Genomic DNA, 71,665 nt, shown 5'->3' with positions numbered 1-71,665 from the left:
TATGCTTTCAGTGAACTAGGGCAGCTGGATTCACCTCTTGGGTGCTGCTTCAAGTTTCTGGCAGAATCAGGTAGGTGTCACTGAGGGCGGTGCAGGGGACACCATTCAGACTCAGGGCTCAATATAGTAGTTCAGGAGAGGAAAGGGCCCCCCTTCAGCCATACTGCCACTGCCTAGCCTTGACAGAGAGAAGATCTGTTTAACTCCCTTCCCCTTTCCTTGAGTGTATCTATGCTGTAGAGTTAATGCAACCTGACATAACTTTAACTCCCATGGTCCAGTTTGGGTATAATTACCATATATCACTTATAATAGAGATGTCTACCCTCAACATTTTTCTATGCATTAGGCTGGCTTGACCACAGACATTCAGATGAGTTTTTAAGGCTTAGTTGAAAAATTAGTGTTTCTGGTGGATTGAAATAATTGTGAGCTGGCAAGCTCCCTCTCAGAACCGTTCACATGGTGCTTTTAAAAAGTGACCACTACATGATCCTGAATGGACAAATAGTGATGAAAACCTGGGTTACTGTGAATTTATCTTTGATAATACAGGGGTGAAATCCCACTCAATGTTCATATTTAAAGAGTCTTTTTCAGTTCAATATGATTTAACAAACATAAAGGTTTTCCCCTGACATTAAGTCAGTTGTGTCTGCCTCTGGGGGTTGGTGCTCATCTCCATTTATAAGCTGAAGAGCCGACATTGTCCGTAGACACCTCCAAGGTCATGTGGCCAGCGTAACTGCATGGAGTGCCGTTACCTTCCCCTCTGGAGCGGTACCTATTAATCTACTCACATTTGCATGTTTTCGAACTGCTAGGTTGGCAGAAGTTGGGACTAACAGCGGGAGATCACCCCGCTCCCCGGATTTGAACCACCAACAAACAGCAAGTTTAGCAGTTCAACGGTTTAACCACTGCACCACCGGGGGCTCCTCAATGTGATTTACTTTCAGATAAAAGTAGGAATGCAGGAGGGCAAGCTCCCTTGTACTGTAGAGACACTAGGAGGGTTGGGGTGAACATCAAGGATAAAAACTGTCACCATGAAAAAAAATCAGTATCTTTTTCCTGCTCTTTCTGTCAAGTGTGAATCCTAAAGGCTATGTAGTTGACCAAGAAAGCAGAAGTGAGACATTTTTCAACTGAATGTGTATTCTAAACTGCCTAGTTACGGATTGGAGACTGGATAAAAAATGTTAAAATGTCAGATGTGAAAATGACCTTATCAACCTTATCCTTGTTGCTTTGAACCAGGGTGAACTAAAAGTGGAAGGAAACAAAATAAGCGGATGAACCGCAAACATCAGGAAAACTTTTTCTGACCACAAGAGACAGTAGAATAGACTCTTTGGAAGGTGGAGAAAAACACTCACTGGATGTTTTTAAGCAGCAATTCAATGGGGTGCTTTGAGTAGTCGACTCCTGCATGGTTGGACTAGCTGGCCTTTGGAGAACCTGTGCCAATTCTATGATGCCATGGAAACCAGCTTTGATATCCGAATCACACATATTGTAAAAAGGAATTAAAATATGTGCTTATTTTTAATTGCAAAGCTTGTATAGTGGTTTGAGTGTTGTTGTTGTTATTATTATTATGTTTATTTCTATCCTGCTTTTTCTCTCCATACAGAGACCCAACGGAGCTCACAACTAAAAGCATTGCAATACAACTTAAAATATACAAGTATATAAGCATTTTATATTAAACCGCTGAGCTGCTGAACTTGCTGACCGAAAGGTCGCTGGTTCAAATCTGGGGAGCAGTGTGAGCTCCCACTGTTAGCACCAGCTTCTGCCAACCTAGCAGTTTGAAAACATGCAAATGTGAAATTAATAGGTACCGCTCTGACGAGAAGGTAATGGTGCTCCATGCAGTCATGCGGCCACATGACCTTGGACAACGCCAGCTCTTTGGCTTAGAAATTGAGATGAGCACCAACTCCCAGAGTTGGACACGACTGGACTTAATGTCAGGGGAAAACCTTTACCTTACAAGTATCAAAAGAGTCATGTTGGTCGATTAACCCTGGAGACCAGGCTTTCAAATCCCTGAATGGCCATGAAATCCAATGAGTGATTGTCACACTCTTTCATCCTTAGAGAGACAACTGGCCAAACCTTTCTGAACAAATCTTGCTAAAGCAAGGCACACAACAACCCATGACAACTCTCTGCCCTAAGGCATTCTCCTCTAAGGCCCCTTCTACACTGCCATATAATCCAGATGATCAAAGCAGATACTCCACATTATCCGCTTTGAACTGGATTATAGGAGTCTACACTGCCATATAATACAGTTCAAAGCAGATAATCTGGGTTTTATATGGCAGTGTAGATGGGGCCTGGATGTGCTGGTTCTCGCCCGTATTCTGTCCTTCCTTCCTTCCTTCCTTCCTTCCTTCCTTCCTTCCTTCCTTCCTTCCTTCCTTCCTTCCTTCCTTCCTTCCTTCCTTCCTTCCTTCCTTCCTTCCTTCCTTCCTTCCTTCCTTCCTTCCCTTCTTCCCTTCCTTGGGCCCCTGTGCTAGGCCTAAGGGGCTGGAGAGGCGCCACCCCTCACGCTCGCCCCTGCCTCCCGTTTCCATGGCCACCGCTCTTCCTCCCCCTCCTCCCCCCGCGCCCTGCCCGGCCGCCCCGTTTCCATGGGAACGCCTTCCCTCGGGTCCACGGCGCGGGGGTACCCGAACCCATCCGCCCGCAGTGCGCACGCGCGGCCCGGCCTAGGCGCGCTCTCTTCCGCCCGGGGCCTGGCAGCAGCGAAAGAAGCCGGGACCGGGATTTGGACCAGGCCCCTGACCCGGCCCAGGTGAAGGGGCTTGGCGGAGGGGAACCACTGGGGGGCCCAGTCCGGCCCACCCCCTTCCCACCGCCACTCACCGCCGCCCGCCTCCTCCCATGAAAATAAATACTCCCTCTCTATAGCAGTGGGCCCTTCAGTGCCAGCCCCACGTCGGCCCTGGAGGGGATTGCGCGCAGGCAGGATAGCGGAGGGGGGAAGAAAGGGATTTCCACAGCCTTCGTTCCCCCCCCCCCCTTCCCGCGCCCTCCCCCTTGCTTCTGTTGTGGGAATTGTTATCAGGGATGAGGATGGGTTATGTCGAGGGAAGCTTTGTGTAGTGAGTGCTAATGCTGCTAATAATACATAAGATTATTTTTTTTTAGAATAAGAGGCCTGTGAAAGAGGAGAAGCGCCCTTTGAGTAGGAAGGGTGGTTGGGAGGCTTCTGGGTTTGTTGTGACTTGCACAGTGCTGGGATGCAGAGGAGGGATGTAGGGTGCCCCGCGCTTCCTGTGGCACCACACGGGCCCCCACTTGTCAGGCTGAAGTTGGATGCAGGGAACCTGAAGTTCTTTTCAGTCACTGAAGAATCCCACCTCCCCAGGGTGAATGGGAGATTTGTTCCCTGTGCACTCAATGCCTTTCTTTATTCTAGCATCACACACCCTGCATTTCCAGTGCTTGGGGAGAGGCTATTCAAGATACAACCATGACAAGGTGAGAAGGAATGAAATGTGTGCCAAGGGCAAGCTGGTTGTGAAAAATATCTGAATCTACACTGATTTGGGCTGTAGTGCTTCCAATAATACAGTGGTTCTCAACCTGTGGGTCCCCAGATGTTTTGGCCATCAACTCCCAGAAATCTTAACAGCTGATAAACTGGCTGGGCTTTCTGTTGTAGGCCAAAACACTGCTATAATAAGTGTGGGGGGATGTTGGAAGAATTTCTGTGACTAGAAATAGAATCATAGAATAATAGATTTGGAAGAGACCACATGAGCTATCTTGTCCAACCCTCTGTCATGCAGGAAAAGTACAATCAGAGTATCTGACAGATGGCCAATTATAAAATCAGTTGATATTTTGAGTGGACTTCCAATTGAGAATCTGATATTTAAATTGAGGTACCTCCCCACCAGGAGCCCCTGGTGGTGCAGTGGATTAAATCGCTGAGCTGCTGAACTTGCTGACCAAAAGGTCAGTGGTTTGAATCCAGGGAGTGGGGTGAGTTCCCGCTGTTAACCCCAGCTTTTGCCAACCTAGCAGTTTGAAAACATGCAAATGTGAGTAGATCAATAGGTACCGCTGCAGAGGGGAAGGTAACGGTGCTCCATGCAGTCATGTCGGGCACATGATGTCGGCTCTTCAGCTTAGAAATGGAGATGAGCACCAACCCCCAGAGTTGGACACGACTAGACTTAATATCAGGGGCAAACCTTTCCCTTTATCTTTTACCTCCCCACCACCTACTTAGGTTCACTAGATATCCTTTGACAAGTTACTTCTTTGCTTTCTACACAAGAATATAGTTTTCTGAGCATGAAGCAAAGAACTTTATCACAGTTCCTCAAAAATGCTGAAGGGTTTAGACCAGTGGGTCCCAAATTGTGTTCCACGGAACCCTAGAGTTCTATGAAAAGATCATAGAAGTTCCACAAAAATTATTTAAAATTTAAAAAAAATTGTTAAGAAGTCCATGACAGAATATGAAGATCTTAATGAAATTCACTGAACCTCTGCTTTAAAAATGAAAATTGAACCTCTATTTTCAAACCTACTTTATACAAAACATCGAGGCAATACCGTAGGAGTAGATGAAAGAAGGAAGAACTTTGTAGGCTCACTGTTATGGACAGAGTTAGGATTCTGCAGGAAAATCAGGAATAAAGTTAGTGTTTCGTTGGGAGAAAAAGTCTTTGAAACGGTTCTATGACGAAAAATGTTTACGAACTGCTGGTCTAGATTTCCAGATGTTAGCACTATATGTTGTCGAAGGCTTTTATGACTGGAATCACTGAGTTGCTTTGAGTTTTTTGGGCTGTATGGCCATGTTCCAGTAGTATTCTCTCCTGATGTTTCACCAGCATCTATGGCAGGCATCCTCAGAGATTTGCTCAGAGGTCTGTTGGAAGCGAGGCAACAATCAAGTGTCAATTAACACCTCCCAAACAAATGGTGCCCCTGGGCAACAACAGCTAGCCTTTGCAGCTGCAAAGCTACTCAATGCTAATCAAGCTGGCTAATTACAACATTCACACTTGCTTCAGACAGACAAAGGTTCTTTCTTCTACCCTGGACATTCCACAAATATATACATCCACTTGCTTCATTTCCAATAGACCTCTGAACAAACCTCTAAGAATGTCTGCCATAGATGCAGGCGAAATGTCAGGAGAGACTGCTACTGGAACATTGCCATAAAGCCAAAAAACATACAGCAACCCTGTTAGTGCTACAGTTCTTTCGTCTTTTTTATTTTATACTGGCAGGGGTTTTTGGGAGTAGAAGTCCAAAATATCTAAGGCTACCTTCAGATCTAAAGAATTAAAGTATTGTTTTGCTGGATATTTGATTTGAAACAACTTCTTTTGTTTGTTTATTCGTGGAAGAGGTCGCAATCTTTTCTCATCTCTTCCAGCTCTCCTGTCTCCAGGGTTGTATACAATGGGAAGCGGAACAGCAGTCCTCGCTCTCCAAGCAATAGCAGTGAGATCTTCACTCCTGCACATGAGGAAAATGTGCGCTTCATCTATGAAGGTACAGCACTTAACATGTGCAAAGGCTGACTACAGCAGTTGTTGCATCTCCAGTGCAACAGCAGAGATTACAACATTGCATGCTACCCTATCCCTGACCCAGTTATTTTTCTCATGTTGTTGCCAGTTCTAGTGCTAACATTTTTCCTACTTATATCTTTAAATACCATATAAGTTAATTGAGAAAAATAATCGAAATTGAGGCCAGCCTATTAGAGGTAAGTTTGACACTTGGACTTGATAAGCTTATAAAATTCTGCATGTCAGGCCCATCTCTGATTTCACAGCCACCATTGCACACCCTCTTTAGCTGCTGCTTTTCTGTCATCTTAAAGATACTTCCATTAGTAAAGATGGAATTTTTGAGTTTTTCAAAGGCTGGCAGTAGTTCTGCTAAAAGAGAAGGTTCTTTAATTTCCATGTGAAATCTTTCCTCATTGCTCTGTTCTTATTCGCAGCATGGCAGTGTGTAGAACGGGATCTCCGCAATCAGATGGCAGGTGGTGAGCGAGGACTTGTGGAAGAATATGTGGAGAAGATGCCAAATCCCAGTTTAAAGGGTGAGTTTCCTTTAGTCTTTTGTGACCTTTCATGAGGAGGGTCTGACTTAGCAATGGTTATCTACAGCTTGGTGACATTCATCTTGTTGTAATGCACTATATGTAGGGCTTCCTTTGAAGAGTGTTCAGAAATGTGAATGAGTCCTAGTGATAATTTGCTTCTACAGCATATAAATCTTCTATTTTACCATCTTTGTTGGGATCTACTTTATGTGCAGCAAGCGGAATGTATATATCTCCAATGTTAACCTACCCTGCTCATTCAGATCATAATTTGAAATCAGTTACTATGTTTCTTCATTGTTGGATATGAGGCAGGTGGCTAAACAAGAAAGGATCTTCCCAGCAGTTGGTCCCTGGCCCTGTAATTTCTTCCCATGATCAGTGCATTTCCTACTATCATAGAATCTTAGAGTTGGAAGAGATCACAAGGGTCATCCACTTCAACCCCCTTCCATTGTAGGAACACATAGTCTTCATCTCTCCTGGCCTTCAAATTCTTTTTGTTCAGGAAAGCATTTGGAAAGGAGACCTAATATGCCCAATTGCTATGGTCTTCCTCTCTTTTTTCCTTTTAACTTTTAAGTTTGTATTTTCTTTCTGGTTTGATAACATGGTATACTATATTGTTTTCTTTTTAATGTTAATTGTCTTAGAAATCATAACACTCCAAAGTTGTTTAAAATAAATAAATATACATGATGACAACAAGCTATTTTAGCTTTATATAGTCTTCACTGTTTTTCATGGTGTTAAATTTTAATTATTATTATTTTTTTACAAAATTGCATGACTGCTAGATTTTGGTGTATATCATTCCTGAGATAAATGTCTATTTTGTCCCTTTCCCAGGTCATGTTTTCTTTCTTATTAACTGTCCATTATCCTAACTCCATATGTCTTTCACTTTCACTAGAAAAGTAAGATGCTAAATCTGCCAAGGGGATAGCAGAGGGCAATTTTTTAAACGTATACTATAAGAAGAGCCTTGCTAGGTTTGATCAAGGATCTAGCTGGTCCACCTTTCAGAACCCAATAGTGGTCAGCTTGATGTCTCCAAGAAACAGCAATATACTCCTGAACATGTAGTGCATTCGCTTATTGCCAATAGACACTGATAAGGCTTCTTTCCATTCATTCAGTGATGGAGTGTGTGATTACAAGTATCCCTATTTTCCTTAGGGGGAAATCCCAAGCTTGTCTAGAGTGCTTCTTACTTCTGAAGATAGATTACAGCCCCGTGTAAAATTTTAGACTGCCTGAATTTGGGCTGACACAGTTTATGGGCTATTGGGTTACCCTAGACTGGGTAGAGAAACCAGGTTAAGCACTTTAATTACCAGTTACCTATGGTTTGAATTATTGTTTAGTATGGTCATTGTTAGGTGATGAGAGTCTAGCATGTTTGTTCTCTAAGTTGCCTCTTTCTTATTTCTCTTGTTTTGACAGCATTCAAACCTGTTGACTTGAGTGACCTAAAGCGACGGAATACACAGGATGCTAAGAAATCCTAAGTGGCTTGGTCTGGCCCGGCCCCAAGTGCTCGCCTGTGGCCACCGGTACATGAATTTGATGACTTTGTGTTGGTTTCCTCCTTTGATCTGGATCATGCCTGGGATTGGCTTTGAATTTCCTAGGAAGGATTGGCTTCTTGCTCCTCCTTCAACAGGCCTAGGCTGCCTGCCTTCATTCTACAGTTGGGCCCAGGATTTCTCTTTTTTCCTTAGTAAATGACATTTTGCTCTGGCAATGATTGAGAAGTTGATATGTGTCCCATCTGATTAGGAGTGTGGAATAATGCAGAAGAATCAGGAACAATCAGGCCTACTCTCTCCCTGTAGTATTCTCTCTCTCTTTTATTAAAGATTTTAGCACTAAAAGATAGTAAAGGGGGAAAGGGGGAAAAGAAAGAGAAAGGAAGAAAAGAAAGCAAGAAATGGATTACTCCCATTTGTCTTTTTACATATTACAACAGAATATACATATTACATAATTAGTTATGCATCACTCTGTAATATTAATACATTTTTTCTTTTTCTAAAATGAGTTTCTCCTAATTAACAAAACTAAAAGTTACTACATCTTTTTCATTTTGCAAAAAGTCCATACGGGGTTTCCAAACTTGTTGCTAATGACCTTTCTGTAATTAAACAGGACAATTTGTCCATTACATCTAAATATATCAGTTTATCCCACAAACTCATCCATAATATTGGGTTCTTCCATCTTTGAGCGTACAACAATCTCTTCTGCCATGGTCATATACTGGAGCAATCTTTCACATGACTTTACATCTAATAGTCCCAAAACAAACAGTTCTGATTTTAATAGGCCATTAGTCTTTAAAATTCTCTGCACCAACATATTTATTTGTTTCCATTTTGTAGGCTTCTTCACATGTCCACCACATGTGACAAAATCCCCTTTTTTCACATTTACAGCATACATCAAAAATGTTTTTATAGGTTTCTGTGAGTTTTTTGGGCTGTATTGCCATGTTCCAGTAGCATTATCTCCTAATGTTTCACCTACATATGTGGCTGGCAGCTTCAGAGGTACTCATTCTAGACAACCTTTCTGGTATCATGTACTAGCTGTACATCATTTTATAAGCTGATATAATATAAATGTCAGTCCCTTAGACCACATGGTCTCCTGTTAGTCCATTTTTATATTCTAATGAGTGTTCCTGGCCCATTTTATCATGCAATTTTTAACTTATTCATCTTTCAGTTCAAACTGCAACAATTGTTTATGCATCTTAGTAATTACATGCTCATCATTTGTATATAGTTGATTCACATTCTGATTTACTCTGTTCAAAGCCATACACTTTTTTATCCCTTTAAAATCTTTCTATTAATTGTAAATAATACCACTGAAAAACATATCCAACTGCTTCTAACAGCTCTCCTGATTTAATTTTGTACCCCACCAATGCCATTCCAAATTTTAGCACATCATTCATTTGTCTTTGCCAGTAGTTTTTGGATTAAAAAAAATTCTTGTGCTGAGGCCCATAAACACATTTTGAGCACAGCCTGGTTTGTATCTATTCCATATTCACAGTGGGGGATGTCTTACAAAATTATTTTTAAAATTTGCTTTAACCTTGACTCTCAGTACTGAAAAAGTCGATGGCATCCAAATCTCAAATTGTGCCCTTCCAACTTTTAATAGTCTTTTATTTTATCACCCACTCCTTAATCCAAACAAAATACCACAAAATACAATTTAAAGTGAGGTAAACCTAATTCTTCTTTTTTCTCTGCATCTTTTAATACTTTCTACTTGTGGTTTCTTCCCTTGCCAAATAAATTTGCTTTTACTTGTTTGCCATTCCTTAAAAGGTATACCAGTCATCAAAACTGATATTGTCTGGAATAAAGCATCATTCTAGGTAAAACATTAATTTCTATCATGGAATTTTTCTCCCTATAGTTTTCTCAAACCCTAAACCTTCTTGATACAAGCTAAGAAATAATGACCCTCGGACGGAAATATTAAGGGTGGCTGTCGGCCATCTTGTCAATACATGTGGAGATTTAGATTGAAACACATAGTATCTGAGCTTCTGGTCTGGAGGTTAAAGGGTGTTGTGCTGCATTGGCTATATGTTAAAAGCCAAGCCCTTCAGAACAGTAACGGGAAAGAGCAGAAAACAGAGGTTAAGGCCCCAAGACAAATTGATGGAATTTTCTTGTATGGACAAAGTTTAATGGTTTCCCTTGCCTTCTACTGAAAAGATTTTCCAGGTTCTGTTCCTTTGTACCCTGTCAGCAGCCCCAGCTGGGAGAGGGAGCAGATGTGACATTTCTGAGCTAGCCCTAGAGCCCAGCCCCTGTGCCACAGCATTGCTGAGGGATAGCATTGGTATGTCCTGAGAACTGGTAAATGGCAGAAGTACCCATGCTTCTGTCCAGCCCAGGCACTGATGTTGGAAACTCTATCCAGATGGGTAGATGAGGGATATGGTGGCTGTTGCTTTCCTTTTGTTATGCTCCCTCTTGGTCTGTGTCTGTCTTCAAGGAGGTTTGTAAATAAAGGCTGGTTGGTCATTTTGATACTTTGTTGTGAAAATTTGTTCATCCTAATTCTGTTCATATGGTTTGAGTGTGCTTACAATCTGTCTCTGGGTTCTGTGATGTACTCTGATCTGCCTCACACGATCTACAGTGAAGTTTCTCAGAAGGAATTGAATTAATTTTGTTCTTTATTTTGCACTAATAACAATATTTTGAAGATTTCATTGCTTGCTTCCTAACCAATAGTCTCCTGGTGCAGGGTTCCTGAAGATTTGTAAGTTCTTGAGCTAAGTAGCTTTGTCTTACCTTACTTGCAATGTATCCAATCCACTGTGGTTGTGTATATGTCTTGAAGGGTCTTAACCTTGTGCAGTCCCAGGAATTAGGGCAAAGGTGGTGACATCTAGTTACATCTGATAACTGCATATTCCGCTGCTTGTCTTTAGAAAGATTGAATTTTAAACATAATGTTTATTGCCAATATATGAGGTATGGGGAAGGGTACAATAGTAGATATAGAGCGGGCATTTTTAACATCTTATTTGCTTTCTTCCGTTGTTATTTGATACAAAAAGTTTCTATGATGTTAAAAAAGAAAAGAGGAAAAAAAACATTTCCTTTCTAATCTAAAACGGAAGGATAGAAAAGTGGGTATACAGTGTTTTAGAACAAAGGAGATAGAAAAGTGGAGAAATGGAAAATAGAAAGCCCAAAATAATTCTTCCTATCCTGTCTCTGCTGTCTTCTTTATAATCAAATAATCTATCCCTTTTGTCATAAATCTTCTTATCTCTGGTAGCTTAACTTTCCAGGATCCCTTGGATATAATGGGGGATCCTGCTGTTATTGTCACTAACTTCTCTATTTTTTTCTTTTCTTGTTATTCCTACATCCCTGTACTACTCATTTCCCCTTAATGCTGTAAAAAACAAAATATTTTCATTTTCTTTTCTTCTTTTAAATAGGTAATAAAAGGCTGCTATTCTTCAAATTTAGAAGGACCTGGCGATTGTATAAGTCTAGTCAGTTAGTCCATCTCAGCCATATCCAACATTTTGTGATTCATAAATTGGGCGGGAATTTCTTCTTGTTTCCAATAATAAGCACAAACAATCCTTGCTGCAGTTACCATATATAAAAAGAATATCAGATTTTTTTGGTAGTGTTGAATTTGTAAATCCCAACATAAAGGCTTCTGATTTTAGTGGTACTTCAATTTTTAAAATATTTTCAATTTTCTTATTATTTATAATCCATTTTGTTTTGCTTTAGGACATGTCCACCACATATGGTAAACAGTTCCATCTTTGGATGACATTTCTAAAATTTTGGTTCCATCTTTGCTAATCTTTCTGGCATCATGTACTACCTATACATCATCTTGTAGAATTTTTTTCTCATTCCATAGCATTTTATAAATTGAATCTTTGTTTTCCATATTTATTCCCATTTATCTAGGTAGATATTATGGCCCATGTTCTTTGAAAGATTGCATGTTGTTCCAAAACAAGTTCAGTTGGACTCCACTCTTATTTCAATATGTAATACTTCATAAACCATAGGATGATTTACCTCTTGGAGTGGAAGAGGAGGATTTCTCCAAAGCAGTGTTTTATGTTTGGTCTGAAATAACAGCTAATGTGAAGCAAGTACTTCCTGCTTAACTTAGTATTTCCTTGGCTAAAGGCATATTCTAATGTGGTTCTTCTTGTGGTCGGTACCATACCACTTCGTTGATTTTCTGTCATTGCAATATAGATGCCCAAATGTAGTATGGGTACTGTTATTTGTGGGATTGCATCTAATGATCTTAGATGGTATCTTAAGACCAGATAATGGTGTGGTTGGATTTATTCAAAGACATGTCTGGGCGACAGGATGGTATAACCTTTCAGTCCTTGATAACATGCCTGTAGTAGGTGAGGGGTACTGTTAAGGTTTTCCTCCTCCTTAAAAGCTGAGGATTAAGATACTGATGCCTTTCATTGAACAGCATGACTTTGGTAGGATTACTGTAGTTTTCCCATTACAGGCAACTAAACTAGTCTGTTGAAGTATATTTCAGTCCTCAGTTGGTTGCTGTGTTCAGTTTGCCTATCTTTGTCTTAAATTTGAAATCTTACTCAACTTGTTCAGTCTGTCTTCATATTTGCTTCAAGTGAGTAATGTTTACCCCAGTTTACTTCATTTGTTTGTTCAAATCAAATGGAGCATAAGAACTTGGATTAGAAGAGAGTGTTGTCCTCTGCCAACATACAGCACACAATCTAGATGGTGACACTACAACAAGAAGCATTTTGTGTCACAATGTCATGTAGCTGTTGAGAAGAACACATTTGGAATATAAAATGGTGGAAATAAAGCTTTCCTGTGGTATATGATATGATAATGAGAACCCATTTGGCATTTCAGTATCATTAAGTATGCATGTCTCTATCATGCAGTACTCTAGTCCTTTTTTGATTGAAATTGAAAGCTAAATCAGGTGACAGGCTAATCAAAAGCAGTCTTATTTGTCAGCCTAAGCTAAACAAAACGGGCAATCTTCCAGGGTTCTGGAATGAACTCTTACTTAGGGTAGATTCACCTGTTTGAAGATTATTTTTTTCCATTAATAGTTATTTGTATTATTTATTGTTCTGTTAGTTTATTCTGTAGAACAGTAAAACTGAAAAAGCAAACAGCTGTGGCCTCAAATATCCCTGAGCCTTCCTTTCCATTTCTCTCTCTTGAGGGAAAGCCAAGAGAATACGACCAACTATTATTGGCAGTGGCTGGTTCCATCCCTTAGATCTTATCCTTTCTGTTAACTTTATGTTTTGAGATTTGTATTTGTAGTTTTCAGAAAATATATCAAATATTTATTGAGTATGAATTGACTACCTCATAAATTATTTTGTCCCTGCTTTCTGATGGTGTGGGGGCATGTGACGGTTTATGAATCTTTGAGAGTAGATATCTTAAGTTTCTGGGAAAGCCCATCTGTTGGATATCTAGAATTAAAAGTGTTTCTGGACCACAATGTACAAAAATTAAAGGCCATAAACCTGGCCTTAAATTCTTGGCCAGATCATTTCTTGGGCTATAGCGTCAATTGTTATTTAATGCTAATGGAAGTATTGAGCAATATGAAGTAAGATAAACACAGATTGGCTCAATATGTCAAACCATGTCACAGAAAGGAGCCAAATAGTAAACATTTTGACAAGTGTCTATATTGTAGTCTTATAGCTGTTTCTCAGCAAAAGTAGGTGTGGATCTAATGTGAGACACTTGATTTGCAGAAAATCGTGATAGTTACATAGAGGGTGCTAGGTCAGAAGCAATCTTGTTATTTACTTTACATGAAGGATGCTATGAGCCATCGGCCTCTACCTCACGGTACTTTCTGACAGACTTGTGCTAAGTGTTTTCCATACTTATGTGATAGCGCTATTTTTTTGAGAGAGCATGAGACGCCAGAGTAGCTGTACTAGGGACCTTGGGTTTAAATACTGCATCTATTAATATACTCAGATCTGTTTTCCTCCCCTGGTCCAGAGGATTTAATGTCATTTGAAGTCTACTTATTAGAGGCAGGATTTCTCCTCTCTCTTCACTAAGACTAAACTCTGTTACCTCTGCTCCAAATCTTTTGAAACCTAACCCCATTTTCAGTCTGACTGTGTGATTTGTGATCTCTTTCCATGATTTGTGTGACCTGCTTTCCCCCCTAAAGTGGGATTTTCAAATTTTGAGAAACATATCATTCTTAGTTTAAAACGTAAACAGAACATGTTGTAGCCCATGTAGGTATAATAAACACTCATTCCAGATATAGAAATGCCAAGATTTTTTATACTACTTGCTCTATTAGTTCTATACCTAATACTGCACTAGTTTCAGATTGAGTGTTAAAAAATGCAATATACTTTCAGCTAGCTTGAGACCCGGGGTACCTTTGAATCTCTTGTAAGAAGGGCATAATTAGGGTGCATTTGTAATCTGTTAAAAGGGCTATCCAGAGAATCTAAAAATAGTTTGAGCATTGCCACAAAGCCCATTTATGGAAAGAAGAGGGTTGATTTAATACTATAGTTTAAGCCTGTGGAAAGTTAACATAGAAGCAAGGGTTTTTCCTGTCACTGAGGATTCAGCAGCACACTAAATGGGATTCTGTGTTGCATTAAGTGAGAAGAGGTCACTGCAGCATAATGTTGTCATGCTCAATCAAAAACATAATGGGAGAGAAAATTTTTATTCATCCATCTATATGTCACTTTCCCCCCAGAAAATAACAAATATTCTTCTAGATGATGAAAATGCAATGATTTTTATTTGTTCTCTCACCTCATTTTCAGCATTTTAGTTCACTCCTATAGGGATTTCTTCCACATAGAACTATAGGTAAAGAAGAGAAAAACCTTAAGCATTTGCTAATCCTTTGTCTTAAAGTAATTACACAGGTGTATTCACCCACATATTGAATATATTTTCTGTTTTCAAACCTTTTTTCCAGAAGTGGACAAACTTGTTTTGAAACTCAGGCTTTAGCATTCTGAATCCACTTTGACTTAGAGAACCTTTCTCAAGCGTTGATTAGCTGGTCGTTGCTGTCTGGATTTTGTTGCAAACTTGGTTTTTTTAATGTGTATTTTGAATTACTGGTAAAATTTAAGTAAAGGCTCTCTAAGTATCTAAAACATGTACAGAAAGTGATAGGTAGTAAATGGCAAATGAGAAGGCTGAAACAAAGTGAAAATTTTAAAACACGAAGAAAAGCAAGAATATTCTTATGACTATAGTGCAAGGATGGGCAAAGTGTGGCCTTCTAGATGCCATTGGACTTTGACTTATTAGCCCTAACTATCACTGTGAAGGATATTGACAATTTTAATGCATCAACATCTGGACTTTGTATACTTTGATGGCAGAGGAGCAGCTGATAGCTTTCACCTAGGAGATGGATAAAGTGAGATATACCTGCTTAATGAGAGGCAAAAGAAAGTGAAAGTGTGTCAATCTTTATAATGCTCTTAATGTCCTACCTTAAATTCCTTGGACATCAGCAACCAGTGCAATGTACTATCACATTGAAACCACCCAAAATGGATTGCATCTGTCCTCGGAAAAAAAGTGGATTGTATTCCTTTCTTTTTGTTGACAGAACCGTAAGCCGCTTGCTTAATTAGAAATAAATTTTCATGACATTGAGTCAAACAAGAATCTATCCCTCATTCCTGTTTTGTTTTCCAATCATGTTTTTTGCCTTAGCAGGGAATTTGGTAAGGTAGAAAACTGGATGAATTATGAGAGTTATTCCCCGTTCTGGCCAGAAGATGGTGGTATTGGTACAAGATAAGGATTCATCATTGGGGAAAGCTGGCTATTTCGGAAATAGGTTGGTAATTAAATTTTTAAAAAGGAATTCAGGCATTTTTGTCACAAAAAATAACACTAACTAGGTCATGTGATGGCCTGTCTGGTTCATTGGTCTCTCCTATATGCTCCTCAAGAGAATGCATAGTAGGGTTCATGTAAACAAACAAACAAACAAACAGTGGGGAACACATGGCTCTTCAGATGGTATTGGAGTATAGCTTCTACCAATCATTATCAGCATCACCAAGGATAAGAGATGCTGAAAGTTATGTCTATCGCTATCTGGAGAACCAGGCATTCCTCAGCTCTGATAGTGCCAGGAATCTGTAGAAGTAATATAAATGGTCAGTAAAGTGTCAGAACAATACGATGCTAGAACATCCTAGTTGTCAAAACAGACTAATCAAATGAAGTGTTAAGGGAGTAAGATGTGATTAAAACAATAAAAATACCATCACTAACTAAAACCCTCACTGATCAAAATATATACAAAACTGGAAGTCATTTAGTATGGACTGTTAATCGTGCATTCCTGACAATCTGTAGGCCAGGGAGAGAAATATCTTGATGACCAAGGAAATGCCTGATCCATGAACTTTATCCTGAAACCTGGATCACTTGCCATATATCATATCGACTGTTCTCAACCCTGGACAATTGGTTACAGCACTATTCAAGAAACCCATGTGAATGGTCTAGATAGCTGTCATTGTTCATGGGGTGTTGTAGAGTTGGCTCAGTAGGAATGGTCACCTAAAACAAAGGTAAGGAAAAGGGTTTGCTGGGATATCCAAGTTCTTGAGTGCTTTTCTGAAATACTTGGGTTAAGGAATGAGCAACACAGACTATGTTCTGTTAACAACTTGGTTTGATAAATACTTCCTCTGTTGTATTTGGAACTGATTGTTCTTGGAAATCAGTTACTTGCTTCTCTGACTCAGTTCTTATGACACATTTAGCTAATAAGCACATATTTAAAAATGTATATTTTCCCTTTTTACGATGCAGTTGCAATACTGTTATTAGCTGCCAAGCAGGAATAGGTAATAAGATATTGGACTCCATATTCTCTACTGAAGGGTCTAGAAATTGGCATGGGATGGTTGTGATACTCTAATGCTTTGATAGGGACGGCTTTCTCAGGTTTTACTAAGGTACAAAAATGCCTGGATTACATGACTAGGGCCTCCTGTTTTATTATTCAATTTGCAGTAACTCCCTGCCTTTTCTTTACCACCCTCCTCTCCCCTCAAATATTTTACGAAAAGAGAAGTGTGCCACTGGGCTTTTCTGATTTTGTTTCATGGAATGCTATGGCTCCAGGGGCCAAAATCCAGTCCCTGGATCCCTGGAGCACAGTGGCAGCTTCTTCTGTACTTTGTGATAGATATTTGTGATAGATCTTCATTTTCTTCTCTTCAAGAAAAAATGAAGACAGCCCATTATGCAAGTTAGGTTGGCTCCTTAAATATGTTATGTGGCATTGTAATACATTCTATTTTATTTTATATCATTTCTAATAGTTCTCGACATAGTTTGCCTTTTTGATCACTGTGCAGTACATCAAGTTGATGTTGTCAGTGAGCTATGTTATCAGATCCATTTGCTACATGATACTTCTCCATTGTTTTGGAATCCAATGCTTGAAAGATGCAGCCTTGAGTTTTAATGCAGTGCTTCTTATGAGTCACTCTAATCTATGAGATGTGTAAGTCTGTCATAGTCCTTTGTAAGCTTCACTGCATTCAATCAGTTTGTATTCTTTAGCAGTTTTTCTAAACTTTCCCACAGCTTCATTTCTATTTTATTTACTGATGGATCCAGAAATACCTTGTAGCTTACTTTTTTGTTATTGCGAAAATATTGTACTTATCCTTAATCTCTTTTTTCCTGTTTTATAACCTGATACATGCATGAAATGTATTTCTTCCATCCTGTGACAAAGATTCCATGGATTTCATTCTGGCATGGACTGCAGAAATTAGGATGTCAGAATTTCAAGTACATGTATTTCATCATATATAGATAATTGCATAATAGTAGCACCCCCCTTTTTGGGGGTTCCTTTTAATAATAATAATAATAAGAAGAAGAAGAAGAAGAAGAAGAAGTATGGATTGTTGATGTTGCAATCCCAGAGGACAGCAGGATTGAAGAAAAACAACTGGAAAGGCTGGCACGATATGAGGACATAAAGATCGAATTGCAAAGACTCTGGCACAAGCCAGTCAAAGTGGTCCAGTGGTGATCGGCACACTGGGTGCAGTGCCTAAAGACCTTGGTCTGCACTTAAACACAATCGGCGCTGGCAAAATTACCACCTGCTAGCTGCAGAAGGCCACCTTACTGGGATCTGCACGCATTATTCGCTGATACATCACACAGTCCTAGACACTTGGGAAGTGTCCGAAGTGTGATCCAGTACAACAGCCAGCAGAGTGTCTGCTGTGGACTCATCTTGTGTTTCCAATAATAATAAATTTATTTATATCTTGCCACCATCTCCCCACGGTGACTTGGGGCGGCTTACATGGGGCAAAGCCCGATGACATAATTGAACAAAATAAACAACAACATAAACACAATTCATGATATAAAAAGATAAAAACAGTAATACAATATAGAACAAGAATATTATAACAGTAGTTAATAATATCAGTCAACCACCAGGCACAGTTCTATCATCTCCATGGGTGGGGAAACTGAGGCAGCAGTGCAAAATAAAATGATGAATTAAATGCATAGAAGGTAAGAACCTAATAAAATGCAGGATAAGGTTATTAATATCATCTGTAGCTGATTATCTAGTGACTGTCTCACCAAAGGCCAACTGGAACATCCAAGTCTTTAGTTGTTTTCTGAAGGAGGATAGGGAGGGAGCTAACCTCATCTCCCTAGGGAGGGAGTTCCAGAGCCGGGGGGCCACAGCTTGTCCCCACCAAACATAACAGAGGAAGATGGAAGCGAAAGGAGGGCCTCCCTGGAGGATCTTGGAGATCGCGTAGGTTCATAGGGGAGGACACGGTCCTGAAGATAGGCAGATACAGAATGGGGTATGATGCCTGGCTCGACAGCAGTATGTGTGAAAAATACCTTGGAGTCTTCGTGGACAACAAGTTAAACATGAGCCTAAAATGTGATGCGGCAGCGAAACAAGCCAATGGGATTTTGGCTTGCATAAATAGGGGTATAGCATCTAGATCCAGGGAAGTCATGCTACCCCTCTATTCTGCCTTGGTCAGACCTCACCTGGAATACTGTGTCCAATTCTGGGCACCACAGTTGAAGGGAGATGTTGACAAGCTGGAAAACATCCAGAGGAGGGCAACTAAAATGATCAAGGGTCTGGAGAACAAGCCCTACGAGGAGCGGCTTAAGGAACTGAGTATGTTTAGCCTGCAGAAGAGAAGGCTGAGAGGAGACATGATAGCCATGTACAAATATGTGAGGGGAAGTCATAGGGAGGAGGGAGCAAGCTTGTTTGCTGCTGCCCTGCAGACTAGGACACGGAACAACGGCTTCAAACTACAGGAAAGGAGATTCCACCTGAACATCAGGAAGAACTTCCTCGCTGTGAGAGCTGCTCAGCAGTGGAACTCTCCCCCGGACTGTGGTGGAGGCTCCTTTGGAGGCTTTTGGGCAGAGGCTGGATGGCCAGCTGTCAGGGGTGCTTTGAATTAGATTTTCCTGCTTCTTGCAGGGGGTTGGACTGGATGGCCTGTGAGGTCTCTTCCAACTCTACGATTCTATGATTCTAGGTCCCGAACTGTTTAGAGCTTTATAGGTAATGACCTGCACCTTGAATTGGGGCCGGAATGCTATCGGCAGCCAGTGAAGCTGCTTAAACACAGGGGGGTTGACCGCTCCCTGTAAGCAGCTCCAGTTAGTAACCTAGCTGCCGACCTTTGTACAAACTGCAATTTCTGGGCCATCTTCAAGGGCAGCCCCACGTAGAGTGTGTTACAGTAGTCCATCTTTGTGCCCAGAGTTTGATAGGGAAAGCACTCTTCTTAAGGAATCCAAATCCTTCTCTAGATAAGTGCTGCTCCTGTCATTACATCCTGTTGCCATGGAGGCCCATCCTTCATAGATGATGTGTCATTGGCCACTGTCTTTCATTGCCAAGAGAAAATATCAGTGTTTTTGACCTTCTGCTCTGTGCTGGAGCCCAGGAGTGCTGGAGGAAGAAAGAGTAGACTTAGGTCCACTCGGCACTCTATTACTTTCTTCTCTTAGTCCCTTGGGTATTACAGGGAATTGATGGATTTCCCTGAATAGGCCTCCCTTTGCTGGGATGTGCAGGCAGTGCTAAGAGGAGCTGCTGGGATATTTCTTGTGATCAAATGGGTATAGTTTGTTTGGAAGTAGCCAGGGAGTTTTGATAATAGGGTGAGCTAGTCCTGGGTTATACCAAAGACATGATTTAGGAGTGATGGAAACGGACATGTGAAGAAGAAAAACAGCAACAGCTTCATTTCTTTTTAAAGAAGCTGTTTCCAGGGACAAAGATCATGATAACAGAGGCCAGAGCCATGCACTGTGGACATTTCCTGAACAGGGCAGAACGTAAGTCCAGTGTGGAATACATCTCATCTCATTAAAACAGTGGATGTGGCTCTTAATGAGACATGCCGCATTATCATATGCCGTGCCGCTGGAGAAATTACACTGTTTAGCTGGACCAGTATTGCACTACCTGATACCCATCAGGAAGTAGTGAAAGGACCAAGGTATTGACATCTCCGCTCCGTCCTCTGTTCAGATATCAGCCACAGGCCAGCGTCTTAAATCTAGAAATAGTTTTCTAAGAGCTACAGAGATGCTTGCAGGAACACCTCAGCAAGCACGAATACAAAAGTGGCAGGCTAAAACTCGAAACCTCAATCAGTGGCTGATACCAGATGAGAAACTCCCTTCTGGGCACACAGAAGACTGGGCAATTTGGAAGACTGCACTCTGGTACCACGAGATGCAGAACCAATCTTAAGAAATGGGGTTACAAAATGGAGTCCACGACATGCCACAGACCATCTACTACAATGCAGTCTGTGCCGTGCCACATGCATAATGGAGGACCTTCATACAGTGAAACCAGAGGCACTTGAAGTGGTCAGCTTCTGGTCAAAGGAAATTTAGTACAATGCCAAGTTTTTAACTTTGTGTTTTTTTAATGCATTGTAACTGTATTCGCAATTTGCTTCTGACAAGATAAATAGGGCAGAACACCCCATGCAAAAAAAAACGGAAAGAAAGCCAGCTTGTTGTCCCCTCTTGAGTTATGATTGGGGTCTGTTCCTACTACCAAGACTCCCAAGATTTGGACCATGAAATTGACCCCAGTAGGGCTCTTACATAAGGATCCGTCTGCTCTTGGAGGATGTCACTAAGCGGCTGTGAGAGGCACAGCATTGCTTACACGACAGGCAGGAGCGCCTAGGGTGCTGTGCTCTCTGGGCTGTAATTTATCCTGCCAGTTCAACTCAGTGTGCCAACTGAGACATGGCTGCCTGTATTGGGCACAGTTACATGGGGAGGGGGTTGAGGGGAGGGGTGGTAGTCCCAGCAATGCCAGTCTGTCTGGTCTGGCTGCCACAGAGCACCTAGTAGCTAGACACAGCCAGTAATGCTGTGGATTAGGTCAAGTTAGACATCTGTCTTCCTGGACTCTTAATGGCACCTGTTGCATTCTTTTGCTGTAGGCTCGTGATTCAATTTAATACCCTGCCAACAGTTCCATCATGAAGACGTGGTCAACTCACCACTACTCCATGCAGCCTTCAACCCTCACCAAGATGCATCTGAGTCCTTTGCTGCTCATCTTTGGTTCGCAGAGTGATAAAATTGAAATGTGATTTTTCCCTAATGCAAGGTAGCTCCGATGCAGCCATCTGTGAAAGAAGAAGTAACTGCTGGGCTTTACTGGATGGAGAATTTTCCCCTTCTGCTTACACCATGATCTTAGGCTTGGTGTATAAGACCTGGATTCTTTCTTCTAAAGAGACCAACCTGAGGAACTGTAAAATTTTAAATTATGGAGTCTTCAAATGTTCAGTCCAGTTTGGCACGTGAAGCCAGTGGCAAAAATGTGGAAGGGAGGTTGAGAGTGAGGGATGATTTGTCATTATGACAATGTTGTACCTTGATTAGAGGGCATCTGGAGGGTAAGAAGAACAACACTTGTTTCTAAAAAGAGGTGTGATGCTTTTTTCTTGGGTGTCACTGTTGAGAGTTATATTATGACAGATCAGAGAGTGAGTTATACTTGCCATGCGCTTGACCCCTCAGCCATATTTACCTTCTCATAAAGTGCCTTTGTGCTCCAGCAATTTGCTTCAATTAAAGTCATTATCTCAGCCAGAAGCACCCGCTGATGGCAGAGAGGCACCCTTGTGGGGGGGGGGGGGGGAGCAACTCTTTCTGTGCCCCTTGCTCATCCCAAGCCTATGAACAGATGGTTGCTGTGGCCCTTGAGTCTGTCCTCAACTGCCTTTGGGCAAAAGGGATGGTGTGAGAGACAGAAAAATAATCATCCCAACAGATAAGGCTGTGTCACTTTCCCTCTCTCACTTTTCAGCTCTCTTGCTCTTCCAGTCTCTAAGCTTGCTCTTTCCATCTTTCCTCTCAGCTTGAGCACAAACCAGAAAAAATATAATGGTTTAATGAAGTGATAAGTTCAGGCTTCCCTTTCCCTTAAACCACAGGTACTCAGCAATGAAGGCCAAGACTTCAAGTATCTTTCTCAGCAGCTTCCTCAAGAAACCATTCTGATTCTGTAAATGTGCCTCTATCTTGGGACATAAGTTGAAGTAAAGGAAAACCCTCCACCATTTCCTGGAGGGAATTCAGCATGGATGGGGGAATCAACAAGCAGTGGAGAAGAACTGTAACTGGGAATGACCCACCGTTGTAACTTTTTCAGCTGGCCAGTACATTTTGTCCAGGGTAAAGATGGGCATTTTCATCTGCTGAGGGCCACATATCAAAAGTGAGTAAAACCAACACTACTGATGGATGAGGTCACAGCCAATAGCTGGAAAAGGAGATTATTTCTCTTACAGTGCTATGAACTAATTGTTTGCAAAGAGCTTTTCAAGTTATGGTCAGGACAGCATGACATTAGGCCAAGGGTTGCAGGTTGCCCACCTGTAGTCTAAGGAAGATGTATGATGCAGGTGAAATCTGTAGATTGAGCCCAGGTCATGTCTATATATTTCAACCCTGAGAAGATAGCCAGCACTAATGCACAAGGCCAAGTGCTTCCTTAGGGCTTGAATTGGCCTTCAGGGTTATAGGCTTAGTAACCCTGCCCACCAGCATTGCTAGCAGCAGTTCAGTAACTACTGCATCCTTATTGTTGAGTTCTTATGGTGTTACTCATGATCCAATTCAAATTCATGATAGGATTACTTTGCAGAGTTTTTGAAAACTCAGATTCTGTTGCAGGAACAGTTAGCAATAGAAAATTATATGTGAACAGATTCATTCATGGAGATGAATCCATTCTGGTTTTTCAATACTCAAGTGGCTTGAGGAGCTCAGCCAGAAACATATTTGATAACCAGACTTCCAAACTTGATCTATTAATCTTTCCCCATATTTGTCTGGTTTTATGTCATTCTGTCCGGGTACCTGCCAACAAAAAAGTTAAATAATAGTTGTAATTAAATAAGTTGTCAAAGAAAGAAGTTTGTCTGGTTATCCTGTGTGATGCTTGGAATTTATATTTATAGCTTATGGTTAATTTGATGTTGAAGAATTGGACCCCCATCACACCAATATATTTTAAAAGGTTTCCTGTAGCTGGTAATGCTCAGCTTGCTCTATAAATACTGTAAAACAGAAGTTACCAAAGAGATGTAAATGTACAACTTGGCAGAATCAAGGGAGGTGATATGTGCCTATTTAGCTCTCCAGCTGTGAATTCAACTAGTCTATTAGGGTTTTTTTTTGCCAAATATGCCTCTGCTAAGTTAAACCAGACACCTGCAGCTTCATGAACAGATATTTTTCACACATTGCTAACTTCCTTCCTTGACACATCTGATGTTTAGACACTTTCATAAAGAAGTAAGGGAATAACAGCCTGTCCAATTTTGAACCAGGAAAGCATTTTTCTTCAGAATGTTGATTCTCCAACATGGTGATTTTAAATTCTTTCCCTTGTTGCAGGTAGCACTGAATAAAGACCTGTGATGGTCTTGCTCCTCTGGTTCTAGAGTATCTTGTTTAAGGCTGTAAACACCATGACTTCTGATGCTGCCTCATGGGGACACGTTTCTCAGTATGACTTTAAGCAGCTCAGGCCCCTGGTGTGGCTGCGGCCTATCCATGGATATAGTGGTCACTTCATTGGTTTCTGCCCAAGTATGGGGATAAAAAGCTTGAGATCTCATGGTTTGGGAATGTGATGTTTTGACTTAAACCGCCAGGGAAAGGAGGTGGAAAGGGTTGAAACAGGATAAATAATCTGGGGGCTTTGGAGTAAGAAATGCTCAACAATTGGTTGGCTGTGTGCCTGTCACCCATTATCAGGCAGATGAGTTTGTGCTCACTTGTGTACTTTTAACAGTGAATCAAGTGTTAAATTAACAGCTGTTCCCCCAAATGGGGGCTGTGGGGAACCAACAGTCTTTTGGAGAGACAGGGACTAATTCCACAAACAAGGGGATTGTCTGTCCCTAAAATGAGCTTGTGGGGGCTTAAAAGTCACACGGTGCCAAAGCATCTTAAGTGGTGCACAAGGGAGAGAGTCAGTGCAACATAACTACACGCTATTCTCTCTGTTTGCAGAGCAACTTGTGCACACAACAGCTGCAACTGGCCTTCATTTGTTCTGCAGCTCAACATTCCCAGTTTCCTACACCCAGGAGCCATTGTCTTTTCTCAGAGTTGCCCAAGTTCAGGAAAAGTTCCGGGTTTTTCCCCCAGTGAATCCAAGGCTAGAGTCCTACTAAAAAGGAATTATGGTACTAGTGGAAGGCCAGATATAATTGTGACAATTTGTCTGGTTCTGAGTGGAGGAAGCTGTGAAGGTGAGCAGGCAGTAGATTTCCAGTGCCCTCAAGGGAAAAGGATTCCAGGCATCCTTCTTGCTCATTTTTACAGCCTTGCCATCTCTGCATATGTCTCATTTTCTAGCAAGAGACAGAAAACCTTCCAACTGATCTCCGTGTCCCATCTCTAAATTCTCTATTTTTGCCTCAAATAAGACATCTTTAGAGAATCTACAGAGAGCAGTAACTTTACCAATATCCAGGATGTTTTCTTTGATCAGTAATCGTGATGCATGAGAACTAAAAAGTGACCTTTTTATCAGCTGGTTATATCTACTCACCCTAACCAAATGCTGACCTGACCTGTGTCTGCATGCCCCTTCAATTTTTCAAAGGAAAGAAATCATGATGAATATCCCAGCATTATATTCTCTTCCTCATACATGGTTGAGGAACTAAGCCTGTGGTTTTCTAAAAAAAAGCAACTTGGCCAAGGTCGAATACTGAATCTAGGAGTGGGGGACTCAACCCTTTCCATAGCTAATACATTAGAGATCAGATCATGTTACATGCTGCCCCAGTACTTGGATTGTTCTGTTTCTTCCTTCTCTCCACCAAAGAGAAGAATGCCTTTATAAGAACACAAGAAGGACCATGCAGCATTCAGTCCCAGGGCTATCTGATCCCACATGCATTTCCTACAATGGCCAACCATATGAGCATGGGAAGGTCCATACAGGATGGGAGTGCAATATCCCCTCCTGTTCATGTTCACCAGCAATATATGGTGCAATGCCATTTATAGTCATCTTTCATAAAGGTCCTGTCAACATATGAATGTGATGGAAAACCCAACAGCAGTTCTATTTAATGATGGGAAACAAAAACTAAAAATGACTTGGTCAAGTCTACACATGTTCCAAAAATATGAGTCTGTATCAGAAGATCAGTAAAAACATGTTTTGGCTTATAATAGATCTCCACTTACAGCACAGAGTACAGAGAATAAAATAAACTAATTTGGTAATGACCAGACAGCAAGTCCATGGCAGAAGACATTGTAAACATACAAAATGCACATTGAAGCATACAGGTGGGGATAGGATGGATACATAGGGACCACAGAGAGAAAAAGAGGGGGAGAAAGACAGGGGGAAAGGGAACGGGGTTCCAAGAGTGAGGGAGATGATGATAGCATGTTTAATTTGAACAATGATACCCTAAAACTGGCATAGCACCAGAAGATGGTAAGCTGAAGATCCATCTCCTTAATGTCCATCACAGTTAAAGAGGCCTTTGTGTCTCACTAAGAAGCAGAAGTACTTGGCTGTGTGCTACATAGATCCTGGATGAGACAGGTTTTTGCACACAGGAAACGGAAAGGCAAGAAGCACCAACTCTCTAATTCAAATGCTGATTTGATGTTTTTCTAACATGTACTGAAGGTTGGACACTATAGACTTCAGAAACTGAAGTTATTCTGTGACTAATCATATTCAGGGGACATACTTTTATAGAAGTTTTGTTTTTGTGAAGTGCAATGTTGGCAGCAGAGTCCCAATGCCCCTCCAAGGGCTGCTGGAACTGGCCTGGAGAATACAAGGTCTTGGCCACTGGAGGGGACAATTACCTGTTTGCTGCACTGTTTCTAATTTTAACTTGGAAAAGTTAAAACTTCTGAAGGGCAGTACTGGTTCAGGACACCTGTTCCTGTCCATGTTGATACAAGTAGCACGGACCAGTTTCTTGCTTAGGACAAACCTCTCACTGCATCAAGAGGAGGCACTAACCAGATTGCTAGAATATATTGGGGTGTTTGAGCCCTTGGACACTGGCGCTGACGAGCAGACATATAGAGACACAAAGGTGGCCCTTGGATCTGGTATCATCTTCCAACATCAACTCCCCCAGGTTTACAGAATCAGCCAAGGAAAAGGTTGTTCCAGAATAAAAGGAACAGGTATGTTGGTAGTTGTGGTGAAGTGTTGCACCTGCTTTCATGGCTGATGACGGATAGCCCTGGTCCTCTGAGTGATCATTATAGGCGGAGCATAACATTCTCTCTGCAGGAAACACTTCCTTTGTCACTGCAATTGCCAAAATCTGAAGCTTCATCTGCCCCTATTTCCTTCAAGAGGCATGACTACTTCTCCCTTCTTTTGCTCTCATTGAACATGACATGGTGGAACTAGAACACATAATCCCATGTCCTGTTTATATCACTTTTATGTGCTTTCAAGTTGACTACAATCTTATCACAGGATTTTCTTGGCAAGACTTTCAGAGGTCTTTCCCTTTCATCCCCCCCTCCCCCCCCCCCCCCAGCAGCTGTCAAGCTTTGGAAGCAGCAATGCCGCTGCTGCTTACCAAAGGGTACAGCAGAAAGAATTCAAAGAAGATGCAGCTGCTCTGGCCTCCCAGGAAAGGGAAAGGAAAGGGTGCTCTACCTTGTTTTCCACCTCTAAGACCAGCTGTTTGCTCATTATATGAATGGTCTCCTCTTCCCTGGTGGGGCATGTCAACTGCCAAGGGCTTCTTAAAACAATTTCATTCTGGACCCCTTTTGACCTGAGAATTTTTTTGTGACTATGGGTATACAGGTAAATAAGATAGATATACAAATCAAACATTTGCTGATAACAAATCAGTATTTCCAAACAGGCTGATTTTCCTTTTTGTGGAGTACAGCTGAAACATCTTATGCAGAATCCACTGTAAATACTGTATATTGTTGCTAACATATTTGCATAATTGAGTGGCATTCATGAACCTTTTACTGTTGTCAAGCTTTTCGGGAACCCAACATTGAGCTAAGGGGACCCCATTTGGGGTCCAAATCCACATTTTAAGAAGCAGTGGGCTAGAGGATACAGAACTGTGCAGACAGAATATTTTGCTCCACCTAATTTTTGCAGGATTTTAGTCATAATCATATTGGACAATTATTTATTTGGAAGTTTTGCTGCAAAATTCTTTTGAGGACCTTTTTTTGGCAGAACTTTATACTAAGATTTATTTATCTGGAAGAGAGGGTTAAAATAAGTGAAACTTAGTGAATAGCTGAATACATCTTGCTCCATGACTAATAGAAGCAACTGCACAATGTCCACACTTAAAAAAAACTTGTAGCAGATAGTGCTGACACATTCTTAACTTGTTCTCTGTAAATATAAGGGCTAACATTTTGTTTTAAAAGGGACTCTGAGATTCCCAAAGATGTGATCAATACTGATCATGGCACAGCCTCTAAACTGTGCAACTTTTCAAAGCATACCAAAGTACAGAATTTTGTCCAATGCAAAATCAGTTTGGCATTATCACTTCCCTTAGTGTATTCTGTGACTGTGTTACTCCTGCCTTGTTCTGCCTAATGCAGCACAGCAATGGGGTACTGTGCCTTGCATACAGGCAAGGCAGTAAGTCTCATTGGGTCAAACACAAATCTCTCCAACAGAAAAGAACTCGCACTATTCCATCAACATCTCCAGGAAAATTGGAAGATGATACCGTTTCCAGTCACATATCCTTCCTCTATGTCTTTAAGTTCAGGTTCCTGGAAGAGACATCTGCCATGCTTGGCCTCCAGTGTGGCTGTCCTCTGGGAAGACCTGCTTTAGAAGTTGCTCTCCACAGTGTCGGGGGAGTCATAGCTCTGGGGATGCCAGTTTCCACCTGCAGCCAAGTTTTCACTGGCACTGCAGCCTGTCCTCTCCAGATACTGAGTGCTAGTATGGACAGTGGCCTGGCTTCGCCCTAGCCCATTGAGGTAGTTGCCAACCAGTTTGTGCTTCTCAAAGGTGCTGGCACCTCCGTTGCGGACATTGGGTGTGTGGCTGTATGTGTGTTTGTACTCCTCTTCTATGTCCCAGCCAAGCTTCCAGCGTGTCCATTTCTTTGTGAGCTCTGATTGTACCTACAGAAAAGATACACCAGGAGACTTGGTTTTGCCATTGGTCTGACACTCCCTTTTTATTGTTTTACTAGTTTTCTAAGACATTGTAAGACTGCTTCCAGTAGTCAGCAGGATGCAACCCATACAAACAAACATCTATAAGAAGTTCACAAGCTTGACAAATCGAGATCTAATATTTTAAGGGCAAAAGCAATGTGTTACATGCAAACAAGGATACCTAAAGTTGGTATATACCAACTTAATGTAATAAAAAGGAACTTTGAAAGGGTTGACATAAAGTGGAGGGGGAAATCCCTTCCCATTACTACTTTTTTTGTGCTGTAGCTTAACTTGCTCCCAGATTTCAAAAAAAAAGAAGCTCTTTACAGAGTTGACATTGGACCAACTTGCATCTGTAACCAAACACCATCTTCCTGAGTAAATTATGGTGTGTAGTCCCCATGGTGTGAGTCCCCATGGGGAAAGAGGGCAGATTAAAAATAAAGTTGTATTATTATTATTATTATTATTATTATTATTATTATTATTATTATTATTATTTTATAGTCCCTGCAGCTTTGGCAGTATTTCAAAGGCCATTGCATCTAATGGCAATGTGTCTCTAACCCAATTTGGAAAACCAGATAGAAATCCTACTCCCCTACCCCCTGGTAATTCCTCCCATATAAACAGCAGTCTATATGTTATATCTCCCTGGCAACAGATGCATTTGCACTCACCTCTTTGTTCACAAAGCAGTAAAGTATGGCCACCAACATGCCCTAATGACAGAGAAGAATCAATCAGAATAAGACTATTCAAAGTGTGTGTGTATGTGTAAGGGAGAGGGAGAGAGAGAGAGAGAGAGAGTATATATACATGCTGGCCTTTTGTCAACTGGTTAACCAGAAAAAAATCAGGGGTATGGGAACTGAAGGCTGCAGGTTCTCAAAAGTGGCTTTGGTGAACTTCACTTTCCTCCCCACAATACAGATGGGTCAGGGGTAGGGGGTGGGGGTATGTCCTGTCACTTTGCCTCACCTGGAAGGAGCTGAGGAAGAGGTCAAAGAAGAGCTTGACGTATCGCAGTGTACCCTGGGCATGTTCATCAGTGACAAAGGCAAAAACCACCTCATGGATACCCAACAATGGAATAAGTGTCAGTGTGGACTTGGCCAGCCTAAAATAGAAAATTAGAATGCATTATTGGAAATAGGCCCCTAATATCCACTTTTAAAAAAGCCAAAAAGCAAAAATTGAGGAACTGATAAATCAACAAGAAAAAAGAGAAGACACATCTCAAAGTGCTTAAAAGATGGCATTTTATTAATGGGCCTTTCTGTTTATGAAAGTCCATCTTTTAAACATGTTGAGATGTATTTTCTTTTTCTCCTCTCTGCAAGTTGTTTTTTTTCAGTTCCAAATAGGCACCCTATCTGTTGGTGGTACAAATGAGCTTATGTGTAGGAAAACACGAATGCACAAATGCCACAAACTAGTCAGTTCAGAAAGACACAAACCAGTTCAAGCCCCAGTGCCCCATGGAAACGCTAGAAGTGATTGCAAGGACAGTCCCTACCAAGGAAGCCCAGGAAGCTGTGGGCAGTGAGGGAGCAGTATATCCTCATCCCCAAAAAAACCCCGGCCCTGTAGGGACAACGGCCATTACCGGAATTTGTAGTCTGTGTAGCGCATCTGGTGGGCACGGAGTTTGGAGACCAATATCTGAATGATACGGATAAAAATGAAGAAATTGATCTGAAAGAGAAGACCATGTGGTTTAGAGGTGGAAAAGGACAACATGGAAGTGAATGAGTAGTGATTCATTTACAGTTAACATGTAATGAAGTCTTGCATATAATAATAGTAATTATTCACATTAGTATTAAACTCACTTTTCTCATCCTGAAATGGTTTGCATAGGTCTTTTTCTATAATCTTCCATCCAAACATGGATCATATCCCCAAATTAGATTTCCCAGAGCTATCAGTAGACCACTGAAAGCTCTAGCTTTAATGTATACATTAAAAATCCTTGGATTTTAAGCATGTAGCAAATGTCCTGCAAACATGAAATGGACTCTGCATGAACTTCAGAAATGCAGATTGTAGTAGTATCTGTAAGGCTTTTGTCAGCTTAGGCTGATACATCAGCAGCAGCCCTTTCTGGATAGAGTGGACCTTGACTGTGCTAGCAATATTACTGTGATAGGCTTGATGTCAGAACGCCTGTAAATATAGCAACTGTATAGAGTGTGAGAGAGAGACATTCAGATTGTGATTTCTGTGTTTCCTAAGACAAATAGAGCAAGGCTGGTACCTTAAGTAGACATTAGGCTTTTCTATGCTAGAAAGATTCATTGCCCCCAAACCTCCTGCTTGTTCTTTTAAAGGATATCCGGGGCAGGAAAGTGATACCACCTTTGGGATCTTTTTCAATTTTGAGATTGAGACAAACATAAAAGAGATAAAGACTCACAAAGATGGCCAGAAAGACAGGGAAACGCAGGATCCACCAGAAACCCATGTTATTGTTAGTACTCCAGCATCTTCAGAAAGAAAGGAAGGAAGAACCATATAAAAGACAGTCAAATACATACTTATTCACTTGCGAAATAACACCCCAATCCTGTATGATACAAAGTGTTCATCCCATATTCTCATGAATGTCATCTGCTAAATTGTCCAAAAAAAAAACAACCTGTCTGCACACCAGCCCATAAATGTATACTGTTTCGGTACATTGCTTGTTAGAACTTACTGAATATTTTCATAAAGAAATTTCACCACCACCCATGGTACAATGAAGAGAATTGGAGCTCCTGAAAAAAAAAAAAGAATTACTTAGAGCAACCTCTCTGTTATAGGCACAGATTTATCTGGTATGACGGCTTTACTGGTGGCACGGTGGGTTAAACCACTGAGCTGCAGAACTTGCTGACCGAAAGGCTGTAGGTTTGAATCCGGGGAGCGGGGTGAGCTCCCACTGTTATCCCCAGTTTCTGCCAACCTAGCAGTTTGAAAACATGCAAATGTGAGTAGATCGATTGCCAGCGAGAAGGCAATGGCTCTCCATGCAGTCACGCTGGCCACATGATCTTGGAGGTGTCTACAGACAACGCAAGCTCTTTGGCTTAGAAATGGAGTTGAGCACCAACCCCCAGAGTTGGACATGACTGGACTTAATGTCAGGGGAAAAACTTTACCTTTACCTTTACCTATGACATTACATTCCTATTTCAATGACAGGAAGTAAGAGAGATGCCATGATTGGTAATTCAAAAGTAAATTGTTGATTTGGGGTAGGGAGTCTTACTTGAATTGAGATCCTGATTTGAAAGTGTGGAAACCCAATTTTGATACTTATCTAGATTATTCCCCACCTTATTTTAAGAAGTTGGGAAACACAGACTTTTTCCAATCAAAGACTTAATCCCTATCAAGTTTGAGGGCCATGATCCAGACTGAGTGAATCCCCACCCCTACCAGAATGCCAAGGTGTCAGTCCAGATCATGCAGCCTTTTGTTGACTTGAAATTTGTCCTTGAAATACTCACCATATAATAAAAATCCGAAGATAAAACCATGGCTAATCACAATAATGTTGTTTCTATCCCAAGAGACAAAAAGATGTTGCAGAGTTTTGTAGTGCTTAGAAAATCAAGAACATGGTCGGGGGGGGGGGGGGGGATAAATGTCTTTATAGCAGGTAACAAATGAATCTGTCAAATGTCTATGATGTACATGACTTTAGTTGCAAGACTGTGCAGCTCCACTTGGAGAAGATTGCCCTTCAAGCCAAACTTTAGGAGGCATGAGGGACGTCTGGCTGCCAGCAAAACATCAGTGTCTCCTGCTTGTGTCTCCTTAGGAATGTTTGGTAAAAGATGAAGACATATGAGATGGTGCCATGGCATTCATAGCGTACCACCTGTTACTAGCAGCAGCCAATTAAACAGAGTGGGTGGATGGGTGCGACAGTGATCTGTCATTCCGGTATGAACTGATCTGCTCCCCTTCTGGGGACTAACATGCAGGTTAGAAATCAGTAGCCACTCACAGGCTTTAATGTTTCCCAAGTATTCTGATGCAGTTTTTGGCACAAAAGGAGGAGGATGAAAATACTATGTAATGGCATAAAATGTATATTCTAAGATTTAAAAAACCAGAATTAAGAGAAAATACATTCAGAAATGTGATTAAATGTGATTTTCTTTCTTTAAAAAGCAGACTTTTTAAAATTATAGATTAACGAGGACACAGAAAATGTTCTTGTTGAACACACATGGCAGTAACATAGACAGGAAATCAGGCAGATTCCCATCTTTCCAAGAAAATCAGAGCATGATGATATCACATTACACATCTTCTTTTATAAGGTGTCAGTAGGAAGGCAAGCAAGAAGATATAGGGATATGATGTTAGTGGCACTTGGCATCCCTCTGTATTTGGCTCTTTTCTTCTCCCTCTGTTCAAGTAACAAGCTAATTATTTAGTATATTGCTGGAATCACAGGTGTTTTGCTTTCTGAGATAGAGTCTATGTCACATCAGTCAAAGTTGGTTGGGTTGGCATTTTAACCAATAATGGCATCAGCATAGCATTTTCCATTCCAGGGGAAAAAGGGAGAACAGGCCATCTGGTATCTTTCAACTCTATCTCTTGTCCCTTGGCATCTGCTGCCTCAATTCTGCCTAATAGTTGGGCTAGTCTCAGCTGGTTTTCATAGAATCATAGAATCACAGAATCATAGAATAGTAGAGTTGGAAGAGACCTCATGGGCCATCCAGTCCAACCCCCTGCCAAGAAGCAGGAAATCTCATTCAAAGCACCCCCGACAGATGGCCATCCAGCCTCTGCTTAAAAGCCTCCAAAGAAGGAGCCTCCACCACAGTCCGGGGAGAGAGTTCCACTGCCGAACAGCCCTCACAGTGAGGAAGTTCTTCCTGATGTTCAGGTGGAATCTCCTTTCCTGTAGTTTGAAGCCATTGTTCCATTGTGTCCTAGTCTGCAGGGCAGCAGCAAACAAACTTGCTCCCTCCTCCCTATGACTTCCCCTCACATATTTGTACATGACTATTATGTCTCCTCTTAGCCTTCTCTTCTGCAGGCTAAACATGCCCAGTTCTTTAAGCCTCTCCTCACAGGGTTTGTTCTCCAGACCTTTGATCATTTTAGTTGCCCTCCTCTGGACACACAAATGTTGGGTCAAATTTAACATTCAGCCCAAGGAGAAAAGTGTTATCTCTTTTAGAGGAAAGAACGCATAGAATAAGAAGTCTGCACTGTGACCTCACCAGAGCCCAGTCATTCCTGGACAATTTCTTCTAAGACCTGCTGCTTGTAACACCTCCTCCTTCAGGGAGCCCAGGATATACACACTCTGGTCACCCTGTTTCATGCCATCTCTCTCACCTCCCAACCCTTTTAAAGAAACCCCACTCTTTTCTCTCAGCACTTTATACTTTCATCCCAGACTAATCTATAATATTCCAAACATTTGGCCATTTCAATTAAACTAGAGACCAATGACACAGGAAGACAGTAGATAGTAGTTAAGAGTTTGATGACTCTTCTGTTTCAAAGACATGAACGGATGGACTCTAATTTGACTGAAAGCCTAAGTCCTTCTGCCTCACTGGAAATGATTTAATGGAGGCTGTTAGTTTTCCAGTCACAGAACAGAACAGAACAGTAAAAGCACTCCAACAGAACTTGAACCATTTTTAAGTTGTTGGCATTAGTAGGAACTTTTAAAAACATGCAACACATCTGTATCACCATTAGTCCTCATTTTATGCATCATGCATGAATAACTTGTTATTAATATCTTGTTTTTAATTAATGTTTGACAAAGAAAATGGCCAAAAAATCTAAATCTTCCCCCAAATGATCCTTAAAATATTTTATCAGCTTGTCAGAAATCCAAGGGATCAGAAGGGTTTGGGGTTTAATTTTGGAAAACATTTATTTGTGTAATGAGATATCTTGGAGGTGGGATCCAAGTCTAAACATAGAATTCAATTATATTTCATATACACCTTATATACATAATCTGGAGATAATTTTATACAATATTTTAAATAATTTTGTGCATGAAAGAAAGTTTGTGTACACTGAATTGTCAGAAAGCAAAGGTGTCACTAGGTCTGCCATGTGGATGATTTCAGATTTTGGAGTATTTTGGATTTGGGAATTCTAGATGAGGGATACTTAACCTATACTTAGTATAGGTTGCTCATTACACACACACACACACACACATTCCCCAAAATATATTACTATTAACGTCAACATACAGGAAAAAATACTGCAATTATTTTCTCAATACTCCCTCCTAAACAAGGTAACATTGTTAGTTTTTTTGCTACAGGCAATAGCAATGTGTTAAACAACGAGATCTGTTCAGAGTTCCTATTCGCAAAAAATGCTCACTAGAGGATCTCACTGGATTAAATGGCAAAGAGAAGTACTGCAATTCTACTTATTCCACTCTCCCTCTTCTTGTCCCGTTCCTCCTTCAGACCATTGAAAACTAGTGTGGAAGGTCGGAGGACCCTCTTGAACAGTGTGGAAAGTGGTGCAGAAAGGAATCTGAAAATCAGGCCCCTTGCATTTCCAGTGGAAGCCTCCACCAGATCCTAGAGAACCTTCCCCAAGAGAAGGTGGAGTCTGGTATTGATCTCCCCATCCCATGACCCAGAGACATTATCTTTCCTGCCAACATTCAGTGATAGACATCTGCAGCATTTTCCTGTCTTGCCTCCCAAACGACTTTCCCCTAGTTTCTTCTCCCTGTGTGACAATGTTGCGTGCTTAGGTTACTCTACATTTCTGCAGTTCCTCACTGAAAGGAGACTTGAGGCTAATCTTACCCAGGCCACTAGTGGCCACCTACTCACCCCAGCCGATGAAAAGGTAGAGAGTGAAGTAGCTGCGCTCGGAGAAAACAGTCAGCACGAGCAAGTTGTGCAGGTAGATCCCTTCCACTAGCAGCCAGCAGTAGTTGGCCACGATGCCGTACTGCATAAACACAGTGGCTGCTCGGCAGCCTGCCGCCGCCTGGGAGCAGCAAAAAAAAAGAAAAAAAAGAAAAAGAAAGAAAAGTTAGTGGAAAGGAGAAAACAGCTTTGAAGGTTTGCAAAGAACTTCACACTTCATCCCACACTCCCAAACAATGCCCAGAAAAACATAAACATGAAGGGAAAGTGTGGCTAATACCCAGGACTACTTCTTGACTACTCTCCTTCACAAGGTCATGCCACGTAGCACATAGGCCAAAGTGGCTGCCCCCTTCATTCCTCACATGGACGCCAATTAGCCTGGTAGCTGAATCTGCCATTAACATTGGCAGCAGGAAAGCAACATCTATGACCCCTAGAGGTGGTAGTCTTGATTAGCAGGACCAGGATAGGTTTTGTGGCACATTCAATTCTCTTCTCCAAGAGAAGTGAATGCCCAAGAGCAGTGGTTCTCAAACTGTGGATCCCCGGATGTTTTGGCCTTCAACTCCCAAAAATCCTGGTAAACTGACTGGGATTTGTGGGAGTTGTAGGCCAAAACACCTGGAGATCCACAGGATGAGAGGGTTGCTCAAGAGGGTTGGTAGCCACAGGAGAAATTGCTGGGATGTTGTCATTGCTACTCTCACCCTCAACATTTGCTGCCTGAGATAGTTAATTCTCTTTGCCTAATACCCCAGCCCCATAGTGTTGTGGTTGATGTTTTACAAATAAAAACTACTGATATAGGAGATGTTTCAGTCCTGTGTTATGCTACAGTATGGCCAGGGCAGCATGGAAAGGGGAAGGAAGAGGAAAAGCGTTTTGGTTTTTTAAAATTCATTAGACTGTCTCTTCTTGGCAACAAAATAGTTCTGTTGATCAAGTTTCAAATGGTTTGATGATAAAACACAGCAGAGTAACTGAACATACACAGCAGATTATGCTGGCTTTGTTTATGTTATGGATCAATTTAACATGAAGCTGTTTGCCTGTCTTGTGAAAGCTCTGAGAAATTCTTGAGCTTTATTGCAGGCTCTTGTTAATTTGAGTGTGAATTTGGATAAAGGGTCTTCATACATGACTAAGAGGGGACACGGGAGTAAAGTAGAGTAGAGTGATGCTTTCTATCCTTTGATATTGAAGGGGGAGAGGGAAGGAGAGAAAAACATGCATCAGAGATAGTGGGGTGGTGGAACTGCAAACAGATGTGTCACCTCATGACTCAGCCAAAGGCCCACGTTGTAATCGTCGATCTTCTCACTGTAGCGGGTGTTGAGCAGCATGTCGATGATAAGCACCGAGATGCCCTTCAGGATGAAGGAGGCGAAGAGGTTCATGTGGATGTAGTTGCGCATGCAGTGCAGCTTGCTGGAGAGCAGGGAGCTGGTCAGCAATGCCGGGCCAGCAGAGCTGGCACCAGGCCCTATCCTTCCCCCAGGTGGGCTGGCAAATCTTTTCAGGCAAACCCATAACTGCACTTCCTCTATTTTAGAGGAACAGAACTGAATCTGCCCAAAAGATGCCCTGCCTCCTCCTCCCTCTGACATGGGTACTGGGCCCAAGAGGAATCTCCCTCCCTTCACCCCATAGTCCAGTCCCCAGGGCACCTGAAGCCTAGCAGCACAGCCAAGGCAAGAAGGAGGGCGCAGAGAGACACTGAGTAGCCAACTGTGTACATCACCTTGAAGCTACCATAGATCTTTGCAAACCTCTCCTGGAAAGAAAAAAAGGAAGAGAGACTGGGTTACTCTTGAGGCCCTTCTCATACACAAATGGAGTCAAGGGCAAGGTGTACTCCCACAGGCTCCCATCCCCTCCCTCTGGGCTCAAGCTGGCCTTCCCATTCACCTGGTCTGAGATAGTCTTGTTGTCCATCACACACTGATGGGCATCACGCATTGACTTCCCTTCAGAGGTAGTCACCCATTGCCCATCTGGGCCACACTTCTTAAATACATAGCCATGCTTCACTGTAGGGGGGAAACAGAAGGATCAGCCACATCCTACTTCAAAAAATAACTCCATAATTGTGTTGATTCTTGACCATTCCTTGTTGCTTCCCTGTGCCTCCCCACACACTACCAATCTTCTGCACCCTGCAACTCTTCTCCCCCACCTCCCCCACCATAGTCCTCTCCAGCATATCAGGCCGACCCCTCCCTTTCTCCCTCCCTTCCTTTTGCCTCCTCAACAGTGCTCCATTTTAACTCTTGAAGCCTGATGGGGAGACACTCCTGGAATATTTCCTTTATTAAGAACAAAGTCCCACTCCCACTCCCACCTTCACTGACAATTACCTTGGTCATACCAGGGCAGGAACCAGGGACAGGAAACATTGACAGTGGTGTTGGGTTGTGCATCAGGCCAACACGAGTATTTGTCAAATGTTCGGTTGCAGACAAGTTCTGTTGAAGAGAAGAGGGGGATTAAGGTGTGTATTTATGGTGGTGGAGAGAACAGAAGTGTGTGTTTGTTGGAGATGTCAGATTGGGGCACTCCTTGCTCTCTTTCCATAGGCAAGTGAGACTTTTTTTTTTTTTTTGCTTCAACAAGGCCTTTGAGAGAGGAACACTTTTTAAAATATGCTCTTTTATCTGTATTGATTCTTTTTCTACTATAATTGATGTGCTTTTGCCAGCTTTTATTCCTATTGACATTTTAAATATTTTTATACTTTATAGAATATTATTTTTTAGTTGTATCCGTTTGAACTTTTCTAAGCCTCCTTGAGTCCAGGACTGGGGAAAAGTACTAGAAAAAGGAACAAAAGAACAACAACAAATGTCATTCTTCTCAATTTTTTCACCCATTCCATAATTAATGTACTTGCCAACATTTAAATGAAATCAAAGGAACCTCCCAACAGAATAGGTGGAGCATGTTTGTGGATTACCTGCAAAAACATGAATGCACAACTACCTAGTTGTGCAGATATTCCCTTAATCCTGTCTCAGCTCTCTCAACTCATCCCCCACAATCTACTGCCCTGAAGCTATAGTCCATCCATTCCCACATATCAAGGGATTCTGTATGCACAGATTTAACCATGTAATGGTACGTTGTTTGCACTGGGGCACATGGCCCCTTTTATAGCCTGGTCATGCCTATTGCACTATTGGCTATTGGTTTTTGTTGAGCATGGTTTTGATTAAGTCCTGACACTGCTGTTTTTATATTGTTCTGTTTTATTTTAATTGTGCTTTTATCTGGATTGTTGCACTTTGTCCCATATACAAGGTGCCTCGAGTCTCTTCGGGGAGATGGTGGCAGGGTAGAAGAATAATGTTGTTATTGTTGTTGCTTGAAAATACTCTTCCTCCCAAAATCCAAAACGTAAACCCCGATTTTGCCATTTTATTTAAGGAGACACCATTAACTATGCCACTATAGATAATGGGACTTGAGTACTCAATTATTTTGGTATTCACAGAGGATCCTGGGACCAAACCTCAGCAGATACCAAGGGCCCACTATGTTTTCAGTATTACATACAGAAAATAAGTCACCTCTGTTCATACACACACAGATTTCTGTGGTTTCTTTTCTGGAGGTACTCGGTGCTTTAAGTGGCTCTGGCATATCCAGAATTCTTGTTCTACAATACATCCACAACAGCCAGAGGAAGTGCATGTGGCCCCGACACATGGCTGCTTGTTGCTCAGCAAGGAGGCCGAATTCATAGAAACAAATGGGGAAGAAAGTCAGCTGAGTGGCGGTCTAACAAGATATCTCCTGTAAGACATTTGGCTTCTGAGCTGGAACAGCAAAGGGGTGCTCCTCCTCTGCCCCTGAGGTATATTTTCACGGTGTTGTGCTGTATCTGTCTTTTAACTATGAGTTGTGAAGAGATATGGGTAACAAATATAATTTATTGTTGTAGATAATAATAATAATAATAATAATAATAATAATAATAATAATAATAATAATAATTTACTTCATACCCACTTCTCCTCAAGGGTTGAGGTGAGGTATAACATAATTAAAATATGAAGACTACAGAACAATTTGCTGCCCTCGCTAAACCAGCGGCTTAAGGTGCTTGCTTCACTCTCCTTAATGGTAGGGCCGAACACTCATGGCTTTGCCATCTAACCCTCAGCCTCCAAGGTGAGTGTGGGGCTTGTCTCACCAGTAGGTGGCGGCAGGAGGCTCATGTTGTGGTGACACTCTTCGCTATAAGCCTTCCAGCTCTCAAAGAGGTAGTCCATAATCTGGGCTGGAGCTCCCTGAGGAAAAACAGAGAGTAGGGAAACTTTTATGGCCTGATAGAGGTGGGTATGGACCCTAAAATTGGGAGGGGGGTAGAGAGAATGGGAGGCTCCAAGGACCTTACCTGGAAGCATAATGCCAACACCAGCAGGATAGTGAGGTGGTCTGACTGGGACATCCCTCTGGAGGGCTACGAAACCGCATTGAGAAGCTCCTAGAGCAGCTGACCGGCTACAGAATGTCCTGGTTTGACAGGAACTCTGCGAAATGTAAGAAAAGAGGGAAGAGTTTGAGGGCCACTTATTCTTGCAGTCTCCTCACTGCTCTCCTGCAGACAGCAGGCTCTAGTCCCCTGCCTCCAAGGCTGATGACGCAGGTTGAGAAAGGGTACATTCAGATAGCGGGCCTAGGGCCAGGATATCTGGGAATGGGGACTGGGCATAGCTGCTGCAGCCTCAACCCATGGCAGGTGCTTGGAGCCTGTTTGAACCTGTTTCTGCTTTTGCCTGGGGGCTCTCTGACCCTCAGGGGAACTGGAGGAAGCTGAGGACACCCAGGCGAGGATGTCAGTCATTGCAACCAGAGCCTCTTTGGGGAGTAGCTATTTCAAGGCTGGATTTGGTTCCATGTGGAGTGGCCAGTGAGACATGACCTACTACAAAACAGTACAGGGGCTGTGCTAATTCACACTCCTCTCTCAGATCACCAGCCTACCCCAATTCCTGCACTCATTTGCTAGCTTAAACTTCCAGCATATGCTGGTAATGAGCTAGTTGCAACCAAATGCAACAATACATGAAGAAAAGACTTCAAGGCTGTCTTTGCTAAGCTTAACTGAGAAGCCTGACTAGCCTGGGGAAGAAAGGCTGCTTTGGGGTCTAGCCTGGGACCTTTAATCATTTTAGGGCAGAGATATTGAACACATCACATTTCAGGCATTTTTGCACTATAACTTCCATCATCATTCACTGATAGGCCATGTTGGACCTGTAGTCAAAATCTCGAGGACTACATTATCACGCAACCCCGCTTTAGGGACACTGCTGCTCATGGCAAATTATAAAGCCATTACTGGGTTGCTGTATGACCATGTTCCAGAAGCATTCTCTCCTGACGTTTCACTCACATCTATGGCAGGCATCCTCAGAGGTTGTGAGGTCTGTTGGAAACTAGGCAAGTGGGGTTTATATATCTGTGGAAGGTCCAGGGAGGGAGAAAAAACTCTTGTCTGTTGGAGGAAAGTGTGAACGTTGCAATTGGCCAACTTGATTAGCATTTAATGGCCTTGTAGATTGAACGCCTGGCTACTTCCTGCCTCAGGGAATCCTTTGTTGGAAGGTGTTAACTGGCCTTGGTTGTTTCTTGTCTGGAATTCCCATTTTCTGAATGTTGTTTATTTACTGTCCTGATTTTAGAGCCATTATATTTTGGACTTATCCCCACCATTATGGCCAAGATCCATGCACTAATTCTCTAGTCAGTTTCCATGTTGGTGGAGGAATTCTAGAGTTGTATTAAAAAATTAACCTCCCTAAGTTCTGGTTCACGATATCTATTGGCAGGTTAAGACTTGCCCAGTTGCCTAAGAAACAGCAATACACTAGATATGCAGTTGGTGAGGTACTTTGTCTGTGCATCTGAATATATGAATGCCCATGAATCAGCCAGCACAGGAAGCAAAAAGTGTTGGTAATAATGGCTATTTTTGTGGAAGCTGGCAGATGTCTTCAGTATATTGCCTTCCTGCATTTTATTTTTGTTTCTTCCACCGTTTACCCAAAATGGGTGTGCATTAGATTCAAGTAAATATGGCAATGCCTTTTAATTGGGAGAGATTAGGGACACTGTCTAGACGCACCTGGATGTAGAATAATGCTGGGAATGCATCTGCTACGGAGATGGGGGGGGGGGGGTGTTATAGCAGCAAGAGAAGTAGTAGTGTGTGCGGGAAGGAAACAATCAACTTCTTTGGGATGCCCAGAAGGGAGGGGCTGGAAGGAGATAGAAGCATGCTGAGGACACATGTGTCTTGATACCCAGCATCCTCATATGTCTGTGGATTCTGACCTATGCATTCCATCACACCAACATGACCTGCCCTGTATCCATCGAGTCGGTAGGGATTCTCCCAATTCAGTGTCCATTTCTAGCTCCCTGTCCCCCAGTCCTTATCTAGAAAATATCTTTCTTAGGGAAAGGGACAAACAAGAATGCATCAGCCCAGCCAGTGTTTCCCCCCCTGCTTACAGCTTCTGGCAGAGCCCAACAAAGCCCAACAACAAGGCCGTTAATCATTAACACCCTCCAGGGAGCTCCATTCCTGGATGAGCCCAGGAACATGGTTGTGTCCTGACCCCACAGTGCCCATCCTCCAGCTGGCATTGTTCCTACCATCCACAGCCCCATGTGTTCCGAGATTGGCTCCTTGGCCCAAGAGCGACCCTGTGTTCCTGTGGGCAGTTGGGCAAAGGCACCCCTGCATTTTTGCAACCCATCCAGGATAAACTTAGATGCACACAAGAACTAATTCCTCCAATCCCCTTCTAATCTGGTTAAAGGGCTCCTGAATGGGATCGCAGTATTCCTGACAAACAAGCTATTCTTGCTGCCTGCCTCAAGAAACAACAAGCCAAGCCTTTGGCACCGGATACTGCCGGAACTTGGCTGGGATTATGTGGGTGCTCTTCCAGCCGCCCCAGGAAGGAAAAAGTGCTTGGCCTGAAATGCCAGCATTTACCTGTTGTGCCCTAGAGCCAGAAGCGACATCTTGGAATGAACTGCAAAATAGATAATGCACAATTTGTCATAGATCTGTAAGGGTTTCTGTCTGCCAACTGCCTACCTTCAGTCATAGGGAAAGACTTCCCACTCCTCAATATGTTTCTAAATTGAAGATTGGTGTAGGTGGGTGAGAATGTATGCACCTGCGCAACCCCTCTGTGCAGCTTTTCCTTAGCCTGTTTCTTGAGTTTTCTGAAATGGGGAACCAGCAGCTTTTTCTTCGTTTACTGGCTACAACAGTTAGTTTCTTCCCTATACATTTTTCATGAACTAGCAGCTACACTTCACAGACCAACATTAGTCCAGTCCTGCTTGGACTGTATTACAGTACGCATCCATACATATAACTGGATGGGGATTATTGGAGTTGTAGTTCAATACCTCTGGAGGGCACTAGGATGGGGAAGATTGGGGCAAAGTTTTGATTGTTGCACAGAAACCACATCATGGTCTCTGTGGAGAGGTAGAATATGAATACAGACTTGACAAACAAAAATATTACTGCTGTTACTGGAAATACCTAACAAAATTACTAATATAGGATCTCATCACACTAGAGCTTGGATCCACTTTAAATCCACCTTAGGGAGGGGGCTTTAAACAGCTCAGCCAGACAAAAAAATCCCCTCTCAGATGAAGAGAACAGGGACCAGCACCTGGTCTTGAAGGTTCTTCTGAGGACACTCTCCCCCTTCGTTCCCCATGCAGTTATTTTTAGCCCTGGGGGAAAAATCATGTTTCCTCAAAGCAGCCCCTAATTGCTACTGCAGTCTGGGAGCCGGGGGAGCTCATTAATCAGGGGTGGAAGGGAGCCAAGACTGCCAGAAGCTGCACCCACTGCTGCGATGCTGAGCTCTCTCCATATTTAGATGGGTGCAGGCTGGCAGATGTGTCTGCCTCCAGATGAACCTTGCCCTGGTAACTGTGCTCAGAAGCTCTTGGAAGCCTGCATAGTTCTGGCAATCCCGGGTCTTATTGGCCCAGGTCCTTCGCCCAATGATCCTCACTGGCAACCTTCCCTGCTTCACAGCCCTCCCTGTGGGCGCCCTGGGGAGCCTGAATTTTGAGAAGGAAACTTACACATTGTAGTTGAGTCAGCCAGCTTGTTGCGTACTACTCAATTCAAACATTACTGGGCCCAAAGCTGACAGGAAAATACTATTTCACTGCATCTGGCAACTCTGGCTTGTGTGTGCCCTGCCACATCTCCATACCCTAAACAGCACAAAGCCACTGCTAGTGGGGAACTGGTGTATGTGCACACATCCATTTATGTGAATATGTATGTAGATAATACTACAACACACATGTAGAAAATACTATGACTCTCAACAGCCCTGCCAGTTTGTTCAGACTGCAGGAATAATTTTGCAGTATCTATACTGACAGGGATTCTGAGGAATCATATTTGGAAGAACCTCTGCTCAAGATCTTCCCGGAGTCAATAAAGAAATCATTGGCGGAAGTGGGAAGCCTCCTCTTTGTCAGCTACCCACCTCTCAAGTGTTGAGAGGAGGCATTTTCCAAGTATGGCTCCCAATTATTTAGAGGCTTGTTGCACCAATCCAGCGAAGGCCCTGAAACGAAGTCTTCCCACGGTCACTGGTGATGCTATCCTTCCAATAGCTTGCACAAGAACCTCTGCCCTAAATCACATCTCTGTACAAAACCAGCTAGTGCTTGTCCTGAGATGTCCTCCCTCTCCTCTTGCCTGCCATCCCTTTGCCCAGCTGGACAGATTGCCCGCCTGACTCAGGCCCCACTGCTCAGAGGCTCCATTTCCTGCCCCAGTCCAGCTCTGTTGGGTAGGAGTTTTCTGGGATGGAGCCAATTCTGTAACCTCGTCCACCTTTTTTCATTCCATGGAAGCTGCAGTGATTTCCACAGTGGCCGAACTGATGCACATTGGAAGCCCACAAGAAGGACATGCGCAGACTGTCCCAGCAAGTAGCAAGTGGCTTGCAACATCCAGCTCCCCCTCTCCAGTGTTCCTTACTCATTTACTTCACTTATTGGATATATATCCCACCTTTCTTTGAACAAAAAAGAAGGTTTAGCTGCAATTTTCACAATACATGGGGGAGAAAATTTATTCCCTAGTAACAACATATTTTTTTGTTTTCTATTTCCTGAAAAGCTTTTAATGAAAGCTTGATTTTGAAGTAGCTTTAGAAAAGATTTCCTTTTGAGGGCGATGAAAACTACTATAATTAGTTGGTTTAAATTACTTTTTGCACATGCTATGGGGCTGTGGTGACATGCATTATGACCACCTGCAGTTCAAAATTTACTTCCTGACCGGCAGGTACTGATAACTTCCCTGGATCTGGCTAAACGCCACTTGAAATAGTGTAGGTCAGGGGTCCCCAAACTTTTTAAACAAGGGGCCAGTTCACAATCCTTCGGACCGTTGGAGGGCCGGACTATAGTTGGCCACCGAGCAATAATAATTAATAACAACAACAACAACAACAATAAAAAGTGGGTTGAAAGAGACCCTTTGGGCCATTGAGTCCAACCCCCTTCTGCCTTTGTGCACCAAAAGCACAAGCAAAGCACTCCTGACAGATGGCCACCCAGCCTCAATGTTAATAATAATAATAATAATAATAATAATAATAATAATAATAATAATAATAATAATAAAGAGGGTTGGAAGAGACCCCTTGGGCCATTTAGTCCAACCCCCTTCTGCCTTTGTGCACCAAAAGCACAAGCAAAGCACCCCTGACAGATGGCCACCCAGCCTCAATGTTAATAATAATAATAATAATAATAATAATAATAATAATAATAATAATAATAATAATGGTTGTAAGAGAAGAAGAGACCCTTGGGTCATTTAGCCCAACCCCCTTCTGCCTTTGTGCCGTGGGGGCCGGATAAATAGCTTTGATGGGCCGCATCTGGCCCCCGGGCCTTAGTTTGGGGACCCCTGGTGTAGGTCGATAGATGCTACTACATCTTGTAGTAGCCAGTGCTAGTGTAACTAATTAATTGCATACAGAAGTGTTCTCTCCAATCTGTCTGGATCTTTCACCTTTCAGCTTCTCTTTATCTACTTTCTCCACACCATGCACAATCTTAAACCCTTCAGTTGTGCCCTCTGCCTTATTTTCTTTTAAGCCAAACAATTCACAAAGTCACCTTTCCTCATAAGAATCATGTTTTCCCACCTGTGCAAGATCCTTTTTTGGGTTTCCCTCAATTCATTCTTCCAGGCCCAAGAGAGCTATATTCCTCTGCTCAACACAGCAGTGACTCTCCAGAACATGTTCTCCCCTCCTGTGAGAGTGGCCTCTCTTCTCCGTGCTTGGCGAACATACTCCAATTACTGTGTAGGCTAATGACCTTGGACCTTGAAGACCCAGGCAGGAAAGCGCCTGCCTGGAGCCACATCATGGGGAATCCTTTCTGGGAACAGAGCAGGCTGGATGATACAGAGACAGACACGGAGACAGAGACAGAGAAGACACTCGTACAGTCCCTGTTCCCAGCATTCTGACTTCAGGGTAACCCTTCACAGCATCCCTCTGGGTGAACAGTCCAGGACGGTATACAGGCAGTATTTGGGTTACAAACAAGATAGGTTCTGTGGGATTGTTATAAAGTTAAATTTGTATGTAAATTGGAACAGATACAGTTTTGTAGTGGAACTAAAAACAAAAAAAAGTTTTAGATAACATAATGAAGAGGTAACACCCCTGTAACCTTTGTTTTGCTGTCCGTGCACCCTTTCTAAAGATTTCACCTCACTTTTTGTACCTGTGACAATTGGATTTTGAAAATTTGGGGTTGTCATGGAATCAAGAATTGGTGATAAAGCTTCACTAGAGACGCCTTTTCCGCATGATAACTCTTACAGGAGTAAATTTCCCTTCCCATGGGTATATTTCCTCTCACTTTCTGTTGTCTCACCTCTGTTTTTAACTAGGAATTGCATGTTAGTTGGGTGTTTCCAACTTGCAGATGTATGATCCAGGTTGGTGGAGAGCACTGAGTAAGGGGAAAACATTTTAAGTTAGCATAATTCACCACACTGGGTTTTTGTGAGGCAATCACTCAGACTGGAAAATAAATACATTGAAAATCATACATCAGCCTTGAAGTCTAGCAACTGTTTTTAATGAGATTCTCAGGATGTGGAATTTAAGCAGATAAGCACCCTCCTTCACCTTTTAATAAACAAAACTTTTAAAAACATGTATTAAAAACGCCCCTTTGAGCACTTTGTAATGTTTCACTGGCGCTATATAGCTATCTTTGTTTCAGCAAATTACTCAATTATCGGAGGTTATTTTTCCATACTCAATCTTATATCCCCTTAGGTCATTGTTTCTAAATTGAAATGATGGAAATCGTCTTTTTATTGTCAGCAGTCATTGAGACTGCAATGTGATATGCAGAGGTGTATTGCAAGCTTTGTACTTTTGAAATAATCCTTGGTACTGTCACCCGAATATTTTCAATGGAAACTCAGCTGACTGCCAGTCTCCTAGATGTCGCTAAGTAATGTGTCCAGGTTCAACACCTCCTCCATCCAGCTCACCTGAAAGGCCAGCCACCAGATAAGACGAACCAGGTCTGTTCAACTTCTGATTAGGGTACAAGGAGGAGTATATTTTTACCACTCTGCCACTAGCAAGTGAACCTGTGACAATGACTTGTGACAAGTGTCTTGCTTACAATTGTTCCAGGTTCACTTGATGGGAAGATGGGAGTTAAAATGTATTCTTCTTCAACCCAAGCCAAAAGACCTTCTTCATTCAATCCAGTTGCTGGCTTGTTATGTGGATGGTTGGCATTTACATAGGTTTCCAGTGAGACTACATATTCTTACTAAATACAGATCAGTTACAGATCTATTACTCTGGGTTACAAATCCATAATTGCAATGCCAACTAGCAACCATTAACTTCAATCCAATTCTGTGTTGCTGCCAGTAAAGCAGAACACCTGCATGAGTATTTCTCCTCCTATGATGAAAGGTCTTAATTCAAACCAGATGGTGTTTGAGAAATACAGGTGCACCCAAGTTTGGAAAATATATCAAGAGAAGGAAAGCTCTATAATGTTTAGCCATTCTCGGTAGTTTTCCAAGTGTAATTGTCATTAAAAAACCAAATGGTGAATTCAATTAGAAATCCTGGCTACTGTCCCACATGCTTTGGTCACATCCAGGCTGGAATGATGCTAAACTAGCTCGGAGTATTTATTTATTATTTATTTATTACAACATTTATATCCCGCCCTTCTCACCCAACAGGGGACTCAAGGCGGCTTACAATAAAACACACATATAAAACCTGTACAATACACTATAAATCAGTTAAAAATTAACTTACATAAAACATTCATAGAACGCATTATAAAATACAGATAGGCGTGTTCAAGTTTAAAAGACTGGGTCTGTCAATTGAGTTCCAGCGTACATAATAGTAATTAATGCTGCTGATTCTTATTCGAAGGCCTGGCCCCACAACCAAGTTTTAACCTTCCTACGGAAGGATAGGACGGAGGGAGCCTGCCTGACTTCAATGGGGAGTATAGTGATATCCCCCTCTCTGGATATTTTCAAACAAAGATTGGATGCCCATCTGTTGGGAATGGATTGATTGTATATTACTGTATGGAAAGGAGTTGAACAGGATGGCTCTTATAGTGTCTTGCGGCTCTATAGTAAAGGTAAAGGTTTCCCCTTAACATTAAGTATTCATGTCCAACTCTGGGGGTGGTGCTCATCTCCACTTCTAAGCCGAAGAGTCGGCGTTGACCGTAGACACCTCCAAGGTCATGTGGCCGGTATGACTGCATGGAGCACCGTTAACTTCCCAGAGTGGTACCTATTGATCTACTCACATTTGCATGTTTTCAAACTGCTAGGTTGGCAGAAGCTGGGGCAAAATGACTGCAGGGAAATGCCATGGCATCTCTATTTTTCTTCATCTGACTCTGGGTTGATTTCCAGGTTCATTCAAAGTATGGTCAGTGCCTGCAAAACTCTTAATGGTTTGAGGCCAAGGTATTTCAAGGATTGCCTCATTTTGCACTAACCAGGGGGCATGTCCAGTTCCATCCCTGTCCCTCTGTGTCAGAGGTACTACAGCTTGGGGATTGGGGATAGAAAGGGCCTTGCAGCTTGCAGTGCCCAGACTTTGGAAGTCCCTACCCAAAAAGATATATCCTAGATTGTTATCAGAACTGCTGTTTCAATGTTCTTTTGGGTATGAATGTTCAGTTAAACTGATCAGACATTTGTGATAGGAGTGAAAATACCAATGTCGCAGGAAGGATGATCTGCCAGTGACTGCCTCTTATGCAAACAAGCGGAGCCTCCAAAACTGGGAAAACATGTCACTGCCAAATTGAAAAGAGCCAGTAACAGTGGCAACAACAAATCAGTTAATGTTCCTTTGAAAGAGAGTCACAAGATCAGTTGGGAAACATGGAAAAGAAAGACCAGGAGGACACCAGTGCCAGTGGCAGAATAGAGACTGGAAAGCACATAGCAGTACTGCAAATCTGAAGAAAATAGAAGAATAGTCTTCATGTGCTTGTAGTTCGCCTTCTTCAAGGGTCAGGCAGAAATTCACCTACAATTTCTCCATTAAATGGATTGATAATTAAAAACAGATTTCTGACATTTCTGCCTTTGATTAAATTAATGCCCCCAAAGAAGGTGAGTCTATTTGCGTACAGGCCAAAATGCATTGGACTTTTGAAAGAGTAAATTCAGTACGTCTACAAGCACATAGTGATCATTCTCCTTTTTTCTGCAGGCTTCCATATTAAGGAGGCAATGAATCTACTCTCAAGTTTAGTCTTCGTGAACGGCCTATTTCAGGGAAGAGGGTTCAGAACCTTGGGTAGCTACTTCAATGTTTGCACTAAAACCCAGAGTGGATTCACTAGCCCGTTGATCTGGAAGTTAGTAGCTGCCAGTGACTAGTACTAGAAAGTATAAATGGCAATGGATACTTAAATACCAGGAGCCTCCGGTGGCTCAGTGTGTTAAAGCACTGAGCTGCTGAACTTGCAGACCGAAAGGCCCCAGCTTCAAATCCGGGGAGCGGAGTGAGCACCCGCTGTTAGCTCCAGCTTCTGCCAACCTAGCAGTTCGAAAACATGCAAATGTGAGTAGATCAATAGGTATCGCTCCGGCGGGAAGGTAACGGCGTTCCATGCAGTGATGCCGGCCACATGACCTTGGAGGTGTCTACGGACAACGCCAGCTCTTCAGCTTAGAAATGGAGATGAGCACCAACCCTCAGAGTCGGACACGACTGGACTTAACGTCAGGGGAAACCTTTACCTTTTACCTTACTTAAATACCCTCCTTAGCTGCTGCTGGGAATTTCTAGCACTTTCTGGAACATACACAGCCACAGGTCATGTTCAGATTTTTAATCTCATAGGGCTTCAGAACCAAGATGTATATCAATGTAAGTTGAAACAAGATCAAGACACACTAGCCCAAAAGGCCTGCCAATCCTTCCCCTTTCCTCTTGCTCCACCCCAGACTCACACCTTGGGTGCTCCTTATTCCTCCCGAGCTGGCCTGGGGTGGCACCTTCAGCCCCAGACCACCTTGCAGAGCCACCTGAAGACAGCATTGTGACCCACATGCCTGGCTCCGCTAAGGAAAGCTCTGGGGTCCCTCACTTCAGCCTTGATGGAGACTGGGGAAACAGGTGCCTGGAATTATGCTATTTTAGGCAGATGAATGAGCAGTGTAAGGATATATATACAGAACAGGATTGTATTTGGAAATCTAGGAATTTGAGAGTTTGAGAGATGTTTAGCTATAAATGCTACCTCACTCATTTAGATGCCACTGAGCCAACACTAGCAAAAATGTAAGTGTCTTAACCGTAACTGGGGTGAGACCACAACTCAAGCTTGTGGTAGTTAATAAAGCCACAGCATTTATATAGTCCCCTCCCCACAGACTGTTTCTTGTGTTTTAATAATCTCTTTCTTGGATTACAAAATTTGTAGCAAAATTAAAAAAAAATTCTGTTCCTAGTTTGAAAGTGTTGTTTCCTGTTCAATTGTGTGGTAATTATTTTGAAAGTAGTTGTTATACTCCAGAAACTTTGTTTTTGTGGCTGCCACAAATTATGTTGAATTGGTTGAGACTCTATCAGAAATTCATAGAATCACAGAATCCTAGAATAGTAGAGTTGGAAGAGACCTCATGGGCCATCCAGTCCAACCCCCTGCCTAGAAGCAGGAAAAATCACCCCTGACAGATGGCCATCCAGCCTCTGCTTAAAAGCCTCCAAAGAAGGAGCCTCCACCACAGTCTGGGGGAGAGAGTTCCACTGCCGAACAGCCCTCACTGTGAGGAAGTTCTTCCTGATGTTCAGGTGGAATCTCCTTTCCTGTAGTTTGAAGCCGTTGTTCCACGTCCTAGTCTGCAGGGCAGCAGAAAACAAGCTTGCTTCCTCCTCCCTATGACTTCCCCTCACATATTTGTACATGGCTATCATGTCTCCTCTCAGCCTTCTCTTCTGCAGGCTAAACATGCCCAGCTCTTTAAGCCGCTCCTCATAGGGCTTGTTCTCCAGACCCTTGATCATTTTAGTTGCCCTCCTCTGGACGCTTTCCAGCTTGTCAACATCTCCCTTCAACTGTGGTGCCCAGAATTGGACACAGTATTCCAGGTGTGGTCTGACCAAGGCAGAATAGAGGGGGAGCATGACTTCCCTGGATCTAGATGCTATACCCCTATTTATGCAAGCCAAAATCCCATTGGCTTTTCTCGCTGCTGCATCACATTGTTGGCTCATATTTAACTTGTTGTGCACGAGGACTCCAACATCTTTTTCACACATACTGCTGTTGAGCCAGGCACCCCCCATTCTGTATCTTTGCATTCCATTTTTTCTGCCAAAGTGAAGTATCTTGCATTTGTCCCATCTCTCTAGTCTGTTAAGATCGTTTTGAATTCTGCTCCTGTCTTCTGGAGTGTTAGCTATCCCTCCCAGTTTGGTGTCGTCTGCAAACTTGATGATCGTGGCTTCTAACCCTTCGTCTAAGTTGTTAATAAAGATGTTGAACAGAACCGGGCCCAGGACGGAGCCCTGCGGCACTCCACTCATCACTTCTTTCCAAGATGAAGACAACGCATTGGTGAGCACCCTTTTGGTTCGTTTGTTTAGCCAATTACAGCTCCACCTAACCATAGTTTTGTCTAGCCCACATTTTACTAGTTTGTTTGCCAGAAGGTTGCGGGGGACTTTGTCGAAGGCCTTACTGAAAACCAGGTACGCTACATCCACACCCAACTCGTAACTCTATCGAAAAAAGAGATCAGATTAGTCTGGCATGACTTGTTTTTGGTAAATCCGTGTTGGCTATTAGCAATGACCACATTTGTTTCTAAACGTTCGCAGACCACTTTCTTAATGATCTTTTCCAGAATCTTGCCAGGTATCTAAGTGAGGCTGACTGGACGGTAATTGTTTAGGTCATTCTTTTTTCCCTTCTTGAAGATTCACTGGAAAACTACAGCAAAATGTACTGCCAGATGTCCCACAAAAACAAAGTTTATGCAGTTTAATAAACTGTTTCCATGTTTTTGTGATAGAACCTATTAATTAGGAAATTACATTTATAACCCAGGGACAAAAATCGTGTAACATTGTGTTACTGGGTTACAACACAGAGGGCTGCCATGTAGATCTTTAGGTTGTGATCTGACAACCCTTTTCATAACCCCTAATGTGCCCCTCGAATTCACAGTTAATGGTAGAAGAGCCCTCTCATGAGACATGCTGAACAGAACAAGAGATTTGTGGGGGAGCTGAATCACAGAAACCACACGACATATCACTATAGGATGCTTGTAATTCCTTCAGGTTTTCCAGGTGGTAACTAAATCAAGTATGAAAGTAATACTAAACAAAGTATTCTAATCATAAGATCTATTAACATCAACTTAGATTTGCTTTCTGACTTAGAACTGGGATGGAAATAGTTAGCAACATATGACAGAGAGTCAATCCAAATGATAAATTCTCATTTCTGCTATTCTGTAAATACTCTTTTTTTCTTCTTCATTCACTCAGTCGTTTCCGATTCTTTGTGACCTCATGGACCAGTCCACGCCAGAGTTCCCGTAAATACAACATGCTGTATTCTCTGGAGGGCTTTGCTAAATTGCTTAAACCAAAGGTGATGATCAAAAGCTGAAAAGATATTGGGTAATCTTATCAATTAAAAGTATTTTTATCTGAACTGTCAATTTAAAAAGAAACTCAGAAAAGATAATGAAACACACTTTTACTCAGAAATAAGTTCCATTGAGTTTGGTAGAATGTATTAATTGTTAAGGTATATTGAGGATTGAAGCTCTAATAATAATGGATATTCTGATATTTTGTGTTACAGAGGTAAATTGAGTTAACAATTTTCTGGAAGATTTATGCCACACTGAAATGACTTGAACCAGTCTATTATGCACAGATAACCCCAAAGCATATTAAATGGTCTAATATTCAAAGTATCACAAAGTGCTTAGTTGTTTTTGTAGTATTCAGCACTCTCAATGTCTTCTAGATGATGCCTTTAATGTGCAAAAATCATGTTGGCTTTGAAATTGTTACCCTGTTGTAAGTCCTGTGTAGAATTAACTACAAAAATTATTTGAAAGTAAGTGCAGGTAAATCTGTGAATTATGCACGATGAGAGATGCTGTCTCAAAAGGATGGCATGGTACAGATTCCCACTTCTTTCTTTAGTGCTTGCTATAATTTTGTAGTTTCAGAGCCAATTATGCAAGGTCAACCATGTTGTCCAGCTAGGTTGTAAAATGGACTTTGATCTGGTTGTGACAATGACTTCAAGTGGGCAATCTGATTTGACTTGATGTGAAACCAATTAAAAACTGGAAATGGAACATTTCCAGGTGAAATCAATAGGGTTTCAGACCTGATTAGTTGCAATCCTCTTATGCTATGGACAGTGCTTTCAAATATGCATTTCATTTTATTTTTGCAATTGCAGTCCTTCAATGTTTATATATAAATACATCCACCCCCACTGCAAACCCAGAACATTCAAAGTAACATATGAAGGCTGAACAATGAGAAGGGGAGAAAAGAGACGGGACAATGCTACCCACTAGGTCTGGCCTTGCAATTAGACAAAGAGGCAGATTTGGCACATGGGATAATAGTAGCAAATTACTGATTATTTAATTTGTTACTGTTAGTACCCACAAAGGGCAAATAATAGAGAGTTTTTTTCACCTAAAACATTCCAAAATGCTTTAGCTGGGAGGCAAAGCATCATTTGCAGCTCTGTTTTAGGAGCATAGTGTCTTGGGACAGACAAGTCTGTTGTTCAAACACCTAGAAGCTCTAATGCCCATCAATTTGGCTGGAACATACACTAAAACAAATGCTGGAGCTCAACTGTGTGATGGTCAATTGCAATTCTATTTGTAGCTAAGAGAAGCTGAAGCCCCACACTTGGTAACACCAGGAACCTTCCATCTGTAAGTACCTACAGTACGCCTGAGAACCCCTTGTTGTAAGCAGACCAGGGATGTAGGGTTGATTATGATGCTGAAATACAAACATAATTCTAATGTAATGCCCATAATGAAAAACAGCCGTGGATGTTTGTGTCTCCTGTTATACGTATTAGAAATATGTTCCAACACAAACTCTAAGGAAATCTTAGCATTCATGTACGTAGGATCATAATTACTTCTGAACCCTTAAAACAAAGGAGTTCTGTGCATACTACTGGGTCTCAAACTCAATCTGATCAGAGAGAATATTGCTTAATAAACCCCAACATGATGACGCATTAGATCTGAACTGTGAAAACAGAACCTGCCTGTTAATCCTCCAAGAGATAAAATTTCCATGTCTCGTAGCACAAACTCATTCATTCTGCCATTCTGGTTCCTTCATTTTAGAGTAAGAGGGAAATGGCCCCAAAATACTGCATAATCTTAATGTGGGGAAATAAATGTTATAGGCGGCTTGGATTTTAGACAACTGACAATACATGCTAAATTTTCACATGAAGAGTGCTCTGGTGAATGGTTTTGGTGTTCTGGGCATTGATGAAATCATCCTGAAGATGCTGGTGTTCATATGAGCCAAGCCATTGCTGGGTCCACTAGCTGGATCTCATAAAAGCTGCTTCCTGCTTCTCATTTTTAAGGATGTTTCCCAAAGCAACAAATAATTTTTTCACCCCATGTATACAGTGCTTATGGAGCCCCGGTGGCGAAGTGTGCTAAAGCGCTGAGCTGCTGAACTTGCAGACCGAAAGGTCCCAGGTTCAAATCCCGGGAGCGGTGTGAGCGCCCACTGTTAGCTTCAGCTCCTGCCAATCTAGCAGTTCGAAAACATGCCAATGTGAGTAGATCAATAGGTACCGCTCCGGCGGGAAGCTAATGGCGCCCCATGCAGTCATGCCGGCCACATGACCTTGGAGGTGTCTACGGACGCCGGCTCTTCAGCTTAGAAATGGAGATGAGCACCAACCCCCAGAGTGAGACATGATTGGACTTAACGTCAGGGGAAACCTTTACTTTACCTATACAGTGCTTACTATAGGAGCACAACACAACCCCTATACCAGTGGGACTGGTACCCACCGTTTCACCTACCCACACTAATAAAATATATTTTCTCTAGGAATTTCTTGGTTCTCCATGCAATTCTATCAATAGTTCTCTAGGAATTTTCTAGGCCCCCCAGTGTGATGCTATTATAAGTTCCTGCTAAAATCTCTCATTTCAAAACAGTACATATTACCCATGGTTTCCCCTTCTTGCATGGTAGATTTGTTAATATATTCCCGTGTATATGGCAGTTGTAATGTATTGTGATGCAGATGCAGACTACAGCCAGGAAATCAGAAGACGTCTACTTCTTGGGAAGAGAGCAATGGTCAACCTCGATAAAATAGTGAAAAGCAAAGACATCATACCGGCAACGAAGGCCTGCATAGTTAAAGCAATGGTATTCCCCATAGTAACCTATAGATGCGAGAGCTGGACTATAAGGAAGGCTGAGCGAAGGAAGATAGATGCTTTTGAACGTTGGTGCTGGAGGAAAATCCTTAGAGTGCCTTGGACTGCAAGAAGATCCAACCAGTCCATCCTCCAGGAAATAATGCCAGCTGCTCACTGGAGGGAAGGATATTAGAGGCAAAGATGAAGTATTTTGGCCACATAATGAGAAGACAGGTAAGCTTGGGGAAGATCATGATGCTGGGGAAAATGCAAGGCAAAAGGAAGAGAAGCCGACCAAGGGCGAGATGCATGGATGGTATCCTTGAAGTGACTGGCTTGACCTTGAGGGAACTGGGGGCGGCGACGGCTGACAGGGAGCTCTGGTGTGAACTGGTCCATGAGGTCACGAAGAGTCGGAAATGACTGCGTGAACAAAGAAGAATGTATTGTGAAGTGCAAAACCAGAAGTGGAAAAAGACATATCTACTTAAATCAGTAGAATATGTGTTTCTCCAGATAATACTGGGCTGTAATCCCAATCATCCCTCATCATTGGCTCTATCAACACTGAGGGGTGCTGCAGTCCAACAATGTTTGGAGGGTGGCATGTCCTCCAGCTCTGATATAAGTGAAAGGAATCTGCTAAATGAGCAGGTGGGGGTCAGCACTGTTATTGTAGAATTAGTTCCTGTGACAGTTAACAGTTCTGCTGACAAATACTAAGGTTGCACGTGTTCTAGGCAACCTACTAAACACTGTGGCTGATATGAGCCTCCCATTATCACATTCTGTATCAACTATTCCAAGAAATCTGCTCATTCCCATCACTAGCTGGCACCATTCACAATTCAAAAGGACCTCAAGGTTCAGGAATGGATTCCTGCTTAATGGAAAGACTGTGTTAGGATTTCTCTACCACTAGGAAGCCATGGCATTTAGACTGATTCACTAGCAGAAAAATATGCAAAGGAAAATAAAGGAAACTCTCATACAACCTGGTCACAAGGATATGCCCCTGTTTGTTTTGATTCAGATGCTAGTGAGATCAGTAGCCTTTTGCAGTTTTATGAAAATTCAGAAAACAAAGCCAGCCTGGCTTAATGATTCTGAGGCTCTGAAGTGGAAATCCATTTAACAACATCCCTTCTTATCCTAATGCTAGTCCAAGCTTTAAGATATGTGTCGAATTAAGAAGGCACAGGGCTCATGAGCCAAACAACACCAAAGGTACAGACACTCAGTTGAAAATGTGGCATAGGAAATTATCAAAACTAGTGGCTATGATGGTGAGGGAGTTCTGGGAATTGTTACCCAAGAAAACAAGCATTCAAAGCTTATCCATCTCATCCTACACTCTTATCTCCAAGAGGCCAACCAAGTAACTCTAAAAACTTACAAATGGAGTCTGGTGAAAGTGACCTTCTGCTGATATTAATGGCCGTAGATACAATTGTCCATGTATCAGTGATTTTTTTTGTTAAGCATTCCATAACACTGAACGATGGAAGCTCCCCTGTGGCTCTTCCTCTTCCAATTCTCTTGTATAATTGAATGATGTAACACCTGTGTGGTGTAGTATCATGATACTCTTGGGTTTCCTTGCTTCTACTCCATTGTATTTACTGATGTTTTTAGACATGACAAAACCTGGAGTGTGATGAAGTTAAGCTAGATCTTTGGTATTGCTAGGTATTATTAAAGGGAGTATGGAGAATGAGACCCAGGGCTCCTTTCTTCAGTGGCAATTCTCCGCATCCTCTATCACTCCTACTAACAGAGAACAGAGAATGAATGTTGCCACTGAGAAACAAGAAGGAAAAGAATTATAGAATCATAGAGTTGGAAGACACCTCAAGGAAATATCAGCATCCTTTGGAAAACCTTGCAGCTTGTGGGATGAAAAAAAATCTTTAAAACTAAAAACCAAACCAAATAAATAAATACATGCCCACACACACAACACATAAAAGAGCTCAATGTCAACTGAGCATGGTTAGCAATGTCAAGAATGTCAAGTGACTGTCAGAAAAGAAAAATGAAGCTTTGAGTTTGATGCTGTCTTTTCCAAGGCTTGTTCTACATGCTTCATTGTTCTCAATTTAGTAATATTTTTTACTTGGGATTGATCTTAAATTGAGAAAATGATTTGCTTCTCTTGAGAGATCCTTTTGAAAAATTGATGTTAATCTGGCTATTAAACTGAATAGTTCATGAGAAGCTGATATTACTTCCAATCATCTTTAAAATGAACAAGTGCACACTATTAAGAACTCTCCAGTTAACAACAAGCGTGATTTTTTAAAATTTGTCAACCCTGAACCCTCCCGATGTGTATTATTATGAGCTGGACTACAACACCCATCATCTGTGATGACCAAAAATGATGACCCTTTTTTAGTTTTATCACTGGGAAAGCACCAAGTTGGGAGAAGCTGCTGTAATCCCAGAGAAAACACTTCTTAGGCATCTGTTGCTTCATCTCTCATTTAGAACATCATCACATTGACTTCACAAGATATCATTATGACCACTCTTTCTTTCTTCTCAGGCAGTCCTCCCTCCCGGGCATGAGGATTATGCCTGAGAAAGTAGAGAGACAATCTGGAACTGAGAGGGAACAACATTTACCATGCAAACAAGCCAAACATGAAACTGCTAGCCATGAGCTTTGGAAATATGACCATCCACAGGATGTATTTGAGGGTTTGGTTTCACCTATCAAGGAAGATGAATTTTTTAGAGAGTACTGGGAGAAAAAGCCATTGGTACTTCATAGAGATGACCCTACTGTGGCATCTTACTATTCGTCACTGTTTCAGTTAACTGACTTGGAAGGCATAGTCAAGCATGGTTTATATTATGGAAAGGACATTAACGTTTGTAAGAGTATTAATGGGAAAAAGAAGGTTTTTAACAAAGATGGCAAAGTCAGCTATGCACAGCTGAAGAAGGATTTTGATCAGAAAAAGGCAACAATACAATTTCATCAACCTCAGAGATTTAAGAATGAGCTCTGGAAAATCCAGGAGAAGTAGTAATGCTTCTTTGGCTCGTTGGTTGGATCTAATATTTACATAACTCCTCCAGGGTCCCAAGGCCTCCCTCCACACTATGATGATATTGAGGTGCTTATCTTGCAGCTTGAAGGAGAAAAGCACTGGAGGCTATACAAGCCCACTATACCTCTAGCTCAACAATACAATGCTGAACCTGAGGACAAAATTGGGGCTCCAACACACAACTTCATATTAAAGCCAGGAGACTTGTTATATTTTCCAAGAGGAACTATTCATCAAGCTGCCACACCTCCTGGTATATCTCATTCTACCCATGTGACTATCAGCACCTATCCGAACCACTCTTGGAGAGATTTCTTCTTGGACGTAGTTCCTGGGCTTATTTTGGATATGGCAAAAGAAGACATAGAGTTTCGGAAAAGCATTCCAAGGCAATTATTGATGAAGGTGGATTTGTCTGATTCATCAAAGCAATTAAGTGGCTTCCTGAAATGCCTTGCTGACCGTCTAGAAAAAAACGGCAAGGAACTAAAGTCATCTGATATGAAAAGATATCATTATGCCTAGTTTTATGACACAAGTACAGTTTGATGATATTCAGTGGTGCTTATTCGAGTGCTAGTAGCGGAAAGGATTGCATCATTAGTCTGCCATTGCAGAAAAGACAAATCTATTACAAAGAATCCAATACATCTACCTTGCTAGCCTGGCATTGAAGCAGAATATGGGATTGTTGAGGTGGGACTTCATCTTCAGCCCTTTTGCTTAAGACAGAGAACAAAAGCAAAAGCCTCAGCAAGTAAAAATTAATTATAATTGGGCCCAAGAAAAGGAAAGCGTTTGAGCCTTATCAAGATAGAGTGCACCATAATGCATCATGGGAATGTGACATGGCATGTTCTCTTTCCAGAATGTTATCCCAACACACAAGGATCAGGCCTGACAACCACCACCCCCAACACACTTGCACACTCACCCCCATCCCGCTCGACCTTGATTGCTCAAGAGAAAGACTGTAGGGAAAGAAGGGGGAAACTGCTCTCTTGTTAAGACACAAAGGGATTAGCCCCTAGTGCATTAATGGCACACACTCCATGGCTCGCTTGGCACGAACCTTGGAGCTACAATCCAACACAGCAGGGGCTTCGGCGCTTGGCAGGGGAGGGGAATGTCTGAGGCAGGAACTGACGTGATGCCAACCCAAGGCTTGCTTTGCCAGCAACAACCCCGTGCCCCACTTGGGATCAAATGACTTTGGCCAGCCTGAGGGGAGATTCTTCATTAGATCCATCACCTACATGTACTTTTGCCAGGTATACCCAGACATCCATGTCTGTCCTCCTTCCACTCCTGCTCTCACAGTGCTGCAGCTGCCTCATATTTCTGATCTTCATGACCCTCTAATGCCCTGGCTGACTGTTCCGTTGTGGAAAAGGAACAGACGAAATCACAGTGGTAATAGGAAGTATCTGATTAGCTGGGACACTTCTCTGATGTCGCAAATAGTGAAGTAATCCGATTTGTCCAGCACTTTCCTTGTATTTAGTGTCGAACTGTTGTACATGCCTCTGAGGTACAGACGCAAGGGTGATTAGGGAGAGAAAGAAAATAAAGGCAATAGAAGATTTTAGAAAGATTATCACCACACTCTACAATGGTGTTTGTTGTTGATGTGTACCTTCAAGTCATTTTCAATTTATGCTGACACAAAAATGAACCTATCATTGCATTTTCTGGGGCTGAGAGTGTATTACTCTTCCAAGATCCATGCATGGCCAAACAGGGAATTGAACCCTGGTTTCCACAGTCACACTCTAATTCTCAAAACCACTATACAGTGCTGGCTCTTAAAATGGCATTTGCTAGGTCTAAATTAGTTCTTTAGGATTGGGTGAGTTCTTTTGAAGCAGCTTTTCCCCATGAGGTTACCACAGCATCTGCTATGTTGAAAGGTAATGGTTGGGGGAGGGGGGGAGCATAGACAAAACTACGTCAGAATGACTGATGAGCTACCCTTTCATGCTATGAAAGACTGCCAAAAGCTCTTGGCCTTGGGAAATAAACAGCAAGAGTGGAACGTAAAAAGACCAGACCACCAGTCTTATGGTCCAGCATTTTCTTCATAGAGTGGCCCACGGGGGGCCCACAAAGGGCATCATATCGGCCTCCTACAAGTTCCCCAGCAACTAGTATAAGGAATCTTTCTGCCTTCATGAATTTGTCTAAAGCAAGTTGGCAGTCATTACTACATACTATGGCAGAAAATTAAATAATGTAATTATGTGTAGGACTTTCATTTGACTCTCTTATTTCAGTTTGTTGCAATAAAAGAGTGGCATGTGGCAAGAACATCACCTTGATTTCACAGGACAAAATGCAATTTATAAAGGTATGCTGAGATCCGATATCACATTTTAAAGTACCATATGTAAATGCAGCTATGAATAGGGATGCCACAGCAAAAATAGAAGAGGGCTCCTGTGCCTTTCATTGTTATTTAGAAGATGAAATTTCAGCAAAAGTTGCTTGTTGCCTGGTTGTGTGACAAGCAACACCTTCTGACGTTCTCTTTTCTACACAACGATTAAAGGTGCAGGAGCCCTCTCCAGCTTTCACTCTGACAAATGCCATAAATTATCTAAAGAACCGAGGTCTGTGCAATGGAGGGCAGTGGCACGGTCAAGTGGGGCACTTCCGAATGATTCGACTAATCCCTTCCTGCTCCTGAGCCGTCCTGCCACAGGGAGGAAAACCATGGCTCTGGAGTGGGAGTGGGCTGGCTGCGTTATCCTGAAGTGCCTCACTCCAACACACACAGGACTTTGTCTCATGCAGAAAGGCACCTGGAAATTAAGGTGAGACAGAGGACGCATTAAGCCAATAGCACCACGATTGTAACCATGTGGCATAAATGAATATGGAGCAGTTGAAATTCATAGCTCCAAGTTAAAAAATCCATAGCTACAATACAAGATGCTAAGCACTACTATTCAATAAATCCTTCAGGAGATCAGATGAGAAGGATCTCCCAAGCAGGAAGCAGCCAGGCTTTGAAGCTGCAAGGCCATTCAATGCTAATCAAGGTGACCAATTGAAACAGTCATGCTTGCCTCAAACAGACAAGAGTCCTTTCTCCCACCCTGGACCTTCCACAGGTATATAACCCCCACTTGCCTAGTTTCTACCAGACCCTACAACCTCTGAGGATGCCTGCCATAGATGGGGGTGAAATGTCAGGAGAGAATGCTTCTGAAACATGGCCATACAGCCCGGAAAACTCACAGCAACCCAGAGAAGGGGATTGTTTGATTATTATACTAGTGACTACATAAACCAGATTTTTTCAGTCTGTTTAATCTCATCCTTATTACTCTTTGCATTGAAAGATACAAAGGAACCCTGCAGGTACTTTGAGACTAACAAAGAAAAAAAAAACCTTTTATGTTACGTTTCTGTGGATTTCAGTCCACTTATTCCATGAAAACTCACGCGAGAAATATTTTTTCTTTATTAGTCTCAAAGGTGGCATAGGATTCCTTTGTATTTTTCATACTGAAACAGAGTAGTGTGGCTTTGTTTTTGAATTCTCTTTACATTGCTAGCCTCTCTTTGCTAATAATCAATAGCCCATTGGCATAGGAGGAAACTCAGTGCTCTTTTGCCAAGGGGAGAGGCAAATGGAAGGTGGGACTATAGCTGCCCTTGCATAACCAGGAAAGTGTCTCTGAACTACGCATTTGGCACAGCAGGCTTAAGGGAATCTGCTGCCTGAGGCAAAAGACTCCCCCATTCCACTATTCAAGGTAACCAGATCAGCTGTACAACAGGACAGCTTGGGTGGCTCTCTTCTCTAAAAGAGGAAAAAGACAGGAGCCCTAGGGGAATGGCTTTGGGGGAGGATGGAGAGAGGCTGCCCCAGCTACTCCCCAGCATCTGGTGCGTGAAGCAGTTGCCTTCTAGCCTTGTTAGCAGCAAACCTTGTTTCTAAGCGAATGACAAACTTTGACCCCGCAAGATTTGGAAAACCAGCCAAAGGTGGCCAGGACATAAGAAAGCAGCAAGGATCCCGGCCCTGTGACATGAGCTACTCAGCTTTGGCCTCTTATACAACCCCCCTGTGGGGTCACAGCAGCAGCCAACATGGCAGCAGTTGTTATTGTGAAGCACAGAATAACAGGAGGTCTTTGCATGAGTAAGGCCTGTTCAAACAGAACCCTTTGCAATCCTGCTATTGACATAGCCCAGCTTGGAAGTCCGGCACAAAGGGCACGCCAGAGCGGCTGGGATGGACCCAGAGAACCCTGATCAAGGCCTCCCTTCACAGGGAGGATCCCGAGGGAACCAAGGAGCGATGGGGCAATGGTGTTTGGCACTCGCTCACATGCTCGCTCACTCTCTCACTCACACACACTCACTCACACACTATCTCACTTTCCAAAATCCTTGGAAGAAGAAAGGGCAACAATCGAAGAAGGTTCTAGCACTATGATAAATCTCTGTATCTGAGGATATATTTTAACACACACACACAAATACCTGAAACCCTTCATAATAGCCCCCCCTCCCCTTTTTAAAAAACTTTTCCTGAGCTGGGTGCATACCATAGAATTGCATTGTTGGACCCAACTAGATCACTTTCTTAGTGATGGGCAGATAGCTTTGCACAGGATAGGGGCAGCCTGGATCTCCAGGGAAGTTTTTTTTTTCTGGTGCTAAGAGTTGGAATTTCATTGTTGTACAGTAGAAATTCAACCTAAGAGTGTCCCAACTTAAAAGCGTATTGAGTTAAAGCTGTCACTCAGCCCAGGTTTTGTTTTGACATACAAGCTTTGACATACAATTTTGAGTTAAGAGCTAGCACCAGGGTTGTACTACTGCAAGAGGACAGGGCTTTAGGGATTCAAGAGAGCAGCCTCTGTGCCTCATGCTCTTGTCCGCTTTGGGAATTTGCTTTTGTATGCTTTCAGGAATTTGGGTTAATTGATTTTGTGTGGTTTTTACTCGTGGTATGTTTTGCTTCATGAAAAGAGAGAGGGAGAGAGAGCAAGAGCAGGAGGGAGGCTGAAATGACTACAGTATGAAGGAAATTATGCTTCTGCCTCTTCACTTTATGCTTCCTTGCCACAACTTTGGGCTTCTACCATTGTGCCACAATTTGTGCTTCTACCATTTTAAAGTTGATATTTCTTTTTTATTGTTCCATGTGAAACATTGAAAACACTATCTTGTCTATGGTGCATTGTTTGCTAGCCCTTGCTTCTTTAGTGCTGTAAGAGACCAAAAGAGTTATATGTGGGTAACATATGTCTTGTATGTCTTGGCCCCAAAGAGCTTATAATGTTCTTATAGAAATTAATGGGAGGAGCAGTGGAACACAGTGCTGTTCCTTCTATTTAACATCTATCCAACTCATCCACAACCGGGGATATACAACTGTATCCACCCGAGTTTATCTAAAGACAACACCACAATCACAGCTCAGACAAAACAAGATCCAGGGAGCTACAATCCTGTGTTCACTTACCTGAGGGTAAACTCCACTAGACAGGATGATATGCTCATAAACAGTCATATGAGCAACTGAAGTCTCAGTACTTAATTTGAATCCAGAGTTTGTTTTTGTCAGGCTATGAATTCTGTGGCAGAAGCTAAGTGTTGGATCCTAGAAGATGAGCTCTAATTCATATCATTTTGTATGCATGCCCCTTCTAAGCTGCCATATAAAATTCAGATTATCTGCTTTGAACTGGATTATAGGGCAATGTAGACTCATATAATCCAGTTCAAAGCAGATACTGTGAATTATCTGTTTTGAAAATCGGGATTATATGGCAATGTAGAAGAGGTTTGAGTGAAACCTCCTGTGAGCATGCAGTGAGGCAGTGATGTGACTAGTTTCCCTCTGCTTTCCAAATTAGAATTTTATCCAGGCAGGCTGAGAGGTTTTATCACACTACTGCAAATCAGTGATCAAATATGTATGACAGTGTGATAAAATATTAGAAGACACTGAAATAAAACCACGAGTTGGATTTGGACATGTAGTGGAACAACAACACATCCATTTGACTGTGCCATTTCATTCAGTATGCCAATGTCACTCGCTCATATCTCTGATATACTTTATCTGGTGGGGGATGTTGTTTTTTTCTGCTTTCCTGATTATCCATCTGAGTGTCTCTGAGCATATACAAAAAGGCTCAAGACTGTACGTATGCGGACTCACCTTTCTCTGTCACTTTGTCTTCACAATTACTTTTGTGAGGTAGGACCCAAACTGAGATCCACTAATCCAAGGTCAGTCAACATGTTACGTGGCTCAGTGGAGATTTGAACCTGGATTTCTCAAATCCCAATACAGTAACTCCATCCAAATAATAGGTTATGGCTTCCAGATGTGATTAAACACTGGCTGTTTTACAAATTAAGCATCTGGCAGTAGCCAATCCAAAAGTCAAGATGCTTGCCTGCTCCCAACTCTTACAATGTTTTCCAGAGCCTATACTGAGGCATGGGAAATTAGGAATATCACATTACCTGGTCTCCCACAGCACATTTTAATACACAATGCACAGACTTTCCCTAATGCATCTAGGATCTGACGTTGCATAAACTGTACACAGAATAGTTCCATTGCTCTTCTCACAGCCAAAATGTGGCGACATCTCTCAGAGTGCAAGTAAAAGAAGATCTGATGCATACTATTGAAATGACTCAGGAAAGAAAAATGCATACTAAAGGTAAAGCGAACAAAGATGATGGGAGACTGGCAGCCACATTTCGGCTTAGAATCCATCAGATGTCATAACATGAGTTATTCCCAGTGGACATGCTGGATGGAGATTTTGGACTAAAAAACTCCATACATTTGCAAGCTCTGAATAAATGGATATATTAGAGTTTTTAGATTACAACGTAGGGACAAGTAGACTGAGAAGGGTGTGTGTCTGGAAATCTTCAGGGTATGCGACATGAAATCTGTCCACAATGTGAAATGCTTGAGTACATCTAACACATTTTCAAGGGTTTTCATCCATGGTAAAGACTACGAATCTCAGGCTTTTCCCCTCAGAAATGTTACAAGTATGCTCTAATGTTCCTGAAGATCCTAATTTTAATTAGGAAAATAAAACACCTAGAATTCTGAAAATCTATAAAAATGTGTAGATTTTTTTTGCAATAGTTTAGGAATTAGAATTGGTCTGTGTGGAAATTACACTAATTAGCAGCCAAGAGATTTGCATTTTTGTACATCTGCTGCCAATTCTTTCAGTAAATTTCATGACCTTTATACATGCTGGTTTCTATGTCAAGTATTGCTACCCCAAAATATTTAACATTCTTTTTAGAATGGCATAAGCTATCAGATAAAAGTTTAATTCGATTTTTTAAAAAATGTCAAAAATACGTAGGTATATATCTGCATAATATATTCAATTTACATGTTCGTTTTTCTTTTTTTCCTGAAAACAAATAGGATTTTAAAATACATACTTCTAGACTTTATTCCAATATTCCTTATTTTGGAAGGACACTGATGAAACAGAAATATTTATAATGTGCTCAAGCAACGCCACTTAATGGGACCACATTCGGATGGCGGGAAATTCTTGCAAGGCATTTTAAGGAGGTTGAGTTTGTGCTTCATTCCACATTATAGAAACAAGAGGTTAATTAAAGGGAGTCTGTCTGCTCAATGCGGCTTTTCTCAGAATTTGCAGTACAAAACTGAAATGTCATCACACTGAAGCAAGAGATACTGCATCCAGGGGGGGGGGGGGAAACAGGACTGCGTAACCTAAACTCTTGTGCTGTTTTTCTAGGCTAGTTTAAAGGATCAGAGGTCAGAACTTATTCTGGAAGCCAACAGAAAAGGATTTCTACCTCTCATATATATACACTAACCAAGACTGCTGCAGATCTCTTTTGGTTTTCATTAACTCCTGCCATGTGGGTAACTCAAAACAAGTAAGAGGCTACCAATCTGCTCCCATCAGTGAAAATCCCAAGCATAGCAACTGGTGCAACAGCATCCGTTCTATAGAGAAGAACCCAATGATAACATGTGGTCAAGTCACTGTCCTGCCATTATCTTGCCACTGACATTAGAACGGGTTATGCTGTGTTCGTGCAGACACCTTGGAGAATTTTACATGAGATAGTAGTGTGTTTATTGGAGTAATATTGATAACATGCTCAGCCAAGCTGAAACGTGGGCTAGAAACCGACATGTTCCTGCACAGCAGTCTTCACTAGCAGCCAGCAGTTTGCTCAATGGGGGTATTTTTAACATCTTCAATTTCAATGTTAACAACGAAAAGTCACGAGACAAAAAACTGTACTTTTCCATCCTCACACAGAATCATAGAGTTGGAAGACATCACAAGGACCATCCAGCCTGACCCTCTGCCATGCAGGAATACGCAATCAAAGCACTGCCGGTAGATGGCCATCAAATCTTCAGAGGAGACTCCATCACACTGAGGCAGCACACTCCACTGTTGAACAGCCTTTACTCTCAGGACCTAATGTTAGGTGGAATATCTTTTCCTGTACTTTGAATGCATTGCTCCATGTCTCAGTCTCTGGGGCAACAGAAAATAAATTGGTTTCCTCTTCAATATAACTTTTTCAAGGAGGAGGAAAGGAGGAGGAGGATGTTGAGCATCTAGGGCATGCTTGTTGTTGATCACCAACCTTGTGCAGAGTTAGCTTCTCACCCACCCTTGTAAAATTCCTTGATGGACTTCATTTCAGCAAATATGATGTCCAGTCTTCACTGAGGCCCCTTCCACACAACTGAATAAAATCCCACATTTTCTGCTTTGAATTGAAAGTGTGAACTCAGATAACCCAGTTCAAAACAGATATTGTGCGATCGTCTGCCTTGATATTCTGGATTATATGGCTGTATGGAAAGACCCTAAACTTGGTAAACATCCCAGTTCAATTGTTAATTTTGTTGTAGCAAATTAACCAAGGAATTAAATAGATATTTTGTGACGTTATTCCTCCAAAAAGCTTGTGGCAATATTAATCCATTACAGCAAAACAAGAAAGACTCCTGTAGCACTCCTTGTTAACACATTTATTATACCACAATTTGATATTATACCACAATTAGCCCTCTTTCCTGAACTACAGACACAAATGCTTATACTATAATAAATTTGTTAGCCTTCAAGGTGCCACAGAATTCTATGTTGATTTCATAACTATAATTAATCATAAACAAACCAGCACACGCGTGCCTGCACAGCTCATCTTCGTATATTATAAAAGTGGATATTGATTTTTCCATTTTTGCACCTTACGGAAATAATTATTCCCATTGATTACTGTTGCCTGTTTTTCCCCTCAAGCCTGCCTTGGGGTTGTTTTTCACGTGGGACAACCTCCTTTCTAAAATTTTGTTTGTACAAGTCAAGCCATGGGCTCCCGCCCCCTGCTGCCACCTTTCCCCTTGCGCACAGAGCAGATTGCCATTAGTATTAATTAAGTCCAGGTTCCACCAGGTGTTAAGTGACCAATTGCGTTGGTGAGAGGATGGGGGCAGGAGACCCAGCGCGGTCCACGGCTTTGACATTTTAAAGGCGGAAAACAGTGCCGGCTGTGAAATCTCACACAGCAAGACAGAAAAGAGCACAAGACGTAAACACAAGGATCACAATCAGCAGGAAAAGGACTATGAAATGAGACTGTGGTCCACAGACGCTTGGGCCACACTAAATCTGTCAGTCTTGCAGACATCAGAAGACTTGGGTTGTTTTGGTCTAACAGAGTAATAAACAAGGCTGAAGCTCTGGAAGGCAGAGACAGATAGACTTCAGTGGCCTCGACATAACGTATTGAATTGATTTGCCCCACAAGTGACTTAAGTACAGAGGAGTCTACTTTTTTGAATAGATATATTGGCCAAATGTTCCAGATATTTATGGGTGGCTATATACATTAAGGAATTAAATAAAATAAATAATGTAAATTTCCTAAATACAGTAGAGTCTCACTTATCCAAGCTAAACAGGCCGGCAGAAGCTTGGATAAGCGAATATCTTGGATAATAAGGAGGGATTAAGCAAAAGCCTATTAAACATCAAATTAGGTTATGATTTTACAAATTAAGCACCAAAACATCATGTTATACAACAAATTTGACAGAAAAAGTAGTTCAATACGCAGTAATGTTATGTTGTAATTACTGTATTTACGAATTTAGCACCAAAATATCATGATATATTGAAAACATTGACTACAGAAATGGCTTGGATAATCCAGAGGCTTGGATAAGTGAGGCTTGGATAAGTGGAACTCTACTGTATATCAATAAGTTGATATGAAATGGAATCTGTTTATAGAGGGCAGTGTGGTGTAGTAGTTTGAATATTTCCAAACAAGGTTCATATCGTGTTGCTGTGAGTTTTCTGGGCTGTATGGCCATGTTCCAGAAGCACTCTCTGCTGACATTTTGCCCACATCCATGGCAGGCATCCTCAGAGGTTGAGGTCTGTCGGAAACTAGTCAAAGGAGGTTTATATATCTGTGGTTGGAGAAAGAACTTTGTCTGCCCGAAGCAAGTGTGAATGTTGCAATTGGCCAGCTTGATTAGCATTGAATAGCCTTGCAACTTCAAGGCCTGGCTGCTTACTGCCTGGGGGAATCCTTTGTTGGGAGGTGTTAGCTGGCCCTGATTGTTTCTTGTCTGGAATTCCCCTGTCTTCTGAGTGTTGTTCTTTATTTACTGTTCTGATTTTAGAGGGTTTTTAAAAAAAAAATACTAGTAGCAGATTTTGTTCATTTTCATGGTTTTCTCCTTCACATCCCTGCTCCTGTGGAAATTCACTGGGGGTGGATCTACACTGCCAAACTATGCAGTTTGAACTCCATTATATGGCCCATGTAGACTCATATAATGCAGTTCCATCATATGGGGTCTACACTGGCCATATAATGCAGTTCAATCTGCATGGTTTGACAGTGTATGTAGATCCCAGCCTGGGTGAGGTGGTGCAAGACAAGCATCTCGGCCCCAGTGACGCCCATAATAACAGCCATAGGATCCTGTCTGCTGGGAAGGACGGTTCCGGGCAAATGGGTTTTTTCTCTCAATGAGATTGGGAGAGGGAAGGGAAGGGTAGAAGGAAAGAAAGATCCAGTTGACTCAGTTCTTCGCCTCTGAACACAACGCGTTGATGAGAAATCACCGTTGGAAATGTCTTACTAACTGCAGAAGGCATAGGCAAACTTGGGCCGTGCAGGTGTTTTGGACTGCAACTCCCACCATTCCTGACAGCCTCAGGCCCTTTCCTTCCCCCCCTCAGCCGCTTAAGCGGCTGAGGGGGGAAAGGAAAGGGCCTGAGGCTGTCAGGAATGGTGGGAGTTGCAGTCCAAAACACCTGCACGGCCCAAGTTTGCCCATGCCCGGACTACAAGATGAGAGGGCAGAGAGGTGACCAACGAGCAGCTCTGAGACTCGCCTGAAGAGCGGGGTAGAAAGGCGTGTAATCACAGTGGGATCCCTGGCTTGACCGGAGTGAGGTGTTGTAGTGTTTGAGGGAAAAGGCGACCACGCTGTTCCCGGAGCGCCCTCCTCTCTCTCTCCCGCGCTCTCTCCCCGACCTACCTGGCCGCCTTCGGGTGTTTCCGGCGCACCTCGGGCGCATCTCCGAGCGAATGAGGCTCGAGGGCCGGGGGCTCGTGCCTCTCTCTCTCTCTCTCTCTCTCTGCCTGCGCTCTGCGACCCTCCGAAGTTTGGCGAGAGGCGCGGCTGGGGAGGGGGCGGGGCCAAGCCGGGCTGCGATTGGCTGCCCAAAGGCAGGGGGCGGGACGGGGGCACCTGGGCCCTGGGCAGGTGCGGAGGGGGCCAGAGGAGGTCCCTTTGGGGATGGGCCTTTGGGTCACTGCAGCTCCCAGCACTCCCAAGTCAGCCTGGGTGGTGTGGTTGGTCCAAAGAGAACGGAGTTACTATTGGAAATAACTGCACCCAGTCTGGGCACATATCCCTTTGGAAATAAATGGCAATCATAACTTTAAGGTAAAGGTAAAGGTTTTCCTCTGATATTAAGTCTAGTCGTGTCTGACTGGGGATTGGTGCTCATCTCCATTTCTAAGCCGAAGAGCCGGCGTTGCCCGTAGACACCTCCAAGGTCATGTGGCTGGCATGACTGCATGGTGCACCATTACCTTACTGCCGAAGCATGACCTACCCACATTTGCATGTTTTCAAACTGCTAGGTTGGCAAAAGCTGGGGCTAACAGCAGGAGCTCACCCTGCTCCCCGGATTCAAACCCGCAATCCTTTGGTCAACAAATTCAGCAGCTCAGCGGTTTAATCTGCTATGCCACTGGGATCTCCATCATAACCTTATTGAAATGGAAAACTTATGTCATATCCGTTTGGCAAATGCGAATCTCCATGGACATGTGGAGACCACCTTTTGAAAACCACTAGTCAAGAAAAGCATGACCTGGTTAGAAGTCATCAAGTGAATATCACTTTGAACAAGTGACATTCATAAGCATTCATGTAATGGCACGCAGGTAACTCAGCTATTAAACTGAAGAATCATGTCTTTGAACTGCCAAGGACTAAGACATGCCACTACAATCAAAATATTTGGTTAGCAGAGGATGGAAATTTCCTTGAAATTGAAATTGCAGTTGCAGTTGCCCAAAAGATATACCTTGAAACCTCTTAGTTTAAAATATGCACTCAGAGATAAAAACAAAGTCTTCTTTGAAAATTAACATATTTTGCTTACTCACAAACATCTTATATTAATTCACCATGCAGGCACATTTCTTATTTAAGTTCAGTTATAGATCGGATGTAGTTCTCTCTGTGCTAAATACACAGTGTATCATTCTTAATCAGTAGTCCATAGTCTTTAGGTATAGTTGTACTCACTGAAGTCCATAAATCATACTTCTCTACTAAAGTCCAAACAGCAAGATGCATCCACCTCCACTGAGGTGTGATGCAGACTGAATACAAAATGGAATCCTGAGTCTGAACATGCTCAGTACATTCACATGTCTATAACCCCTCACACACCAAAGAGGTACAATCAAACTGATAAATCAACATACACATAGAAAGCAGGTTAGCAAATATATACATTGACAAATAAATAGTGAAAGGCTTGGGAGGTTGCTATTTCCAACAGTTACAACCCCCTCCCCAAAAATGTATATACTCTTTAACAATTTATAATTCTGGGATTTTTGTGGGTTTTTTGCAATCCTCCCACCAAAAAAAACCCAAAAAAACCCATATAGAGTAGATCTATGGGGATGGTAGATGC

General features: G+C 42.2%; 3 protein-coding genes across 7 annotated transcripts; 2 read left to right on the top strand and 1 right to left on the bottom strand.

Moving 5' to 3' along the window:
- The first annotated feature begins 2,652 nt into the window (after nt 1-2,652).
- On the top strand, nt 2,653-23,681 carry mcrip1 (MAPK regulated corepressor interacting protein 1). 3 transcript variants are annotated; one of them, XM_062970524.1, is made up of 6 exons: nt 2,653-2,809; nt 3,437-3,498; nt 5,420-5,538; nt 5,996-6,097; nt 7,547-7,656; nt 22,185-23,681. In XM_062970524.1, the coding sequence occupies exons 2-5, from the start codon at nt 3,491-3,493 to the stop codon at nt 7,609-7,611; spliced, it is 294 nt and encodes a 97-aa protein (XP_062826594.1). In that variant the 5' UTR covers nt 2,653-2,809; nt 3,437-3,490; the 3' UTR covers nt 7,612-7,656; nt 22,185-23,681. The 3 variants fall into 3 exon arrangements, with proteins under 3 accessions (XP_062826594.1, XP_062826593.1, XP_008102803.2); XM_062970523.1 differs by lacking the exon at nt 22,185-23,681 and adding an exon at nt 21,183-22,178; XM_008104596.3 differs by lacking the exon at nt 22,185-23,681 and having other exon boundaries at nt 7,547-10,161.
- Nucleotides 23,682-25,314: 1,633 nt separating this feature from the next.
- Nucleotides 25,315-70,121, bottom strand: gcgr (glucagon receptor). 3 transcript variants are annotated; one of them, XM_062970521.1, is made up of 15 exons: nt 69,985-70,099; nt 46,284-46,361; nt 39,709-39,844; nt 39,505-39,601; nt 37,670-37,777; nt 37,221-37,342; nt 36,980-37,086; nt 36,587-36,740; nt 35,271-35,430; nt 31,130-31,190; nt 30,848-30,917; nt 30,038-30,126; nt 29,410-29,548; nt 29,109-29,150; nt 25,315-28,389 (listed from the first exon to the last, which is right to left on the bottom strand). In XM_062970521.1, exons 3-15 carry the CDS (start codon nt 39,760-39,762, stop codon nt 28,090-28,092), a joined length of 1,503 nt encoding a protein of 500 aa, XP_062826591.1. In that variant the 5' UTR covers nt 39,763-39,844; nt 46,284-46,361; nt 69,985-70,099; the 3' UTR covers nt 25,315-28,089. The 3 variants fall into 3 exon arrangements, with proteins under 3 accessions (XP_062826591.1, XP_003217372.2, XP_016846882.2); XM_003217324.4 differs by lacking the exon at nt 46,284-46,361 and having other exon boundaries at nt 69,985-70,121; XM_016991393.2 differs by lacking the exons at nt 46,284-46,361; nt 69,985-70,099 and having other exon boundaries at nt 39,709-40,074.
- Nucleotides 54,489-60,774, top strand: LOC107982419 (ribosomal oxygenase 2-like). Its single transcript, XM_062970522.1, is given in 1 exon segment — nt 54,489-60,774. A coding segment is annotated over 1 exon segment (1,017 nt). The 5' UTR covers nt 54,489-57,914; the 3' UTR covers nt 58,932-60,774.
- Nucleotides 70,122-71,665: the final 1,544 nt, after the last annotated feature.

This window comes from Anolis carolinensis, chromosome 2, assembly GCF_035594765.1.
Source record: "Anolis carolinensis isolate JA03-04 chromosome 2, rAnoCar3.1.pri, whole genome shotgun sequence".
Lineage (NCBI taxonomy): Eukaryota > Metazoa > Chordata > Lepidosauria > Squamata > Dactyloidae > Anolis > Anolis carolinensis.
The sequence above is the reverse complement of the archived record's forward strand: the minus strand, read 5'-3'. Positions and strand labels throughout refer to the sequence as shown.

What these genes read in the sequence shown, in the direction of transcription:
- mcrip1 (XM_062970524.1), top strand. An exon ending in TGTGCGCTTCATCTATGAAG is followed by an intron (nt 5,539 to 5,995) that starts GTACAGCACTTA and finishes TCTTATTCGCAG; the next exon opens with CATGGCAGTGTGTAGAACGG. An exon ending in GCCAAATCCCAGTTTAAAGG is followed by an intron (nt 6,098 to 7,546) that starts GTGAGTTTCCTT and finishes TTGTTTTGACAG; the next exon opens with CATTCAAACCTGTTGACTTG.
- gcgr (XM_003217324.4), bottom strand. Translation starts at nt 39,762, where the DNA reads ATGTCCCAGTCAGACCACCTCACTATCCTGCTGGTGTTGGCATTATGC. An exon ending in TGTTGGCATTATGCTTCCAG is followed by an intron (nt 39,602 to 39,708) that starts GTAAGGTCCTTG and finishes GTTTTTCCTCAG; the next exon opens with GGAGCTCCAGCCCAGATTAT. An exon ending in CTGTCTTTCTGGCCATCTTT is followed by an intron (nt 30,127 to 30,847) that starts GTGAGTCTTTAT and finishes CTTCTCTTTCAG; the next exon opens with ATCAATTTCTTCATTTTTAT.